Source organism: Capricornis sumatraensis, chromosome X (assembly GCF_032405125.1).
Source record: "Capricornis sumatraensis isolate serow.1 chromosome X, serow.2, whole genome shotgun sequence".
Classification (NCBI taxonomy): Eukaryota; Metazoa; Chordata; class Mammalia; order Artiodactyla; family Bovidae; genus Capricornis; species Capricornis sumatraensis.
The window spans coordinates 106,391,193-106,463,281 of record NC_091092.1 but is presented as its reverse complement, the minus strand read 5'-3'; the positions used below and the strand labels follow the sequence as shown (position 1 = coordinate 106,463,281).

The 72,089-nt window shown below is 40.3% G+C and overlaps 1 non-coding gene and 2 pseudogenes across 1 annotated transcript; 1 reads left to right on the top strand and 2 right to left on the bottom strand.

The window, feature by feature from the left end:
• Positions 1-9,302: 9,302 nt before the first annotated feature.
• On the bottom strand, positions 9,303-12,395 carry LOC138071832 (MOB kinase activator 1A pseudogene; annotated as a pseudogene).
• Positions 12,396-36,817: 24,422 nt separating this feature from the next.
• LOC138071831 (protein FAM47E pseudogene) lies at positions 36,818-37,441 on the top strand (annotated as a pseudogene).
• A 5,963-nt stretch (positions 37,442-43,404) lies between these two features.
• TRNAW-CCA (transfer RNA tryptophan (anticodon CCA)) lies at positions 43,405-43,477 on the bottom strand. Its single transcript has one exon. It is a non-coding gene; the product is annotated as a tRNA-Trp (tRNA).
• Positions 43,478-72,089: the final 28,612 nt, after the last annotated feature.

Genomic DNA, 72,089 nt, shown 5'->3' with positions numbered 1-72,089 from the left:
TATGAAATGTATTTATGCAGGGAGAAATGAAAAATTTCAGTGCATTCCATTTCTCCCAGGCTTGCCTCCTTCCTTGCCAATCTTTTCTAATGATTACTTGGGCCCAGTTTTGAATGTGCACATGAAACCATCTGGATAGATTTGTCCAAACCACTGAAGCAACAAATTCCTTACCATTTGCAAAACTGACCCAAATAAAACTACACAAGTTAATCAGTCCTGGCCCTGGGACATAGGATGGATGGGGACTCTCAAGGAGAGCATGGGAAATGGCAAGAAGAAAGTGTACTGTCCAGATCGCTAAGGGAATATCATTAGTCCTGGAATTATAGCCACTAAAATATGGTGACAAACTGCAGAGACGCTAGAGCATCCCTATTCAAACTCCCTCACATATTCTGAGCATGTCTTAGTCATATTCTTCTCCAAAACTTACTGAGGACTAAGAGGAAGTCATGGAAAAGAAGGGATGGATTAGGGACTTTATCTGACAATTCAACAAGCATTTATTAAGGTCCTACCAAATACTGTATTAAGTGCTTGAGAGGCCAAAAACAAAAGAGAAAAGAAATGGCAAACATATCCTTCAGAAGCTTTATGGCCTAACTGAATTAAATGGTAGGGGAGAGGAAATAAAGATAGTGATAATCTACTGTACAATCTACTGAAATTAATCATAATTCCATCTGAGAAGATTATAAAGTATTAATCTGGCAAGTCCCAAGCATGAAGCTAATTAACAGCAGGGATTGAAAATGGAGTCGAGGACAAAAGGGAATGAAAAGACCAGATCCCACTGAAGTTAAACAGGCTCAGAAGGCTTGGAGCTGCCTGGCTGTTCATAAACTCTCTGAGAGTTCAGCTGGGAAACAAAAAATCAGGGGACAAAGTGGTGGATGAAAGAAATGTGGAAGAGGACAAAAGGGAGTGAAAGAGTGTGAAGCAGTGGTTTTATGAAATAAAAGTTACAATTATTTGTTCCACGCATGATGATTAAGTGGAATGAGTTGCAGATCTTTTTTCATTGTTCTTGTATCACACGTTTAATTTCTAGCCATATGAAACTTTTACTAAAAGAGTAAACAATTAATATTAAAATGATCCCATATTTTCTGTTTCTCTTCCCTTTCCCAGTTTACAAGTATGAAAGCTAAGTAAATCATGTATTGCTGTTTAGAATTATTCACACCTGAGTAGTAACTAGGTCCCTTGAAAGTGTCAGTTGCTCAATCCTGTCCAACTCTTTGGGACTCCATGGACTGCAGTCCACCGGCATCTCTGTCCGTGGAATTCTCCAGGCAAGAATACTGACTGGGTTGTTATTCACTTCTCCAGGGATTCTTCCCAACCCGGGGATTGAACCTGGGTCTCCTGCATTGCAGGCTGATTCTTTACTGTCTGAGCCACCAGGGAAGCCCCTTGAGATACAAATAAATGTGTTAAGGTATTACCCAATATAGGACTCTTTCACTCTTTCTCAAGGTTCTGTTCCAAGATATTACAAGTTAAAAAGAAACTTGGAACAATGTAATTGAAGCTATCATTTGGCCCTAATTTTAAGAGTGTTCATCTTGTAGACATTTGCATGCTCACTGTGATAAAAAGAATTATTCAGATTCAAGCATATTTAAATTCTTCATGGCATGATCATGTGTTATTAAAAAATAGAGTATCTCAATTTTAAGTTAATTTGGGGCTATCATTTTGCTATAGGTTCAAATGTTGAACAGTTTATCACAAGAGTATTACACACATGACTTTGTGCCTGGTGACCACTTGATCAAAGGTTATTTACTAGGACCTTTTGGGCTTCCCTGGTGGCTCAGATGGTAAAGAATCCACCTGCAATGCTGGAGTCCCAGGATTGATCCCTGGATCGGGAAAATCTCCTGGAGAAGGAAATGGCAACCTGCCGGGGTCCAGCCCTGGTGGATCCAGGGAATTCGAAGGGTGGACAGTGTTGGCGTGAGAAAAACTTATTTATTGATTGATATAAGATTAGATTAAGAAACAATAGTGTAGTAGGAAGATTAAGTGGAGGAAGAGGGCTGAATAGCTTGGTTTACACGGAAGACCAATAAAATTCCAGACAAGGAATTTGCACCATCTACGTTGGGCCACTGGTGCTCGCTTGAATATCTAAGGGTGCCTCGCCTTAGGCTCCCTTTCGCACGGGTCTTAACAGCCAGGGCAAGTAAGTAGACCTGGAGAGCCTCCACGCCCCAGATGGAAATTCAGCCTGAAATTAAAGTAAAGAGCAGAGGGATGGAAAAGGAGAGAGAGAGACACGGGGGAAACCAGTCCAGCAACTGGCTCTCCTTCTATTGTCCTTCAAGGCCTTTTATACTTTTGATTATACATAGAGATCAATGGGTAATACAAAATCATGTAGCGTTCGCAGCCCAGACTCTTTCTGTATATCTTTTTGTATACAGAAGGTCTCAGGTGATTTACATTATCTTCTGGCCAAGAGGCTTGTTAACACTTTTTGGCTCTCTTCCTTAATGAATGTTAATTTCATTTCCCCTGAAGTGTTTTTCTTTAATCTGCATCTCCTTAAAGCATTAGAGTTACATCTCTATAGAACAAAGGTGCAGTGGGTTATAACAAAGAAGGTATTTAACTCAAAGATCTAATGTTGCTAATACCAGGTCTCTACTACTTGTTTTTCTATATACCAACTATATCTAAAAATAAAGGATATGAAAATTTGGCAGCAAGCATTGACTCAACAAATGAAACTTTTAATCAGTCCTATTCTAAAGATTTTGACTCCTCGGAAGCCCCTACATTCCTAGGATGTTTTAAGCTTCCTGTGCCTCCTGCGGTCAGGAGGCCTCAAACAATCACACGCGCAGCTGTACGAGTCCTGCAGGCAGGCTAGAAAGCCATCAGAGGGGTTTTTGGATTGAAACACTCTCAAATGCAGAAGACTAAAGCCCTGAATTGACTTTTTCCAGAGAATGTCAGAAGAGTGGAAAAGCAAAGCACAAAAACTGGCAGATTTTTGTTGGGGTACATGCTTAGGAATTTCCAGAGGGGCCCCTGAAGTCTGAGCATGCCTTGCATATGTCAGCTTCCTTCCTCATGACCTTGTCACGGGCGGGATTCCTCACACTGGCTCCCGGCATCAACCACTCCAGTATTCTTGCCTAGAGAATCCCATGGACAGAGGAGCCTGGTGGGCTACAACTGAGCAACTAAGCACATGCGTATACACACACACACACACACACACACACACGTACATACCTTTCAGTACTGGGATAGTAACTGTTATCTACCTGAGGAGGGTCTGGTTACACATCTGATGCCAGCAAAACTTCTTTAAAAGGCAGTTCCTGGCTTGATACTGGGCACTGGTTGACAGAGAATCTTGCTAGCTGTATGTGTACATATGGCTGATTCACATTGTTGTACAGCAGAAACTAACACAACATTGTAAAGCAATTATGAAAAAAAGTGTTACTCAGTCATGTCTGTTTGTGATCCCATGGACTGTAGCCTTCCAGGCTCTTCTGTCCATGGGATTCTCCAGGCAAGAATATTGGAGTGGGTTGCCATTTCCTTCTCCACACAACTATTATGGTATTTTTAATTACAGGAAGTCATCTTCTGACGTGCTTGTATTAAAAACCTCAAACTTACTTTCCATCTCTCTTTTCTTTAGTATAACATGGGAAATGATTCAATTAGCTAAATAAAAATTTATTTTGTGGGAAATCATTTTCTCTCAGTTCTTGTTCTTGCTCAGTTGCCAAGTCGTGTCCAACTCTGCGACCCCATGGACTGCAGCATGCCAGGCTTCCCTGTCCTCCACTATCTCCCAGAGCTTGTTCAGATTCATGTCCATTGAGTCGGTGATGTTATCTACCCATCTCATCCTGTCTCTTCCTTCTCCTTTTTCCTCTCAGTACTTCAGTAATTTTTCTACTAATCCAGTGATCACAAATCTATTATTTTAATTAATCATATTTGAAACTGAAGTGAAATAACATAATTGATAAACTATTAAACTTTAAAACCCTTATAAGACAATCTCATCTAATAGCTCAGTAATATTTTATTGCATGCTTTCTTACTAATATGACAAAGAGGTAATCACCACTCAGTGGTAATATGAAGGAAAAATATTAAGTGCTACTCCTATCTTAGGTGATCATCATGCATATGCTTCTTATCTGAAGTTGGCAGCAAGTGAAATTAAATGGTTTTCCACATGACTGCATTGTCAATCCACCTGCTCTCACCTAATTGACTGATTCTCATCATTCTGCCTCCCAAGGGGTCACTTGCAATGATAAGGAGTATGACAATCCCACACGGCATCAAAGCTCCCTACAACCATGGGTTGGTGCAACCCTACAAGGGGCCTTTTAGACAACACTGAATAGGAATCACTTTCTTCCAGGAAAGGAAGGATGAGATATAAGCAGGGCACTGTAGAGCGGCACACTCCAATTAGCCTTGTCACAATCCTCAGTTTACTCATCTGGAAACCAGAAAACTGCCTTTAAGGTTTTTTCTCAACCTGTGGCTCTGGGTACCACAGAATCTACACTTTCCTGACTACAAAAATAGAGGAGGGAACTTGAACACCCCCAAGTCTGGTTAAAACAGGAGACAGGAGTGATCATAACTGGCATCTAGAAGCATGTTTACCACCCTGCAGACACAGATCCAAAGTTCAAGGACACAAGTACAACAGCAGGTAGGAATCCAAAGCTTCATGTGCACCCAAAGGTGACAGTCATGTGTGACTGGTGCCAGGTCCACAATTGAGCTGTAATTGCTTTTTCTGTGGCTCTCCTGGGGTAAGGCAAGTCTATCAGGACTTCAAGTTGCAAGCAGTATAAAACCTGTCTTACAATGACTTAAACAAAGATGAAGTTTATTTTTTTCCAATAACAAAAAAATGTGAAGGTAGGTAGCTATTGGCCTTGATCCAGAAACTTGACAACTTCAGAACCAGCATCCGGTACTCATTTGACTTTTTTTCTCCTGGTTGACCCTTTGTGATGATAAGATGAATGCCCTAGATCCAAATATTTCACTGACCCAAGGTAGTATGAAAAGAGGATCCAAAAGTTAATGGTTCCAAGACAGGGTTTCTCAAATGTAAGTGATATAGGGCACAAAATTAATTTTCCCTCTACTCTTATAGGTTCTTGGCTGAGAGCCTCCAGAACAAAAGACATAGTAACAGGAGAAAAACAAACAGAAATTTAATAATGTTAATACCTCCTGTATACTTGGGAGAGACCCAGGAGAACAGAAAAACTACGTGAAATGGTCCAAGCCACCATTTAAATCCATCTCCAGCTAAAGACGAGGGCTTCCCTGGTGGCTCAGATGGTAAAGAATCTGCCTGTGGGAGAATGTAGGAGACCTGGGTTCAATCCCTGGGTCAGGAAGATCCCCCTGGAGAAAGGAATGACAACCCACTCCAGTATTCTTGCCTGGAGAATTCCATGGACAGAGGAGCCTGGGGGGTTACAGTTTATGGAGTCCCAAAGAGTCAACAGGACTGAGGGACTAACACTTTCACTTTCCAGCTAAAGACAAAAGAAGATATTGGAGGGGCAGGGGAGGTGGTTTTTGAAGGCTATAAAAGCGCCACAGATTGACTACACAATGTAGCAAGCTCTCTCCATCCTATGAGTGGGATTAGGTACAAGGAGCAAAGATCACAGATACTGAGAATAGAGGCCTTGTGATTTGGAGTGGGCAGGTGAGTCAATGGCACCCCACTCCAGTACTCTTGCCTGGAAAATCCCATGGACAGAGGAGCCTGGAAGGCTGCAGTCCATGGGGTCACTGAGGGTCAGACACGACTGACCGACTTCACTTTCACTTTTCACTTTCATGCATTGGAGAGGGAAATGGCAACCCACTCCAGTGTTCTTGCCTGGAGAATCCCAGGGACGGGGGAGCCTGGTGGGCTGCCGTCTATGGGGTTGCACAGAGTCGGACACGACTGAAGTGACTTAGCAGTAGCAGTAGGGGAGTATGGATTATGGAACAAGACATTCTGGCTTAGGGTACAGAGAGGTACCAGGAAAGTGAAACAGAAGTCAAATTTCTTCCGACTCCTCAAAGTTTAGCTTCTAAGCCAAGTCAGGAGGGTGTCATCCTCTCCCATTCTCTCCACTTTCAGCTTTCTTCCTACCTTTGGCTCCCTGGCCTTGAATGCAAACAAATAATGTTAGTATCAGGGTTTTGGTGTACCTGGTGATAATTTTGCTTATTAAAAATAATAAAGGACAGCACAAGTCTCAAATTACAAGATTTTGGTTTGTGGTCAACAAGAAATGCATCTTTGGGATCTGATGATGTTTGGTTTGAAGCTTAGTCATGAGGAAAGAGAGGATTTCTAGTGCTGAAAATACATGTAGAAAAGTGAGGACCCCCTGTGTTTGAGAATAACAGAAATACTAGAAATGAACATGAAAATGTGACTCTAGTTGAAAAATAGAAGTTAATTTCTGGAAAAAGAAAATAAAGGTGACAAGGTTAAATTTAAGTTGAGAGGCAGTAACATTCTAGGCATTATCTGGATACCCCTACAAAATGGCTGACAGGCAATCATGAGTTAGTTTCACTGAGGGCTTTTCTCTTTTTTCACAAGTGACAGCCACTGTTTCACTCAACAAATGATGATATAAATTAGATGAAAATTCTTTCAAGTGCTGTATGTATTTAAGAATTTATTAAAATTCAGTTAATAAAATGGAATTTTCTAAACAACAATTTTCTTTATAGCCTAGTGGGATAATAAAAATAAATAACAAAAATTGCTATCAAATCTGCTGCTGCTGCTAAGTCGCTTCAGTTGTGTCCAACTCTGTGCAACCCCATAGAGAGCAGCCCACCAGGCTCCCCTGTCCCTGGGATTCTCCAGGCAAGAACACTGGAGTGGGTTGCCATTTCCTTCTCCAAACTATCAAATCTAACCTTCATCAAAGCCATCAAGGAGGTCAGTGAGTGACTAAGAAAATCATGGCTCTGAAACACAGAATGTAGGGGAATTTAAAGCTTCTTTTGTTTTGCAAATCTTCCAGTAGACTTCTTCTGCCTCAATATATTCTAAACAGTTAGCTGGAGTAAGTCCTAGGATCCAAATGAAAAATAGGTGCTTTCTTATTTAAGGGGAAGGTCATTTTTGTTAACTGAAATAAAGTATGTTGAATATGGATACTAAAACAGTTAAAAAGAACAGAACTCCTGTGAGGGCTCAATCCTTAAAGAATAGATAGCACACCATAACTTAGCTGTGCTATACTTTTGGATATCTTCATGACTTTTATTGTGGTCCTTAATTTATCTTTATTGGGATAAAGCTTGTGGACTCCCACACTATAACATGAATGAAAATAGTAGCTTTGAGACCTCTGTTTGTGATATTTTTTCTTAACCAAACTCTTCATATGTTAAAATTAATTTGAATGAGGCATTTGAAAATAAAAATCTATAAGATTATCCTTAGAAGATGTAAAAGATATTAATAATTTCTGATATATATAATTTCTGTGTATATAAACACATCCAGCATCTGGTCCCATCACTTCATGGGAAATAGATGGGGAAACAGTGTCAGACTTTATTTTTGGGGACTCCAAAATCACTTCAGATGGTGATTGCAGCCATGAAATTAAAAGACGCTTACTCCTTGGAAGGAAAGTTATGACCAACCTAGATAGCATATTGAAAAGCAGAGACATTACTTTGTCTGCAAAGGTCCATCTAGTCAAGGCTATGGTTTTTCCAGTGGTCATGTATGGATGTGAAAGTTGTACTGTGAAGAAGGCTGAGTGCTGAAGAATTGATGCTTTTGAACTGTGGTGTTGGAGAAGACTCTTGAGAGTCCCTTGGACTGCAAGGAGATCCAACCAGTCCATCCTAAAGGAGATCAGTCCTGGGTGTTCATTGGAAGGACTGATGCTGAGGCTGAAACTCCAATACTTTGGCCACCTCATGCAAAGAGTTGACTCATTGGAAAAGACTCTGATGCTGGGAGGGATTGGGGGCAGGAGAAGGGGACAACAGAGGATGAGATGGCTGGATGGCATCACCGACTCGATGGACACGAGTTTGGGTGAACTCTGGGAATTGGTGATGGACAGGGAGGCCTGGTGTGCTGTGATTCATGGGGTCTCAAAGAGTCGGACACTACTGAGTGACTGAACTGAACTAATATGCCCTCCTAACAATGTAGATATGTTTATGTTGATAAAAATCTCAAAGATTATAAAATAAAAAGTAATTTAAGGAAAAACTTTAGTTGCTACATGTGTCATATAATTACTTATAAAATAGCAATTATGAATTTTTTTAAAGGTAGGTAGGTTGCAAGATAGGTAGACAGGTAAGTAGGTAGATTCTTAACTATAAAAAGCACTTCTATACAAACATGAAAATAAAATACAAAGTAATAGATATGTTCTAAATGGTAAAAAAAGTCTCTTTTTATTGTTTAGATTGAAGTAGAATAAAACCTATATGGTGATGTGATTGTACTGTTAGGAAATTTGGTTTCAAAACTTTTGGAAACCAATAAATTATTGGCTGAAATGCTCACTATCCATTATGTTGTCATCGGAAAAAGAATCAATTTCTTCAGCAAAGAAACAATGTTAAGCTAATAAAGTACAGGTTAGTCATCATATATTACAAGTGTGACTTCATGAAATAACAGGTTTTCAAGTAGATCAAAGTTAGCTACACTCTTGTATTCTTACTTTGAAGCCAACCTACCACTGGAATAATTTTATCAGTTAACACAGACAATGGGTGTCTGTACCTTGGTTTTTCAAAGTTTGTACCACTGGTTGTATTAATTAGGGCTGCCAGGACACAAATTACCACAAGCCAGATGGCTTAGAAAAACAGAAATGCATTGTCTCTCAATTCTGAAGGCTAGAAGTTCAAAATCAAGGTATGGGTAGAGCTGGTTTCTTCTGAGAGCTGTGAGGGAAGGATTTGTTAGGGTTTCCCTCTTGGACTTAAAGAAACGGGTGATGTGTCTAAGTTTTCATGTTCACTGGACATTCTCCTTTTGTACATATCTGTATATCCAAATTTCCCCTTTATATGACACCAGTCATACTGGGTTAGAGTCCAAACTAATGACCTCATTTTAACTTAATTACATCTGCAAGGACTCTACTTCCAAATAAGGTACTGGGGATTAGGACTGCAACATATGATTGGCAGGGGGTGCACAATTCAACCTCCAATACAAGTCTATGGCAGATTAGCAATAAGACAAGTCAAACGGTACATGAAACAAGAGGATAACTGTGTCAAAGAAACCTGTCTTTTAATCTAAACTCCTCAATGAATTCCTGAAGTGGTGCCAACTCTCCTCTATCAATCAAATTGAAATCTTGAACAAATAAAATACTTAAAGGACACACTATTACAGGCCCTTTCTGGCAGCTATGTCAAAGAATCAAAGTGGTGGTAAGAAAGGTGGGCAGTAAACTCTGGACAGATGCTTTAGAAGAGTCTTTACCACAGATATAAGATTTTGGGGAAATGGGACACCAATCTTAGAAGGAAAAAGAGCTTCACAGTCAAGTTCATCCTGAACTCAAGGCATCAAATGGTCAATATATTTTGGAGCAGGACACGTGACTGCTGTCAAAACTAGTACCATCTTCCCAGTGATGTTCAGATCTTGGATCTGCAGCTTGTTTCAGCGCTGAGTTGCGATCTGGCTAAAGAAATCCATAGTGTTAACTGTCATCCACTGATGGAGGTCCTCTTCCTCTGGCAACATGGCGGCTTCCTTCGTGTTCCCACTTCCAACAGTGCTTCTGTAGGTTTTAAGTGTTCATATTGATGAGCTCCTTCAGGGATGTTCTTGGATTTCAATGTATTAGAGGAATGGCTGCTGAAGGGGAAGCTCTTCTTTTCTTCTTGAGGGTGAGGGTAGAGGTTGGGGAGGGAGAGAACACTGGGTTGCAGTGCAGTCAGTATGCAAAGGCAGCACTTGGGAACCAGGAGGGGTAGACACTCCTCAGTCTGCAGACAGCGAAACGCAGACTACTGCTACCCTGAGTGGGGGTCAAACTTGGGGCAAAGCCCAGTGCTGCCTCCCCCACACCACCAACCAGAAAAATGGACCCAGCCGTATTTCAAAAGAAAAAATTCCACTTACACTGCAATTATAATGTCGGACATCAATTATAATGTTTGGACATCAAATAGCCAAATAATATATAATGATGAATTGTGGTAAATCATATGAAGGCAAAGAAAGAAATTCTCTAAAGAACCCCAGTAAAATATGAAAATTTGCCGTATATCTCAAGAATAAAATGAGATAATGTGTGAAAAGTACTCTGCACAGCATCTGGTATTCAGTAAATGCTCAATAACATGAGCTATTTTGATATTATGATTTTTCCCTATAAGTCCAGACACTAATAGCTTTTAAAAATAATTTATTTTAGCTTTGGCTGCATTGGATTTTTGTTGCTTTGCCTGGGCTCTTCTCTAGTTGCAGCAAGAGGGGGTTACTCTTTGTTGCATCGTGGTGGCTTCTCTCGTGAAGCACAGGCTTTAGGTGCATGGGCTTTAGTAGCTGCAGCACACAGGCTTGGTAGTGGTGGTACATGGGCTTAGTTGCACCAGCATGTGAGATCTTCCCAGACCAGGGATTGAACCCATGTCCCCTGCACTGGCAGGTGAATTCTTATATCCACTGCACCACCAGGGAAATTCCTTTAATACTGTCTATATTGAAATATTTGTTGACTTATAGTGATGGATCCTTCTTAGGAATTCATAGTCCATTGTGTAGTACAGTCAATTCACCAACTTGTTCGTCTATCCTTCCATAAAGAAGAATTAAGTATATTCTATGTCACAATTCAAGCTTGTATAGTTTCCTCTCTCCGTACCCTAATCACAGCATTCTATCAATGCTATGACTGTCAGATGGAACTGAAAAATCAGATGATGATGTTTGTATTATTTTCTGCCAAGACACAAGAAGTTACAATGTTTATATCATTCAAAGATCAGACCAGTATCTAAATCATCCTTGCCAGGTTTTACTGTCAGTCATTTCCTTAGATCTCTGTTCAGTCATCCTGCAGAGTCTTACTATTTTGATTTCCTTCAGCTTGATGCCCGTCTCTTCTCCATTAGGATAGCATTCCTGGCTTGTGGCGCTGGAAGGGAGGGTGCCATCATGGGCAGCCTGTGTGCCATTCCAGGAGCATCCCTGGGTGACTGAAAGGGACCTGAGTGCCCGCCACGAGGAGGAGAGAATGGAGTTTCCCTCCAGAATGTGGGGCGGGGTCAGCCACAAGCTTGTGCGGAGACGTGTCTTTGGTCCCTTCTGCTGTCGGCCTCTGCTCATGAATTTCCAGGCAACAAGCAGGTCAGAGAGTCAGGTGATTCAAAATTTTCAGCCTGTGGGGACTTTGAGGTCCATTTTATCAAGGCCTTCAAAGTTCACTTCAATCGCTTCTACAGTTTCTTCACATCAAGTGGCCATTCAAGTACATACTTCCCCTTAGAAGAACAAGCCTTCCATCTCTTTGAGGAGAGCTTTATGAGGAATTTTAAGTGCTGCTTTAACTAAGTGGGATCAACATTGACTTGAAACACCCTTATAAACTGGGAAGTAGAGTTTCTATTTATGGAAGGGTTCTCCTAGTCTCTCATAAAGCTGAAGCTGGGGCTGTATCTCCTAAAGAATAATCAACACAATAAAACAGTATAATAATAATAATGTAACCGAGCAGGACCCTATGGTGCCTTCCCCCCACATACTCTGCTTTAGCTCCTCTCTGAAGTACCTGGATAATAGTATTGCATTTGATACACATTTTCTGAGTTGTTTTGCAGAAGCATAAACTTCCCACCAAATAGAAGATATTACTACTTGATGACCGTGAGCACAAAGTCCCAGGCCTCCTGGAGCCTAAGGACTGAGAAAGTTAACCTCTGTGACACCACCCTGTTGCTTCCTCATCAGACCATCAGAGAATTGTGCATGATTCCCCAGGCACCCCATCTGGCTTTTAAAAGTGCTTCCCTTGAAACCCTTCCGGGAGTGTGAGGTTCTTCAGATATGAGCCACCTTATCTCCTTGCATGTCTGCTCAGTTCGTAAGTCGTGTCAGACTCTTTGTGACCCCATGGACTGTAGCCCGCCAGGGTACTCTGTCCATGGGATTTCCCAGACAAGAATATTGGAGTGGGTTGACATTTCCTCCTCCATGGGATCTTCCTGACCCAAGGATCGAACTTGTGTCTCCTGAATTGGCAGGCAGATTCTTTACCACTGAGCTACCTGAGAATCATGGCCCGCAATGAATCTTTCTCTGCTCCAGACTCTGACATTTCACTTTGTTTGGGCTCACTGTGCACGAGGCGCATGGGCCTCATTATAAATAATAGCTAAATTTATTAAATCTTTAATACTGTGTCAGTCAAACACAGTAAAAGGTAAAGTAAGCCCTTCAACCATCGACTCATATGATCTCAGCCACACATACATGCAGGATGTATTGTTATCCGAAGATGGGCCAGCTGAAGCTTGGAGAAGTTGCACATCTTGCCCAAGAATCTATTGCAGAGGCCACGTGATCACTGATATTTTTCCCTAAAATAATGCTGTATATACATATACTTCTTTAGAGTTTACAAACTTGTTTGGTTTACACTATTTCCATTTAACTTCCCTGCTGACATATTCAGGAGGGTCTGCTCCAACCACATCTTGCCTGCCATCTCTTTCATCAGAGAAAGTAGAAAGCATTATCTTTAGAATACTGTTTACATCATAGAAACAATGAGTTCAAGTCTGGCCCTAATGGCTGCCTCTATAATGTGTTCTGGACCAAGAAAATTTTCTTATCTGGGTAAATGGTGGATTGGGTAGAGAAGCTGATAGTCTCCAATGTTCCTAAGGAGCCCTCCACATACTCAGCACAAACCCCAGTCCCCATTTCCCCTCACTGAAGTCACAGTGAAGCCAGGCAGAGCCGGAGTGGGAGGTTCCTTGCTGGCCACTAGAGGGCAGCAAGCCACAGCCGAGATGCTCCGAGCTGCAGTTCAGTTCAGTTCAATCGCTCAGTCGTGTCCGACTCTTTGCGACCCCATGAATCGCAGCATGCCAGGCCTTCCTGTCCATCACCATCTCCCGGAGTTCACTCAGACTCACGTCCATCGAATCCGTGATGCCATCCAGCCATCTCATCCTCTGTCATCCCCTTCTCCTCCTGCCCCCATCCCTCCCAGCCTCAGAGTCTTTTCCAATGAGTCAACTCTTGGCATGAGGTGGCCAAAGTACTGGAGTTTCAGCTTTAGCATCATTCCTTCCAAAGAAATCCCAGGGCTGATCTCCTTCAGAATGGACTGGTTGGATCTCCTTGCAGTCCAAGGGACTCTCAAGAGTCTTCTCCAACACCACAGTTCAAAAGCATCAATTCTTCAGCACTCAGCCTTCTTCACAGTCCAACGCTCACATCCATACATGACCACTGGAAAAACCATAGCCTTGACTAGGTGGACCTTAGTCGGCAAAGTAATGTCTCTGCTTTTGAATATACTATCTAGGTTGGTCATAACTTTTCTTCCAAGGAGTAAGCGTCTTTTAATTTCATGGCTGCAGTCACCATCTGCATACTTTGTACACCATGCTGCTGCTGCTGCTAAGTCACTTCAGTCGTGTCCAACTCTGTGCAACCCCATAGATGGTAGCCCACCAGGCTCCCCAGTCCCCAGGATTCCCCAGGCAAGAACACTGGAGTGGGCTGCCATTTCCTTCTCCAATGCATGAAAGTGAAAAGTGAAAGTGAAGTCACTCCATGAGGCTGCAGGAAAATGTTGCTAGAACATTTTTGGAAGGAAAAACACTCCATACATGTTCAGTGCATACTACTGAGATGCCTCTGGTTCTTAAGGCTTCTGGAGACTTCCCAGAGTGTAAGTCTTAAGGAAAGTAAACAAATAGAGAAGGCGTGTCTCGGGGGTGTACATCTGAGTCTTCCAAATGCCCTATGCTTTCCATCTTATCATGAAGTTTCATTTTCTCCACCCCCTTAGCTACTTGGAACAAAACACAATCTCAAGTGTTCTCTTATTTTTCTCTAATAATTTATTTTCTTGAAAGCAATAATGTCCCACACCATCTTCACTTCTCTTGAGGTTACACACCCGTTTTCTCCCTGTTTTTCTTTCCCCTGCTCAGTCCTCTCTTTCCCTCTGTGTTGCATTTCTGGAAAGGAATGAACACTCCGGGAGCAGATAATTCACTCTTGCTGTTTCAACTCCCACCTGGGGGCTGATGACTTACAGATCTGTTCTCTCTGGCCCACACCTCTCCTGCAAGCATCAAAGGTCTATTTCTCACTGTTAGACATCTGCATGTAGGTGGGTCCTCAAGGACTGCAACTCAACCAGACTGAACACGAGATGGCACTGTTTGAAATGATCCCAACCACCACAAACATACTTGCAAACATTTGCATTTATAGAGAGTATCTTTGAAATGATACACCAGAAACCAATAAAGGTGGTTACAGTGCCAGGAGCAGGATAGCCAGGGGACAAGGGTGAAGAAAAACTCACTTCTCTCTAGCCTTTTGAACCCTTTGGATATCATATCATGTGCATAGGATACCTACTAAAAAAAGTAACTGTATAAACATTTTAATGTTTACATCATCTAGAGTTCTGCCAAGCTCAGTGTTCTTCTGCCATGGGCTCCCTGGGTAAGTAAGTTTACTCTCAGTTTCAGCCACCAGCTATGAGCTGTTGACTTACAGATCTGTCATCTCTGGCCCACCCCTGCTGCAAGCTTCAAAGTTCTACTTCTCACTGTCACACATTGGTCTGTGGCTATGACATCAGAACCTCAAACACCATGTCTCCTGCATCCCATTCACCATCTTCCAGCACTTGACCTTGAGGAAGGCCCTCGATAAATCCTGATGAATTGAAGGACAAAACTGCTGCTGCTCTTCCTGAGTTGTCTGTCACAGCTGCCAAAGCGCCCTCACCATCCCCTCCTGTCTCACCTGGTCTCCACCAGAACTAGGGCTCATTCCTTCCCTCCTTCCAATGAATATTCAAGACTGATTTCCTTTAGGATAGACAGGTTGGATCTCCTTGCTGTCCAAGGGACTCTCAAGAGTCTTCTCCAACACCACAGATCCACTGAGTCAAAAGCTCTGGGGGTGGGGTCTCAGCAATGTTTTATTAACTTATCTTAATTGGAGGCTAATTACAATATTGTGGTGGTTTCTGCCATACATTGACATGAATCAGCCATGGGTGAACATGTGCCCCCTGTCCCAAACCCCCCTCCTCCCTCCCTCCCTCCCCATCCCATTCCTCTGGGTCATCCCAGTGCACTGGCTTTGAGTGCTCTGTTTCATGCATGGAACTTGGACTGGGCATCTATTTCACGTATGGTAATATACATGTTTGAGCATTCTTTGGCATTGCCTTTCTTTGGGATTGGAATGAAAACAGACCTTTTCCAGTCCTGTGGCCACTGCTGAGTTTTCCAAATTTACTGGCATATTGGGTACAGCACTTTCACAGCATCATCTTCCAGGATTTGACATAGCTCAACTGGAATTCCATCACCTCCACTAGCTTTGTTTGTAGTGATGCTTTCTAAGGCCCATTTGACTTCACATTCCAGGATGTCTGGCTATAGGTGAGTGATCACACCATTGTGATTATCTTGGTTGTGAAGATCTTTTTTGTACAGTTCTTTTGTGTATTCTTGCCACCCTCTTCTTAATATCTTCTGCTTCTGTTAGGTCCATACCATTTCTGTCCTTTATCAAGCTCATCTTTGCATGAAATGTTCCCTTGGTATCTCTAATTTTCTTGAAGAGATATCTAGTCTTTCCCCATTCTGTTGTTTTCCTATATTTCTTTGCATTGTTTGCTGAGAAAGGCTTTCTTATCTCTCCTTGCTATTATTTGGAACTCTGCATTCAGATGCTTCTATCTTTTCTTTTCTCCTTTGCTTTTCACTTCTCTTCTTTTCACAGCTATTTGTAAGGCCTCCCTAGACAGACATTTTGCTTTTTTGCATTTCTTTTCCATGGGTATGGTCTTGATCCCTGTCTCCTGTACAATGTCACAAACCTCCGTCCATAGTTCATCAGGCACTCTGAAATCAGATTGATTATATTCTTTGCAGCCAAAGTTGGAGAAGCTCTATACAGTCAGCAAAACCAAGACCAGGAGCTGACTGTGGCTCAGATCACGAACTCCTTATTGCCAAATTCAGACTTATATTGAAGAAAGTAAGGAAAACCACTAGACCATTCAGGTATGACTTAAATCAAATCCCTTATGATTATGCAACTGCTTATGGTTCCCAAACATCCTCTGCTGTTCTTCCCTGACACCTTTGTGCTGGAGTGCCCACTCCTGACCCCCTTTATCTTCCCTTCATCTTGGCTGTCTCCTCACCTTCATGTGACACTCATACAAAGATGTAAGGAAGAAATATGGAATAAAGATGTTCTGAGACTGTAAAGATTGAAAACCACCAGCCCCGGGCCTAGTTATCATGCCATTTACAAAGCAAAATGAACAGGAACATGATTCCCTGCTAGTTTAATTCTGTGGTATAAATAAAACTTCATTGAAGACATAAACAATCTTGCATAACCATTTAAAGAAATGAAAAGGAGCAAGAGGAAACTCAAATTTCAGCTGCACCATGTGTGGTTGCCCAACAAAAGGTACTGAGTAGGTACTGAGATTCACGGAATCCCCTGTTGTCATGTGACATGTTCCAACAACTTTAATTAACTTTACAAATCAAGTTAGCATCTACCCTCCTCTTAGACTTGGGAACAAACTAATGAATATGATGTGCAGGTAGCAGAATGAAAATGTATTTTTGTCTCTCATAAAGAATCCTTTTTCATTGCTAGGGTCATATCTTGAGATTCAGGGCAAGTTTGAGTTCATTTAGTGCAGAGAAAGTATGTCAGATTTGGATATTATAGATTTAAATAATAAAACAGAAGTACCTTGAGTCTCAGTATTAATATAAGCTTGCAGTGATACATAGAGGAAACATTTCCAATACCCAAGAGGTCTTGATCAAATAAAATTGGGACTCAATCATTGGTGCTGATATGGGAGACATATGCAGAACAGAAGTGTTCAAGACTTTGACATCTCCCTAAGATGGCAGAGGAATAGGACAGGGAGACCACTTTCTCCCCCACAAATTCATCAAAAGATAATTTGAACTCTGAGTAAATTCCACAAAACAACTTCTGAATGCCAGCAGAGGACATCAGGCACCTAGAAAAGCAGCCCATTGTCTTTGAAAGGAGGTAGGAAAAAATATAAAAGATAAAAAGAGAGACAAAAGAGGTAGGGATGGAGCTCCGTCATGGGAACAGAGTCTTAAAAAGGAGAGGTTTCCAAACACCAGGAAACACCCTCACTGCCGAGTCTGTGATGTGCCTTGGAACCACAGAAGGCAACATAACCAGGAGGAAAAATAAATAAATAATTAAAACCCACAGAGTACATGCCCAACAGTAACTCCCCCAGTGGAGAAGCAGCACAGACACCTGCACCCACCACTAGCAGGCGGGGGCTGGGCAGGGAGGCGCAGTCTGCATTGCTTAGAATAAGGATCGGGCCTGAATGCCCCGAGGGCAATCTGAGGCTGACTTGAGATAGCAAACCAGACTGTGGGAGAGCTACCTTGCGAAAAGCCCTAACCTAAGACACCTTCAGGCCCGCTCACAGACGAAGGACTGAGCAGAGCTAGCCGGCTGCGGACTGGCCCATCCCCCTCCAGAGACAGGCAGGCGAGGGCAGCCAGAGCCGGAAGGGGGCAATCACAGCCCCAGAGAGGCATTATCTACCAAACTGCAAGCAGGCTTTATTGCTAACCAAGACTTCTTGGGATTCTGGATGGTCGACATCCGCCTGAGAAGGTGCACCAGTTGTACACCCAGAAAACCGAGCGGCAGGGACCGGGGAGGCGATAAGTCACAGCGACCATGCTCGCCAAACACCTGGTCACCTGAGCTGCTAGGACCTGGGAAGGGCACAAAACGCAGGCCCAACCGAGTCTGTGCCTTTGAGGTCTACCCGAGTACCTGAACCTGAGTGGCTTAGACCTGGGAAGTGCATACAACCTAGGGCCAGCCTCAGAGAGTTCCCAGCAGAGCAACCTAGAGGCTAAGCAGTGTAGACAGGGAAAGCACACACGCCATGAGTTGGGGCAAACCCAGTGTGGTTGAGATACTGCGAGCACACGCCAGTGTTATTTGTTTGCAGTGTACCTCCCTCTCCACAGCACAACTGAACAAGTGAGCCTAAAAAAACTGTCCACCACCACCCCCTTGCATCAGGGCAGAAGTTAAACACTGAAGAGACCAGCAAACAGAAGAAGCTAAAACAAGGGAACCTCCTTGGAAGTGACAAGTGCAATAGATTAAAACCCTGTAGTTAGCACTGACTACATAGGAAGGGGCCTATAGATCTTGAGAAATATAAGCCGGATCAAGAACTATCCAAAAATGAACTGACCCCACACTGGCCACAACACCACCAGAGAAAGTCCTAGATATAATTTTACTATTTTTACTATCATTCTTTTTTATTTTTATTATTTTTATTTTTAAGTCCCCTATTACTCCTTTAATTTTCATTTTTATAACCTACTATTACTTTGCAAAAAAAAGAGAGACCCTATTTTTTAAAGCAAGCTTCATATATATATATTTTATAATTTTTGTGACTTTGTCTTTTTTTTCTTTAATATTGAATTTTGGAAAAACCAACCTCTACTCTAGATTTTTAATCTTTGCTTTTTAGTACTTATTACTTTGTACCTTTAAGAACCCAATCTTCAGTACCCATTTTTACTTGGGAGAGAGATTACTGGCTTGACTGCTCTCTCCCGCTTTGGACTCTCCTTTTTATCCACCAGGTTGCCTCTATCTGCCCCCTCCCCCTTCTCTTCTCTACCCAACTCTGTGAATCTCTTTGTGTGTCCAGACTGTGGATAACACTTAGGGAACTGATTACTGGCTGGATCTGTCTTTCTCCTTTTGATTCCCCCCTTTATCCTCCTGGTCACCTCTGTCTCCTTCCTCCCTCTTCTCTTCTCTGTATAACTCCGTGAACGTCTTTGAGTGGTCCAGACTGTGGAGGACACAGAAGGAAGTGATTACTGGCTAGCTTGCTCTCTCCTCTTTTGATTCCTCCTCATCTCATTCTGGTCACCTCTATCTCCCTCCTCCCTCTTCTCATCTCCCTGTAACTCTGTGAAACTCTCTGGGTGTTCCTCACTGTGGAGAAACTTTTCATCTTTCACCTAGATGTTTTATCAATGGTGCTGTATAGATGGAGAAGTCTTGAGGCTACTGTAAAAATAAGACTGAAAACCAGAAGTAGGAGGCTTAAGTCCAAACCCTGAGAACACCAGAGAACTCCTGACTCCAGGAAACATTAATCAATAGGAGCTCATCAAACGTCTCCATACCTACACTGAAACCAAGCACCGCCCAAGGCCCAACAAGTTCCAGAGCAAGGGATACCACACAAATTCTCCAGCAACACAGGACATAGCCCTGAGCTTCAATATACAGGCTGCCCATAGTCATTCCAAACCCACTGACATCTAATAACTCATTACTGGACACTTCATTGCACTCCAGAGAGAAGAAATCCAGCACCCACAAGAACACCAACACAAGCTTCCCTAACCAGGAAACCTTGACAAGCCACCCGTACAACCCCACCCACAGCGAGGAAACGCCACAATAAAGAGAACTCCACAAACTGCCAGAATACAGAAAGGCCACCCGAAACACAGCAATATAAACAAGATGAAGAGGCAGAAGAATACCCAGCAGGTAAAGGAACAGGATGAATGCCCACCAAACCAAACAAAAGAGGAAGAGATAGGGAATCTACCTGAGAAAGAATTCCGAATATTGATAGTGAAAATGACATAAAATCTTGAAAACAAAATGGAGTTACAGATAGATAGCCTGGAGACAAGGATTGAGAAGATGCAAGAAAGGTTTAACAAAGACCTAGAAGAAACAAAAAAGACTCAATATATAATGAATAATGCAATAAGTGAGATCAAAAACACTCTGGAGGGAAGAAATAGTAGAATAATGGAGCAGAAGATAGGATTGGTGAGGTAGAAGATAGAATGGTAGAAATAAATGAGACAGAGAGGAAAAAAGAAAAACGAATTAAAAGAAATGAGCACAATTTCAGAGACCTCTGGGACAATGTTAAATGCCCCAACATTCGAATCATAGGAATCCCAGAAGAAGAAGACAAAAAGAAAGACCATGAGAAAATACTTGAGGAGATAATAGTTGAAAACTACCCTAAAATGGGGAAGGAAATAATCACCCAAGTCCAAGAAACCCAGAGAGTCCCAAACAGGATAAACCCAAGGCGAAACACCCCAAGACACATATTAAACAAATTAACAAAGATCAAACACAAACAACAAATATTAAAAGCAGCAAGGGAAAAACAACAAATAACACACAAGGGGATTCCCATAAGGATAACAGCTGATCTTTCAATAGAAACTCTTCAGGCCAGGAGGGATCGGCAGGACATACTTAAAGTGATGAAAGAAAATAACCTACAGCCCAGATTACTGTACCCAGCAAGGATCTCATTCAAGTATGAGGGAGAAATCAAAAGCTTTACAGACAAGCAAAAGCTGAGAGAATTCAGCTCCACCAAACCAGCTCTCCAACAAATGCTAAAGGATCTTCTCTAGACAGGAAACACAGAAAGGGTGTATAAACTTGAACTCAAAACAATAAAGTAAATGGCAATGGGATCATACTTATCAATAATTACCTTAAATGTAAATGGGTTGAATGCCCCAACCAACAGACAAAGAGTGGCTGAACGGACACAAAAACAAGACCCCTATATATGTTGTCTACAAGAGACCCACCTCAAAACAAGGGACACATACAGACTGAAAGTGAAGGGCTGGAAAAAGATATTCCACACAAATAGAGACCAAAAGAAAGCAGGAGTAGCAATATTCATATCAGATAAAACAGATTTTAAAACAAAGGCTGTAAAAAGAGATAAAGAAGGACACTACATAATGATCAAAGGATCAATTCTAGAAGAAGATATAACAATTATAAATATATATGCACCCAACATAGGGACACTGCAATATGTAAGACAAATGCTAACAAGTATGAAAGGGGAAATTAACAATAACACAATAATAGTGGGAGACTTTAATACCCCACTCACATCTATGGATAGATCAACTAAACAGAAAGTTAACAAGGAAACACAAACATTAAATGATACACTAGACCAGTTAGATCTAATTGATATCTATAGGACATTTCACCCCAATACAATGAATTTCACCTTTTTCCCAAGCGCACATGGAACCTTCTCCAGGATAGATCACATCCTGGGCCATAAATCTAGCCTTGGTAAATTCAAAAAAATTGAAATCATTCCAAGCATCTTTTCTGACCACAATGCAGTAAGATTAGATCTCAATTACAGGAGAAAAACTATTAAAAATTCCAAGATATGGAGGCTGAACAACATGCTGCTGAATAACCAACAAATCATAGAAGAAATCAAAAAAGAAATCAAAATATGCATAGAAATGAATGAAAATGAAAACACAACAACCCAAAACCTGTGGGACACTGTAAAAGCAGTGCTAAGGGGAAGGTTCAGAGCAATACAAGCATACCTCAAGAAACAAGAAAAAAGTCAAATAAATAATCCAACTCTACACCTAAAGCAACTAGAAAAGGAAGAAATGAAGAACCCCAGGGTTAGTAGTAGGAAAGAAATCTTAAAAATTAGGGCAGAAATAAATGCAAAAGAAACAGAAGAGACCATAGCCAAAATCAACAAAGCCAAAAGCTGGTTCTTTGAGAGGATAAATAAAATTGACACACCATTAACCAGACTCATCAGGAAACAAAGGGAGAAAAATCAAATCAATAAAATTAGAAATGAAAATGGAGAGATCACAACAGACAACACAGAAATACAAAGGATCATAAGAGACTACTATCAGCAATTATATGCCAATAAAATGGACAACTTGGAAGAAATGGACAAATTCTTAGGGAAGTACAACTTTCCAAAACTGAACCAGAAAGAAATAGAAAATCTTAACAGACTCATCACAAGCACAGAAATTGAAACTGTAATCAGAAAGCTTCCAGCAAACAAAGGCCCAGGTCCAGACGGCCAGCTTCACAGCTGAATTCCACTAAAAATTTAGAGAAGAGCTAACAGCTATCCTACTCAAACTCTTCCAGAAAATTGCAGAGGAAGGTCAACTTCCAAACTCATTCTATGAGGCCGCCATCACCCTAATACCAAAACCTGACAAAGATGCCACAGAAAAAGGAAACTACAGGCCAATATTACTGATGAACATAGATGCAAAAATCCTTAATAAAATTCTAGCAATCAGAATCCAACAACATATTAAAAAGATCATACATCATGACCAAGTGGGCTTTATCCCAGGGATGCAAGGATTCAATATCCACAAATGAATCAATGTAATACACCATTAACAAACTGAAAAATAAAAGCCATATGATTATCTCAATAGATGCAGTGAAAGCCTTGGACAAAATTCAACATCCATTTATGATTAAAAAAAAAAAACCCTCCAGAAAGCAGGAATAAAAGGAACATACCTCAACATAATAAAAGCTATATATGACAAACCCACAGCAAACATTATCCTCAATGATGAAAAATTGAAAGCATTTCCCCTAAAGGCAGGAACAAGACAAGGTGCTAGGGTCCAGCCCCGGTGGATCCAGGGAATTCGAAGGGTGGACGGCGTTGGCATGAGAAAAACTTATTTATTGATTGATATAAGAAATATAAGATTAGATTAGGAAGAAATAGTGTAGTAGGAGAATTAAGTGAAGAAAGAGGGCTGAATAGGTTGGATTACGCGGAAGACCAATAAAATTCCAGACAAGGAATTTGCACCATCTACGTTGGGCCACCGGCACTCGCTTGAATATCTAAGGGTGCCTCGCCTTAGGCTCTCTTTCACGTGAGTCTTAACAGCCAGGGCAAGTAAGTAGATTTGGCAAGGCTCTGCGCCCCAGGTGGAAATTCAGCCTGAAATTAGAGTGACGAGGAGAGGAAAGAGAGCGAGATGGGGGAAACCAGTCCAGCAACTAGCTCCATCCTCTATTGTTCAGAAGGCCTTTTATACTTTTGATAAAACATGGAGATCAATGGGTAACACAAAGTTATGCAGCGTTAGCAGTCCAGACTCTTATCAAAACCAGGCTTTTCTCTCTGCATACCTAACTGTATACACAAGTCTTAGGTAATTTACATCATCTTCCAGCCAAAAGGGCCAATTAACATTTTACAGCCTTTTTTCTGATAAGGGTTTGTCAACCACAAGACTTATTTGTGTTGATCTTCCCAAGGTCTGGTGCCACTCTCAGAAAGCACTAAATAAAGTTACATTCTTACACAGCAAAGATACAGCAACTTATAACAAGTAGAGGGAGTACAATGGTTTACAGAAAAAGAGAAGCAATTAACTCAAAAGTCTAGTGTTGCTAACATCAAAACTACTATGTATCTTTTTCTACATCCTGCTTACATTGAGTAACATCCTTCCAGGTGCCTAAAAGATAAAGAATATGGAGGTCTGGCAGCAATCCTTGAGTCAACAGTGAAAACCCATCACCAATATGATTTTTAACTCTTTAGAAAAGGCTCTGTATCTTTAAGATGCTTTTAAGCTTTGTGCCTCTCCCGGTTGGGAGGATGTAAGCAATTCACAGGCTGTAAGAAGTCTGGGGAACCTGTTAGGCAAGCTAGAGAGCTATCAGAGGGGGTTTAACTGAAACATCCCTTTCAAATGCAGAAGACTAAAGCCCTGAATTGACTTTTTTCCAGAGAATATCAGAAAAGTGGAAAAGCAGAGCACAAAAACCGGCAGATTTTTTGTTGGGGCACATGCTTAGGAATTTCCAGAGGGGTCCCTGAAGTCTGAGCATGCCTTGCTTATGTCAGCTTCCTTCCTCATGACCTTGTCATGGGCGGGATTCCTCACACTGGCTTCTGGCAACAAGGGTGCCCACTCTCACCACTACTATTCAACATAGTTTTGGAAGTTTTGGCCACAGCAATCAGAGCAGAAAAAGAAATAAAAGGAATCCAAATTGGGAAAGAAGAAATAAAACTCTCACTGTTTGCAGAGGACATGATCCTCTACATAGAAAACCCTAAAGACTCCACCAGAAAATTCCTAGAGTGAACCAATGAATATAATAAAGTTGCAGGATATGAAATCAACACACAAAAATCCCCTGCATTCCTATACACTAACAATGAGAAAACAGAAAGAGAAATTAAGGAAACAATTCCATTCACCATTGCAACGAAAAGAATAAAATACTTAGGAATATACCTACCTAAAGAAACAAAAGACCTATATATAGAAAACTATAAAACACTGGTGAAAGAAATCAAAGAGGATGCTAATAGATGGAGATATATACCATGTTCATGGATCAGAACAATCAATATAGTGAAAATGAGTATACTACCAAAGCAATTTATAGATTCAATGCAATCCCTATCAAGCTACCAATGGTATTTTTCACAGAGCTAGAACAAATAATTTCACAATTTGTATGGAAATCCAAAAAACCTCAAATAGCCAAAGCAATCTTGAGAAAGAAGAATGGAACTGGAGGAGTCAACCTGCCTGACTTCAGGCTCTACTACAGAGCAACAGTCATCAAGACAGTATGGTACTGGCACAAAGACAGAAATATAGATCAATGGAACAAAATAGAAAGCCCAGAGATAAGTCCACGCACCTATGGACACCTTACCTTTGACAAAGGAGGCAAGAATATACAATAGAGAAAAGACAATCTCTTTAACAGCTGGTGCTGGGAGAACAGGTCAACCACTTGTAAAAGAATGAAACTAGAACACTTTCTAACACCATACACAAAAATAAACTCAAAATGGATTAAAGATCTAAACGTAAGACCAGAAACTATAAAACTCCTAGAGGAGAACATAGGCAAAACACTCTCCAACATAAATCACAGCAGGATCCTCTATGACCCACCTCCCAGAATATTGGAAATAAAAGCAAAAATAAACAAATGGGACCTAATTAAACTTAAAAGCTTCTGTACAACAAAGGAAACTATAAGCAAGGTGAAAAGACACCCTTCAGAATGGGAGAAAATAATAGGAAATGAAGTAACTGACAAAGAATTAATCTCAAAAATATACAAGCAACTCCTGCAGCTCAATTCCTGAAAAATAAACGACCCAATCAAAAAATGGGCCAAAGAACTAAACAGACATTTCTCCAAAGAAGACATACATATGGCTAGCAAACACATGAAAAAATGCTTAACATCACTCATTATCAGAGAAATGCAAATCAAAACCACAATGGCATTGAAACATGTATAATATCATATGTGAAACAAATCACCAGTCCAGGTTTGATGCATGACACAGGATGCTTGGGGCTGGTGCACTGGGATGACCCTGAGGGATGGCATGGGGAGGGAGGTGGGAGGGGGGTTCAGGATGGGAAACACATGTACACCCGTGGCGGATTCATGTTGATGTATGGCAAAATCAATACAATATTTTAAAGTAATTAGCCTCCAATTAAAATAAATTAATATTTTAAAAATTTAAAAATCTTTATTACCATAAGTATCTGTTTAAAGTTTTACTCACTGAACAGAGTTGAAACTTGAGAGCAAGGTAATCACTGCTTACTGACAATTTTATTTCTAGCATGTGGTATACTGTTTGAATGTTAGGTGAACACCAAAACTCATGTTGAATGCATTAATCAGTAAGCAATAAATAAATGTTATGAGACTTAAAAAAAAAGACTCTGACATCTCTCTAATGTCACTAAGTTGTCACAGCTTATCAGAGATACTATCAGAAAAATTCAGGGTCTGGGTTAGCTTTTGCCTCACCTTTGTGGCACACGCCAAGGATCAAAAAATGGAAACCAGAAGAATAACAACCACAAAGAGCAGTTGTGTGCTACAGCTAAAAAAAAAAAAAAAAAAAAAACACACCTCAGCCTTATTTCAGTTTTTTCATTCACTCATTCCACAATATTTACTGAATGCTATGTGCAACAATTTGGAGAAAAGTCATGCTAAAGAGAGTGATAACATATCCCTGAGATGCTTCTAAATGAACTAGTCTCTATTTTTCAAGGACGTTTGTGGAGAGGGGTTGTGAATAAGGAGACATAACAGAATTAAGTTGCATATCCAGTGGAATGGGGGGTATCCAAGTCCCTCTCCTTTGTTCTCATGTGAAGGAAAGTTACAGCCACAGAATAAAGGACATAAAATACACATAGATAGGTATAATGACCATATATCTGAAGATTTGGGACAATCTCAATTTTAACATCCTTTTCCCTTGTCTCAAAAAGCATACATGTAAAACTGTATGGCCCAATTATGACTTGGGAAATACAGCTAGCTTGGCAGATACACAGAGAGGGCATCTAATGACTTGCCAGTCCTGTCAGGAGAAGAACAAAAGAGAGCAAATTTCCCTAAGAAACACTGAATTTGAAGGTCATGAAGGCAAAGATATGGATGGTTTTGAATACAGAAGACAGAGCAAAGGGACCTGGACAAGTTGCTCTCCACAGTGGAGCTCCTTAGAAATACTTCCTTGGTATTCAGAAAGAGGAGAAAATTTAAAAATAAAATTAAAAAGAAACTAGAAAGGCAAGGAGAATGAAGGAAGCACCTCCTGAACTTTTCTTGAAGGTCAAGATAATTTGATAATTTATGAAGAGACTCGCATTAACTCCACATTCCCCATTTTGGAGTTCTAATAAGCTCTGGGATAGTTTTTTCTTTCTTTCAGAGAATAAACTACACTAATCTTGGGAGATGGTCATAGATATGTTTTAGTGTAATATTGGTTTATACATGTTTTAGTTTATATATGTTTTAGTTTATACATGTTTATATATGTTTTAGTGTAATATTGGTTTATACAGAGAAATTGAATTATTATAAGGATTTTTTCAAGGTTAGCTATGCTCTGGGAATACACCAACACATTGACTAGGTCAGGGGATGGACCACAAATGATGTTTCTAAAAACCAACTCTTCCTCATTCTCTTGGTCTACAGACCAGCTCTTCTACATTCTTCATAGCTTGGCTGTTTCAAGTCAGAAAATCTGGATTTGAACCTGGTTCTGCTATTTGTTGAATGTTAGATGTGAGACACGACATTTGAAGCCTGAGATTCCTCACTCAAGCAAGGAAACAAGTCCTGCCTTGAAGAGATTTCAGACAGATTAAATAACCTAAAATACATTAAAGAGCTCAGAACATGATAAAATGATACATAAGTGATAGTTATCAGTAGTCTTTACCAATTCTCTCTGGCCTGTTGGCCGTGGTACAGGAGAGAGTGTTATAAAAGCAAACAAGGAAGAACCCTGGTCAATGAGCTAAAAAATATATTACACAATGGTAGCAGAACTGACTCTCAATACTACAAATACTACAAATTTGTGTTATATCTGGGTAACACCAAATTCTATTTAAATGCTAATTTTAACTGCTTCTATTTAACTCTGAGCCCTCTAATAAAGATTTTATTCTTATTAGTATAAACAGATAGAATGGCTATCTTGAATAAAGGGGATAGAAATGTTTTATCTACCGTGTTCTTTATAGCCAAATACTCTTACAAATAAGGCCAGAAATAAAGTTACCATTAAAACTAACAAAATGTTTGGTATTACCTCCTGCATGTTATTTACATGTTATTTTGGCTATAATCTTACCTTTGGTTGTCACCCAATGTTTTCTGAATCCTCATCAAGTATTCATACTATGCTAGGCATTATTGGGGTCATGATGATGATTAAGGCACACACACTTTTCATCCTGTGAGAGACAGGCAGTGAGGGTAACTGACAAAGCAGCCAGCTGTTATAAGAGTTTTCTGGAAAAGGTTCAAAGTGCTCTGGGAATAAAAGCAAAAGGTAGATTATTTCCAACTGCAGAGATCTAGGAGAGTTCTGTAGGGAATTATTTGAACAAGGTCACGGAGGGTGGGTAGGACCCCACTGTCAGAATGGCAGTAAAGGGATGGGGTTAGTGGTGAGGTTGAGAAGCAAGCTTGAGCTTGACTCAGAAAGTATGAAAGCAGAATGCATTCAGAACAGTAGCTACAACAGTGTGGAGTTGTACAGAACACAGGGAGTAAAGAAGACAAATTTGAAAAGGCAGGTCAAGAGAAGACTGTGGAAGGCTTTAAATGACTGGCCAGCAGACAAGTTTTTTTTTTTTCCCTTGATGCAGAAATCCAATGAAGGAAGAATGTCATGATGGATCTTTGGTCTGGAAAGATGCACAACCAGAGTCAGTATGGAGGATTTATTGGAGAGGTGATAAAGAGATTAAAGGGAAGTCAACCAGATAAGGAGCTCAGGCCATAGGTCAGAGGTATTAAGACCTAGAAGCTGCACAGTAATGCAGAAAGCAATAGATGAATGGCACTTTGCTTTTTCATCTTTAGGTGCCACACTCATTGAGTGCACTGTTCTTGGATACACTGTGTTACTGAGATTAAGGGCCTTGGGCTCTGCTTATCTCCAAGGTAGAAGAATTTCATTTTGTTCCACATGAAAAGATAGAACTGTTTCTGGTTAGAGATCATTAAGATGATACTTTAATATTCTCCTCACAGATTTTTCAGATATTTATTTTTAAAAAATCTTCCTGATTTAAATTATCTTGGTCTATAAAGTCAGAAAATCTGCTTCAACTACTTCATTTTTACACATGAGAAAAGTTCCCCAAAGGTCAAGGACACAGCTCTAGATTTTTAGGGCTTCGCGGGTAGTGGGTTAAAGCGTCTGCCTCCAATGCGGGAGACCCGGGTTTGATCCCTGGGTTGGGAAGATCCCCTGGAGAAGGAAATGGCAATCCACTCCAGTATTCTTTCCTGGAGAATCCCATGAACGGAGAAGCCTAGTAGGTTACAGTCCACGGGGGTCGCAAAGAGTCGGACACGACTGAGCGACTTCACCTCACCTCAGGTAGTGCTAGTGGTAAAGAACCTGCCTATCAGTGCAGGAGATGTAAGAGACACAGGTTCGATCCCTGAGTCAGGAAGATCCCCTGGAGGGAAAAATGGTAATCCAGTCCAGTATTTTTGCCCGGAAAACCCCATGGACAGAGGACTTGGTGGGCTATAGTCCAGGGGGTTGCAAAGAATCTCAAAGAGTCAGACACGACTGAGCAACTAAGCATATGCTTAAAAAGTGAGCACATAAAGCATTTATTAGTATATACAAGCTTTTTTCAGAAATCTTTTGGATCATGAGCGTGTTTGGAGTGCTAGAAGCCCTGATACCTAAGTAACCAAGGTCAACATAGGATAATGCCCAGGTATCAAACCTTGAACTGAATTCTGAGTTGATCCACTGATTCTCACCCCAAAACACTGTGATAAGTCCATACTCGTATCTCTGATAGTCTCATTTTTCCCTACCTCCACTTTTCTTTGGCAATGCAGATCCTTCCTGCTGTTAGATTCTGTGGCATATACCAGTTGCATGGAGTCATAGGTAGATGTCAGCATATTAGTAAAATAATAAAAACACCCCCCCATAAAATCCTATTAGCTTCTCAAGCCTCCTTAGCACAAAAGTAAGTATTACCTTTTGCTCAGGTCACCTTATTGCTCCCATAAGAGTTGGCTGATATATGTATTTATTGGATATATTGTTTAGGTTGCTATAGAAGGGGAATAAAAGAGTCAATTCTTTGCACGCATCAGCTCTTTTTTTTTTTTTTTTTTCATGTGATCCTGGTGCCAGGTGGAATATCGTAGAAGCATGAAGAGTACCAAGTTCCTGTCCTTGACCCTGGAGGAGCAGCACCATAATTTTATAGGGTGGGGGTCACAGGGCGGGCCCCCAAAGGGATGCTCTAAAGTTAGCCCTATCCAGCTTGGCTCACCCTCTCCAGCCTGGCAAGTGTAACTACACTTATACCACACAAAACAGACATTTTGTCTAAAACTGTCTTTGGAGTCAAAGAAGGTAAATGCGTAATGATAAAAGGGTCAGTTCAACAAGATTATATAACATTTATATGAATACACAGCTAAATGTATAAAGCAGATATTGATATATCTCAATATTATATGTCTTAACTATATAAAACTTCTTTATTTGTCAATCATACATCAATAAAGATGGGGAAAATACTGACAGTTTTAAAGGCAGAAAGTGACAGCAGTACAATAGTAAGAGACTTCAATACCTCACTTAGTGGATAGAACATCCAGACAGAAAATCAAGAAGGAAGCAACTGATGTGAGAACACAATAGATTAAAATGACATAACATAAATATACAGTAGTTATTATACAAGTGTAGAAGAACTCACATTCTCCTTGAGTGCACAGAGAACATGCTCCAGGATAGAACACATATTAGGTCACAAAGTAACTGTAACAAATTGAAGACCCCAAATAGCCAAAGCAATCCTGAGAAATAAAAACCATACTTCCTGATTTCAAAATATATTGTGAGGCTACAGTAATTAAAATAGTATCATATTGGCATTAAAATAAGACATAAATACCAAATAAATCCATGGGGCTTCCCAGGTGGTTCAGTGGTAAAGAATCTGCCTGCAATGCAAGAAACCCAGGTTTGATCCCTGGGTGCGGAAGATCCCCTGGAGAAGGAAATGGCAGCCCACTCCAATATTCTTTAAGGGAAAAATCCATGGACAGAAGAGTCTGGTGGGCTACAGTCCATGAGTTGCAAAGAGTCACACACAACTGAGCAACTGAGCACAGCACAGGAGCAGAAAAGAACACCCAATGAGGAAAAGATACTCTCTTCAGTAAATGCTGCTGGGAAAACTTGGTGTCTACATGCAGAAGAATGAGATTATCTCACATTAAAAAAAAAACTCAAAACATATTAAGATTTAAACATGAAACTGTAACACTACTAGAAGATAACATAGGGAAAAAGTTTCCTGATGTTGATCTGCGCAATTACTTTTTGGATATATCAGCAAAAGCAGAAGTAACAAAAGCAAAAGTGGATGAGAGAAATTTTATCAAATAAAAATGCTTCTGCAAAGCAAAAGGAACAGCCAACAGAGGGAAAAGGCAACCCACAGAATGGGGGAAATATTTTCAAACCATATCTCTCATAAGGCTTAATATCCAATATATATATAAGTAAGTCATACAACTCAATGGCTGAAAACAATGCCTCAATTAAAAAAAAAACGGGCAGAAGACCTACATTTCTACAAAGAAGACATACAAATGACTAAAAGGTATGAAAGGGTACATGACATCACCAATCATCAAGGAAATGTGAATCAAAATCAAAATGAGATGTCATCTCACACTCTTTGCTAAGTCACTTCAGTCGTGTCTGACTCTCTGCGACCCCAGAGACGGCAGCCCACCAGGCTGCCCCGTCCCTGGGATTCTCCAGGCAAGAACCCTGGAGTGGGTTGCCATTTCCTTCTCCAATGCATGAAAGTGAAAAGTGAAAGTGAAGTTGAATAGCTATTTTCAAAAAGACAAGAAATAACACATGTTGTTGAGGAAGGGGAGAAAACAGAACCCTTGCGCATTGTTGGTGGGAATGTACATTTTTATCACCGTTCTTTAAAACAGTATGGAGATTCCTCAAAATATTACAAACAGAACCACCTTATAATCTAGCAATCTCACTTCTGGGTATACATCCAAAGAAAATGAAATCAGGATACTGAGACACATTCACTCCCATGTTCACTGTAGCATTATTCACAATAGCCCAGATATGGAAACAAATTAAATATCTATCCAGAGAAGAATAAAGGAAATATGAGATACACACACACACACACAAGAATATTATTCAGCCTTCAAAGAGAAGGAAATCCTACCTTTTGCAACATGGGTTAATCTGGAGGGCATCATGCTAAGTGAAATAATCAAGATGCAGAAAATTAAATACTGCAGGATTTCACTTATATGTTAAATCTAAAAGAGTCAAACTCCTAGAAGCAGAGAACAGTAGTAGTAACAGAGTTGGTTGTCAGAGACTGGTAGGTGGGGAAAGTTGTTGATCGAGGGGTACAAATTCTAACTCATTTAGGATGAATAAATTCTGAAAACCTAATGTAGAATACTGTGAATATAGTTAACAATATTATATATTTGAAATTTTCTAAGAGGGTAGATCTTAAGCCAAGTAAGATGGACAGTATGGGGGATGATTAATATGTTGATTAGCTTGATTGTGGTGATTGTTTCATTATGTATATGTTTATCAAATCATCAAGCTGTATACCTTAAAAATATGAAATTTTAAATTATCAATTATACATCACGAAAGCTGGGAAAAAAGATTATAATAAGTTTCAAAAGACTGAATAGAAAAAAATCTCTTGTACATGAAGGTTTATAGTAACATTATTCATAACAACAAAAAAGTGGAAAAACCCAAATATTCACCAACAGATGAACAGATACATTAAATATATCTACATAATTGATTAGTATCTGGCAATACAAAGAAATGAAGTACATATATGTGCTACTCCATGGATGAAACTCAAAAACGGTATGATAAATGAGAGAAGCCAGTCAAAAGTGACCACATATTCTATAATTGCATTTATATCAAATGTCCAGAATAGGCAAATTTAAAAAGACAGAAAGTAGATTAGTGGCTGCCAAGGGCTGAGGTGGCTGGGGGATGGACGAGGTGACTGCCAATGGGTTTGGTTTTCCTTTGAGATTAATGACTATGTGTCAAAACCGACTGCTTTGATAGTTGCACAATCCTATTAATACACTAAAACCCATTAGACTGCACACTTTAAAAGAATTAATTGATAATATGTAAGTTCTACCTCAATAAAGCTGTAATTTCAAAAAGGAAGAATCCACATCAGTGTGGAGCAGAGGAGTCAGGCTAGAAAGAAGAGAGGCCATAAGAAGACAGTCATCTGTCAGCAGCCAAAGGAGACTGGTTTCAGGACCCCAGCAGATACCAACATCTGCAGATTTCAAGTCCCTTGTATGAAATGGTGCAGTACAGTTGGCCGTCCATATCTTTAGGTTCTACATCCATGAACCCAGCTAAATGCAGATGGAAAACATTTGGAAAAAGAAAAATCCCAAAAGCAAAACATGAATTTGTGGTGCAACTATTTACAGAGCATTTACATTGCAAGAGGTATTATAAGTAATCTAGAGATGATTTAAAGTATACAGGCATGTACATAGATTATACACAAATACTGTACCATTTTACATAAGGCACTTGAACATCCACAGATTTGGGTATCTAAGGGGAGTCCTTGAGCTAACCCCAGGCCGATACCAAGGTACCAGTGTGAAATGTTTCTCCTCCGTGAAATCAGGAATGGTCGTTTATCCTTTGATATTCTTCCATATACCAAATATATTGCATTATTACAGGAAATAATTTGCGCCTCTCCTGATAGTTTAAAACTGAGTTTCAGCTATTTAATTCTTTACTTTCTAAAACTAACTAAAAGTTTTGGTTTATTGCTATTCTAGAACGTTTCCGATGTTATAGTGGCTCGTTTGTTTCTTTTATTAAGCCAGAAAGAAAAACACCAATACAGTATACTAACACATATATATGGAATTTAGAAAGATGGCAATGACGACCCTGTATGCAAGACAGGAAAAAAGACACAGCTGTGTATAACGGACTTTTGGACTCAGAGAGAGAGGGAGAGGGCGGGATGATTTGGGAGAATGGCATTCTATCATGTATACTATCATGTAAGAATTGAATCGCCAGTCTATGTCTGACGCAGGATACAGCATGCTTGGGGCTGGTGCATGGGGATCACCCACAGAGATGTTATGGGGAGGGAGGTGGGAGGGGGTTTCATGTTTGGGAACACATGTAAGAATTAAAGATTTTAAAATTTAATAAAAAAAATAAAAAAAAAAAGCTGTACATACTTTACACAATGTATCATACTGGTTGTGGTTTCTTTTGCAAGTCTGGAAATAATATAAATTTGCATTGTCATACTATTTTCATTTAACTATTTAAGTAGTAAAATAAAAGCTTTCTTGACAGTTTAGCAAGAACAAACTTTGTATCTTTCCATAGTGGAAGTTAAAGACAGGAGGAGATGAAACAGAAGTTCAGAGAAGATGAACAACAACAAAAAGATGTGAAAGATGTATACACAGACTACAAAGTATTGCTCAGATAAATGAAAGAATATATACATGAATGAAAACATGTACCTTTGTCATGGGTCAGGAAACTCAATATTCTTAAGCTGTCAAATATCTCAAAATTGATTCATAGATTCCACAAATCCTTATCAAAATCCCAACAGGTTTCTTTTAAAAGACATTGACAAGTTGATTCAAAAATTCTCATATATATTTAAAAGACCTGTAAGAGTCAAACCAACTTTGTAAAAGAAGAAAGAGGTTGGAGAACTAACGCAGCCTAGTTTCAAGGCTTATTGTAAAATACAAAGTATCAACACAGAACAGAATTGGAGTAAAGACAGAGAAATCAATGAAACAGAAAAGTGTGTCTAGACATGGACCCACAGAAATATGGACAACGCATACCTACGAAGTTACAAAGGTAACTGAGTGGAGAAATTTTTCTCTTTTCAAAAAAAAAATAAAAAATTTTGGAACTATTAGGTATCTGCAGGAAGAATAAAGATAAAAACTTTGGGACTTACCTCATAGTGCAGTGAATAAGAATTCATCTGCCAATGCAAGGGACACAGGTTTGATCCCTGGTAGAGGAAGATTCCACATGCTGAGGAGCAAATAAGTTGCTCCCCAAATGCCACAACTACTGAGCCCATGCTCTAGAGCCTGTGCTCCTGCAACAAGAGAAACCACCACAATGAAAAGGCCACACACCACAACTAGAGAGTAGCCACTGCTAACTGCAACTAGAGAAAGCCTGATCGCAGCAACAAAGACCTAGTACTGCCAAACATAAATAAAAATTAATAACTTTGATCCATATCTTCCATCACCTAAAGAATTGAAAGAGATGACAAATCTTAACATAAAACCTCAAGATTATACAAATTTTAGCAGAATAGGCAAACTTTGGATAGGCAAAGCTTTCTTAGATACAACACAAAAAGACAAGCCATATACTGGATATATACTTGATATACTGGACTTCATCAAATGTAAAAATTGTTCTTTAAAAGACAGTATTAAGACAATGAAAAGAAAAATCATAAGTGGAGAAGAAAATGCTTACAAATCATATATTACATCCAGAATACACAAATAATTCTAAAAATAAGATGTCAATCAAAACAATTTTTAAAAGTACAAAAAATTTGAATAGACTCTTCACCAAATGAGATATATGAATGGCAAATAAGCACCTGAACAGATGCTCAACACTGGTATTCCTTAAGGAAATACAAATTAAAACCAAAATGAGATACCATTATACACCTATTGTGCTGTGGGTGCTGTGCTTAGTCACTCAGTCATGTCTGATTCCTCCAGTATTCTTGCCTAGAGAATCCTGTGGACAGAGGAGCCTGGTAGGCTGCTGTCCATAGGGTCGCACAGAGTTGGACATGCTTGAAGCAACCTGGCATGTGTGCATGCATTGGAGAAGGAAATGGTAACCCACTCCAGTATTCTTGCCTGGAGAATCCCAGGGACATAGCAGCCTGGTGGGCTGCTGTCTACGGGGGTTGCACAGAGTCGGACACGACTGAAGCAACTTAGCAGCAGCAGCAGCAACATGTCTGATTCTTTGAGACCCCATGGACTCTAACACACCAGAATTCTCTGTCCATGGGTATTCTCCAGGCGAGAAGACTGGAGTGGGCTGCCATGCCCTCCTCCAGGGATCAAATCCAAGTCTTCTGCATTGCAGACTCTTTACCAGGTGAGCTACCAGGGATGCCCATACACATATTAGAACATCCAAAATTAAAATGACTAACCTTATTGAGTATCAGGGAAAGTGGAGAGGGAGTGCCATTCCCAAATACAACTAGTGTGTGTATATGTGTGTGTGCATGCTCAATTGTGTCCGACTTTCTGTGACCCCATGGACTATAGCTCTCCAGTCTCCTCTCTCCATGGAATTGTCCAGGAAAGAATACTGGATTGGGTTACCTCATCCTGCTCTAAGGGACTTCCCAACCCAGAGATTAAACCCATGTCTCCTGAGTTTCCTGCATTGGCAGGCAGATTCTTTACCACTAGCACCACATGGGAAACCCCTATACACAACTAGAAGAAATATTAACTAGTACAACCTGTTTGGAAAAGTTTGGTAGTGGTCTAAAACATAAAACCTCATCTGCTCCCAGCTTTCCATCAGTTAAAGTTTACCCAAGAGAAATGAAAGCATATGGACATACAAAGACAGAAACACAAATATTTGCAGCAGCTTTATTTGTGATAGCCTCAAATTGCAAATAATCCAAATGTCCATCAAAAGGTGAGTGCATAAATAAGTGATGCTATGTCCATACAATGGACTAGTAACGGCACAGTAACTACAACAAAAAAGAATGTGCCTTCACTGCGCATCCTGGGAGAATGCAGGTTTCACATGGTGCCTGCATTGACCCGCCTCCAGGAAGAATCTAGCGGCACCTGGCTACGTGGTCTCCTAGCAACCGGAGAAGCCGGGACAAAAAACTACTGAAGCGGTGAGTCCCCCTCGAGGCCAGGGGAACCATGGCAGACAAGAAGTGGCTGCTAGGGCCGGGGCCACTGGAACCAATGCCCCTGGGTATGAACTGCAAGCCCTGGTACAAAGACAAGTTACCCTCCAAGTGTTTCGCAAAGCACAAGAAGGCACTCCTGAAGTTCCCGACATACCTGGACAGCCGGCAGTGGGTATTTGTGAAAGAGGGGCTGGACAACTTCCGGAAGGGCTGCCCACCTTGTAAAGATCTGATCATTCGAGGACCTAATGAGGGCTTTCTCCCCGTGATTGCTCACAGAGTTCCCCAGCATGCCCCACCAAAGAAAAAGCTGCCTGCGGAAGCAGAGGTGTTCTCCATGCTTTCATCAGCCCAGCAAGCACGGAAGGCATTCGTGGAGGAAATTGAAGCCCACCTGACCAAGCATCCATTTGCGCTCTACACAAAGCTGGAGGAAGATCTACCTGCAGACCTCTTATTAAAGGTGCTGGAAGTGCTCGATCCTGACAGAAAGCTGGAGGACTTGTGGGCTTACAGTCTGGGTCCCAAGAGAAAAAAGAAGTTCCCCACAAAGCTTTGTGAAAAACGCCGAGACAGTCGAGCTGGAACCTGTCGAGGAGGCTCCCGTGTCACACCCAGCCAGTTTGTATTATGAAGACAAAAAGTCAAGCAGAAAGGATTCACTCACTGATTTGTCTTTTAATGTACCAAAAGGAATTCGGAAATTCTGCAAATGGATTTCTACTTTCAGAGACTTGGGCACTGACGAACAGTTCATCATGAAACTGTGTGAGGTTGGCTGCGACTGCCCAGCAACCCATGACAAACCCCGCATAAAGAAAGTATCCCAGGTTTCTTCAAAGGTAAGGTTCGGCATCAAGACAGGTAAAATGGAGGTGAAAAAATTCTCCACGGAGGAAAGAAACTGGGAGAGGAAACTCCAGAAACCACACAATCCTTATAAACCTGACTGGGTGAAGATAAGGTATGGTGCATGGTACCTGCAGCCCAAGTTGTGGAAAAAGCTAATAAATGACGAACCTTTGATTGACCCCAAGGCCTTACTTGAAGGTGGGATTTTTGGAAAGAAGTTTCGTGAACAGGACATTCTTGAAGATCTTTATGGGACAATTGCATTTAAAGATTTCATTCTAAGAAAGGCCTACCGGATGCCAGACATCCTTGAGAGGTTGTTCACCAGGAAGGGATGGAAATATGATTCTGTTAAGACTCCTTTACACAAAGTGATAAAAATCAACTTAATGGGAGAAGATGATGCACAGGAATATGCTTAGACATTTTCCTATTTACTACTTAACTTGGCTTTTTTTCCTCTCTCATTGTAACATCCATCAGAATTCATGGTGAGTGTCCATCCCACCATATATGTACAACTTTGACTCTACATCTGTAAATTTAATACCTAATGCTTATAAACAGTTCTCAATGACCTTCTGCTTGGGTTTATCAACATTTTATCAGTTTTATCGCCTATGAAATCAATATTCACAAATACTCTTCTCACATTTTATAGCATTGTGAATACCACATTGTTGTATCAGTTATTTGTAAAAATAAAACCACAAAATAATTACTTTTTAAGAGTATGATCTAGCTATGTCAGCTACAAAATGGGATCAATTTCAAAATAATTGTGCTAAGAAAAAGTAGACATGCAGTTCCACTTGTATTAAAATGATGAGTTAATTATGACAATTACTCTTAAGTACAATTGGTAGCCAAAATAATGTTAGCCCCATTTAATAATGAAATTGCTATCCCCTTATTGGGATTGCATCAAGCTCCCAAAACAGATGGAAAACTATCAAAATTATAGGTGAAACTTTGTTATGCTGGTTTGCCATGCCTCTCAATTAAATATACTTAAAAACTTTTAACCATATTCATAAAAAATTCAGCAAGAAAAGTATTTCCATATAACATAGGTACAGAATAGCAGGGAGCTTCAAGTTCTTAGCAAATCTAGTGTGCAAAATAGAGTGAGCAAAACTACACACAGCATCATCAAATATCCACACATATTTATTCAAGTAAGATTAATCGTTTCATTTCATGAATAGTGACTAAAAACTCACTCATGAATGTAAACGAGGAAGTCAAGTAACTTCTTTACATTTCCAAAATAACAGGTAAAATTGTCTGGGATAGGAAACTGGTAGTGAGAAAGATTGGAGAAGGCAATGGCAACCCATTCTGTACTCTTGCCTGGAAAATCCCATGGATGGAGGAGCCTGGTAGGCTGCAGTCCATGGGGTTACTAGGAGTCGGACATGACTGAGCGACTTCACTTTGACTTTTCACTTTCATGCATTGGAGAAGGAAATGGCAACCCTCACTCCAGTGTTCTTGCCTGGAGAATCCCAGGTACAGGGGAGCCTGGTGGGCTGCCGTTGATGGGGTCGCACAGAGTCGGACACAACTGAAGCGACTTAGCAGCAGCAGCAGTGAGAAAGATTAGAAGCACAGATCTGCAGGGCAATTCTATTTCTGGTAATGAAGGAATTCATCTGTAAATGGAAGTATGTGCATATACTTTACCCTAGTGAGAAGGGAACAGAGTCATCAGGTTGTCAGTCAGTCAGTTCAGTCGCTCAGTCGTGTCCAACTGTTTGCAACCCCATGAACCACAGCACACCAGGCCTCCCTGTCCATCACCAACTCCAGGAGTCCACCCAAACCCATGTCCATCGAGTCAGTGATGCCATCCAACCATCTCATCCTCTGTCACCCCCTTCTCTTCCTGCCCTCAATCTTTCCCAGTATCACAGTCTTTTCCAGTGAGTCAGCTCTTCGCATCAGGTGGTCAAAGTATTGGAGTTTCAGCGTCAACATCAGTCCTTCCAATGAACACCCAGGACTGATGTGAGAAGGGAACAGAGCCATCAGGTTGCAGTGTTCACCAACATCCTTACTGCAATCAACTACTCCCTTTTCACTCCTCCATCTTCACCGGGGTTACTTAGTGTCTGAATTACTGACTTGTTCCCTTTAACTACTCTCAAAGTTCTTGATTCAAATATTTACAAAGACTATCCATTCACATCCTGGCACTGGATCTCACTGCCTCCATTCATCTAGTCCTCATCTCACTACAGACAGTAGGTAAGATGATCCCTACAGTCAGACTCTAGCCTTTGTTTCTGGCAATACTTACACCAATTCCAAATCTCAACTTCAGTTATCCCACCTTCCAATCCCTACTTTTTACCTTGTGGATCAGGCCCTTTTAATATTCCCAAACCTCCAATTCTTCTACTCCAACATGTTAACAATCCAATGACCCTCACCACATTTTCAGCATTAATTGTGCCTTGCTTCAGTTCCTTACCTTCCCAGCTTAGGCTCCACTGACTATTTTCCCTTCTTTGAGTATACTTTTAACTCCCTTGACTCTTATAGTCTTCTGATAAAACCCCAATCCTGGTTAAATCTTAATCTCTGCCATTCTTGTACCTGCACCCAAATGGTTATACATGGCTAGAGAAAATCACATACCACAGGACCTGGTTACATATGGCATGAATCTTAAATGTGCCTTCAACACTAGCTGAAATTCTGCTCCATTTATTTCCCTCATCAATACATTTTCCTGTTTTCTAGTGATTATCTTACTTCTGCAATCAGTTGCCCAAATCCCTGTTTCTATTCCTCCTTCTCAAAGCACTGCTTTGTACTTCATTGAGGAAAAAAAATATTTAGAAGAGAACCATCTTTTCCTCCCATTACCACATCTACCAGGCCACTGACATCTGTACCCATATTCTCCACCTTCTGAAACAAAGGATGAACTCTTTATTCTACTAAGGCAAAGCCTTTCGTTTGTGCATTGGATGTCAACATTTTGCCCAATTAAATATTTGTCCTGTATTTTTCTCCTTATTTTCCTATATTATTGTTCTGTTTTGAGGGGGGGATAATTCTTGTCATTAAAAAACAAACAAACCAAAACCAAAAAGGCTCTTATAACTCCCATCATGTGAAATAACCAAACCAAATAAAAATTCTCCTGATGTATTTTTTCTTTCCAGTTACCATTTGATATTTTCTGCTCCACTTTGTAGAAAAATTACCAAAAAGAGTTGTGGTATAAATCACTGTTTCCACGTCTTCATCTCCTAGGGTCTCTTGAATTCATTCCAATCAGAATTTTGTTCTAATTTCCTAGTGACATGTTCTTGTCAAGGTCACCAATAAGGTGTCATGGCGAAATTTAGTATTTTCATCTTATTCAAGAGCATTGGGCCTAATAAGTAATTCATTCCTTTCTGGATCCCCTCCTTTTTTTATTCTTCTAACATGACAATTCCTGTGTTCTGGTCCTTCTCCAGTCTGAGACTTAAATTTGAAATTCTCCTGTTTCTGACCTGGATATACCCAGAGGATCAGTCCTGGGACTAACTCTGCAGGTAATTCAATTGAATAGCATGATTTTATCACACACACACACATACACACATACACACACACACACACACACACACACACCCCAATTTTTAGTCAACTCCAGATTGCAATATAGTCAATTGCCCACATGATACCTCTACTAGCATGTGTAATAGGAATTTAAAATAAAGCATTATCTTCCACATACAAGCAATATCATATGAAATTTGTCTTTTTCTATGTGACTTACTTCACTTAGTATGATAATCTCTAGGTTCATTCATGTTGCTAAAAATGGCATTATTTCATTCTTTTTTATGGCTGAGTAATATTTCATCATTTGTATATACATCTATCACTTTTATGTGGAATCTAAAAAAAATTATACAAATGAACTTTTTTACAAAACAGAAATAGACTCACAGACATAGAAAGCAAATTTATGATTACCAAAGGGAAAAGATGGAGGGATTAAGAGTTAGGTATTAACAGATACACACTACTATATATAAAAAATAAACAACAAGGACCCACTGCATAGCATAGCAAACTATATTCAATATCTTATAATAATCTATAATGGAAAAAATCTGAAAAAGAATATATTTATGTAGGTATAACCATATAAGGGCTCCCCTGGTGGCTCAGTGGTAAAGATGCAGGAGATGCAGGTTCGTTCCCTGGGCTGGGAAGATCCCCTGGAGGAGGAAATGACAACCCATTCCAGTATTCTTTCCTGGAGAATTCCATGGACAGAGAAGCCTGGTGGGCTATAGTTCATGGGGTCACAAGGAGTCGGACACAACTGAAGTGGCTGAGCACACATGCATGTAGGTGTAACAGAATCACGTTGGTGTACTCCTGAAACTAATACATTATAAATCAACTACACTTCAATAAAAAGAAGGAGCATTATCATAAGAACTCTCATAATTTCCTACTTCTAAATTTGCTTATCTTGTCATGTTCCCCATTTTGGTAAACAGCATCATCACTCAGAGTTGCCAGGCTAGCTTTGACTTCTCCAATTCTATGCTGCAGTTTGACATATCTTCACAATGTATTCCCAAAGGGAGAGCCTCTACTCTTATTACCATCTCTACTCTTAAACTATTCTTCTCTGAGCCATCATATCTTGCCACACAATAGCAAAAGCCTCTCACCTTACCTTCTGACTGCAGTTCTTTTCACACTGTAGATTATTTTCCACAGAGTAAACCAGAGTGATCTTTTAAACACCAAATTCAGGTCATATTCCTCTCCAACTACAATGCTCAGAGGTCTCCCATTACACTTGGGATAAAATCTCAAGTCTCCATTGAGAGTGAGAAATACCCCATGTCAGAGCTTTTGAATTTGCTCTTCCATCTGCAATGTTCTCTTCCTAGATGCACATATGGTTTATTTTATTCAGGTATAGTTCAAATGTCACCTCTTTGGAGAGTCCTCCTCAGATTACCATACTCCAATTATCACCATTGATCATTTTCTACCACCCCACCTTCCCCTAATTTCATAATATTTATCTCTATGAGATGTGGTGTGTATATGTGTATTTGTTTATTTGTTTATTTCCTCTCTTCTCTAGGCTTAACACCCTGTGGAAATAAGTATACTTTTAATTGGCCTCTAAGTTCTCACTACACAGAAAATGCTGGATACAAAGTAGATGCTCGATAACTATTTGTTGATTGGATGAAAAGAGAAGCTTTTTTAAATAATAGGATTTATTAAAAGTCTACAATATTTCCCTCACATTTTAATAATCAAACCCTGTTCTACTCTCATCTCCTTTTTTTAAAAAAACCAAAATGTGAAATGATCCCTATCCAAAGTGGTCTCTTCCTCCCCAAAAGGTCTCCTTCTTTTTCCTTCTTTTTTACTGACCAGAATTTATCACAGTTTCCAGCATCATAATACATGCCTTTCTCATTCTTTCCACTGCAATCACATGCAAAACAAAGGCTATTTGTCACTTCCTTTATATTTAAGGTTAGTACTATATGCATCACTCAATGTGCTAATTATCTGCTTCATCCCATTGTATTTTAACACAAATCACCCTTTTTTAAACAAAAGAAAGGGAACGTGAAGTCGCTCAGTCATGTCCGACTCTTTGCGACCCCATGGACTGTAGCCTACCAGGCTTCTCCTTCCATGGGATTCTCCAGGCAAGAATACTAGAGTGGGTTACCATTTCCTTCTCCAGAGGATCTTCCTGACCCAGGGATCGAACCTGGGTCTCCTGCATTGGAGGCAGACGCTTTAACCTCTGAGCCACCAGGGAAGCCACAGACACTCAAATGTTCAACTACATGACTGAATGAATTTCTCTGTGACATAAATAAGTCAGGTAAACCAAACTGTAGTGTGAAATGACTCCATGGGCAGTAGTTCCTTAGAAAAGCTAGGATGTGCAAGGGAGGTAAGAAAGGAGATTTAGGGCTTCCCTGGTGGTTAAGAATCCGCCAACCAATGTAGGGGACAAGGATTCCATTGATTGATCCCTGGTCTAGGAATTAAGACCTCACATGCTGCAGAGCAACTAAGCCCGCACACCACAACTACTGAGACCCACATGCCCTAGAGTTCATGCTCAGCAACAAGAGAAGTCACCACAAAAAGAAGCCAGCACACCACAACTAGAGTGTAGCCCCTGTTCGCTGCAATCAGAGAAAGACTGCATACAGCAACAAGAGTCCCAGTGAAGACCAAGAGCAGCCAAAACTAAATAATTTTTTTTAATTTAAAAAAATGAGAGGAAATTTCAGTCTTCCATTTAACCAAAATTGGAATTATCTAAAATTCCCTCAACTTTAAAAGTGCATTAAGGAATATGCACATGTCACAGAAATAGCAACATATTTATAGTCAGAAGACACACTTAGAATACCTTCTTTTCCATATTTTCATTACGTTACCTTGTACTTCAACAAGCATGTCTCCTTATCTATAAGATGGAGACCATATTATCAAACTCAGATTTTGCTGAAAATTAAAGGATCACTTTATATAAGTGCCTAATACCACCAACATCACAGACGAGATACCCAGCATACATTTGTGAAAGAGAAGGGAGTAAGAAGGGTTTGAAAAGGGTACATAGGAAAGAAGCCAAGAGGAAAAAAAAAACTTTTTGATGGTGTTTATCCAGGGTGATAGCATTCAACTAAAACCTCACTCAATTCTAGCTTTTGCTTAAGATGAAAATGCATTTTCAAAATAAGAGTCACGAATAAGGCCACTTATCACTTACTAGTGAAAATAAGTTTCTTCAGTGAAATTGTATGGGTTTCTTCACTGCAGCAATTATCCACATTGGTATTAGTTGTCATACAGACATAAATAGACACAAACAGAATTTAGATTTCTTAACACCAGTGCAACTTCAAATCCACAGAAGCCTTTTTATAAGGAGAGGAAATTCAGGAGAGCTTGATTAGTTATAATTGTGTTAGTATAGCTACTTAAAAATTTTTCAAAATGCTCATTCACAATCTTTGTGGGGTTTTTTTGTTTTGGGGTTGACAACACAGAGAAACCCCAAAGAATTATTATCTCCATCTTATAACTGAGAAAACTTAAAAAAAAAAAAAGTGAGTTATCTAAGGTCAAGCAGGAGGTCAAAGTCTTCTAATTGTATTATTTCCACACTGACACTCAGCAATATCATGGACAAGGAAATATTTACCTTGAAACCTTGGACCCCCTCAACCACTGAAAATGGAGGAAGAACATACGCAACACTGGAGCCTCAAATAAGGGAAACATAAAGATGTATTTTTATTTGCTGGAACCAGCTGTACCCTGCTCTTCCATCTTGCCTATTAAAACAACCACAGCTTTGTCAGTTGTGTGGCAGGAGCAGGGAGAAATGAAATTCAGGTCTGGGAGGATGCAAAAATCATAAACCAAGTAGAACTGTATAGCATGGCCAGTGATATCTATGTCATGCTCTCCTGATCTCTTAACAATTAAACAGAAGATAAGACCTCCTCTTTGAGGTCTATAATAAGAGTAACTAAGAAATCTTCAGTGTGTAAAATAAAAATTATGCCTTTAAATAAGGAAACTATTTACAGCACTGTTCATAATAGTTCTAGCATACCCAACAAATCTTTGCATTGTGAGAAACAAAATTGATAGCACATGGAAAGACTGAAAGATAAATGAAATAGCTAGTTTTGTAGTTCAATAGCGTGAAGTGAAGAGGTGTTAAGTTGCTCAGTCATGTCTGACTCTTTGTGACCCCATGGACTGTAGCCCACCAGGCTCCTCTGTCCATGGAATTCTCCAGGCAAGAATACTGGAGTGGGTAGCCATCCCCTTCTCCAGGGGATCGCCCTGACCTAGGGATTGAACCTGGGTTTCCTGCATAGCTTACATAATGGGAAATCTGCTCAGCCATCAGATGGGCTGTATGCTGGGCTCCAAAGCCAGGCAGATAGGTGCACTGGATTCCACGATTTCTCAGAGTCACTGTTTGGGCTTCCTGGCTGGGCAAGCCTAGAGGCTGTGCTCTGGATGAGGCATCTGGATGGGGCTGTTGGCTTGTGACCCTGCCTAAGCAGGGATATAGGATGCATTCCAATGGCTGGGCCAGATTTCTGGCTGGGCACCTCATGTGGGTAGAGCTGCTCTTGTGCTCCCTGACCAAATGAGATTACTGGCTCCATACCACAGGTGGGCAGAACTGCTCGCTGTGCTCTCTGATAGGGGTACCACTGCCATCAGGTACACAGGCCATCAAAATCTATGCACTGAATGCTGTAAACCCTGCCCCATCTATCTCCCTTTTATTTCAAGCTAATCCCAGGGAGTCACTCCCTTTTCTCCCAATGTTCCCTGTGAGATGGAAAGAAGTGGATCTCAAGAGAAGTTTCCCAGAATGTTGTGGAACCTGGAAGTTTACACATAAATCTCTTTTCCCTGCTGGAGAAATCTTTTGGTGTGGCTCTGTGCAGGCCTGCAGGAGGGGCTGTGTGGTCAGAGTGAAGTTGCTTTGTGGTCCAGAGGAGGGTGCTTCAGCCTCACCTCTGGGTTCTGGGATTTTTTTCCCCTCTCCCTCCCCGCAAAGGCCTTCTTGTCTGTGGATAGTTGCTAGCTGATCTTTCTTTAATGGAAAGTAAAACCAGGAGCCTCTGATTCTGTCATCTTGTCGATTTCACATCTACTGCCACCCGCCCCCTCATCAGACTTTCCTTATAGCATCTGTGGAAAGTAACTAAGTTCTAAAAATCACTCAAATCTTCTACACATGGCATATCTGCATTCTTTCCTAAATCAGTTCAGTTCAGTTGCTCAGTCGTGTCCGACTGTTTGTGACCCCATGAATCGCAGCACACCGGCCTCTCTGTCCATCACCATCTCCTGGAGTTCACTCAAACTCACGTCCATCGAGTTGGTGATGCCATTCAGCCGTCTCATCTTCTGTCATCCCCTTCTCCTCCTGCCCCCAATCCCTCCCAGCATCAGAGTCTTTTCCAATGAGTCAGCTCTTTGCATGAGGTGGCCAAAGTACTGGAGTTTCAGCTTTAGCATCATTTCTTCCAAAGAAATCCTAGGGCTGATCTCCTTCAGAATGGACTGGATAAAAAACATATTCAGCTTTATGAGCTACCCTGCTTTTCATAACACAGTACAGAATACCAGTGTTTAATGGTCTGTATTCAATAGACTAAATACATATACTCTTGAAATAATTTAAAATAATATCTACTACATGACTACCACACTAAAATAAATTTAAAGAACATGATTAAAATAAGATCTACTACTCTTTGCATTATTAAGCCCCAAGTAGAGAAAGATCCTTGGAAGGAAAGTTATGACCAACCTAGATAGCATACTCAAAAGCAGAGACATTACTTTGCCAACAAAGGTCCTTTTAGTCAAGGCCATGGTTTTTCCTGTGGTCATGTATGGATGTGAGAGTTGGACTGTGAAGAAAGCTGAGTGCTGAAGAATTGATGCTTTTGAACTGTGGTGTTGGAGAAGACTCTTGAGAGTCCCTTGGACTGCAAGGAGATCCAATCAGTCCATTCTGAAGGAGATCAGTCCTGGGTGTTCTTTGGAAGGACTGATGCTAAAGCTGAAACTCCAGTACTTTGGCCACCTCATGCAAAGAGTTGACTCATTGGAAAAGACTCTGATGCTGGGAGGGATTGGGGGTAGGAGGAGAAAGGGATGACAGAGGATGAGATGGCTGGATGGCATCACCGACTCGATGGCCAAGAGTTTGGGTGAACTCCGGGAGTTGGTGATGGACAGGGAGGCCTGGCGTGCTGCAATTCATGGGGTCGCAAAGAGTTGGACACGACTGAGCGACTAAACTGAACTGAACTGAGAGAAAGCTCTGCAGTAGAAATAAATAGACATGATCTAATGTCCCTGACCTTAGGAACTTTACAATTTCCTTAGAGTGCAAAGACAGATACACTTGAAATTAAATAGTAACTCAGGAAAATAATATTAGAAATGTCAAAAGGCTATATAAATCTATATTTTTTATAAGCTACGTTTTGAAGATCAATTCCTTTCTCATACTAATCTTTGGGATTTATTGATTCCAAAAGCTATTCATATATTTTGTAACTGCATTATCTGCTAACCTTTCCAGCAAAAACAGCATAAAATAGATTTTAGTGACTAGCTAAAAAAGAGAAAGAACAAAATATGAGGGAAGAGAAAAAGCATTATATTTTCGGGATTTTAATAGAAGAGCCTAAAATTTAAAAATTAAGGTGAACTTTTTATATAGTGAGTAGACTACTTTCTCAGGGTCAGTCTAGTTCCTAAAATAAAAGCTACTGTGTATTGACTGTAATCAATCAACTGTGTGATATTAGCATAATCATAAATGCATCATCTAATCCTCTTAACATCTCATATCATTAGTACCATTTTTCTGATGAGTGAATCACTATAGGCAAGTTCACAGCTTGGAATGCATAGAGTCAGGCTTTCAGCTGATGACTGTTTAACATGAAACCCCACATCTTTCACCACCTCCTAAGAAGGGAGTAAAGAAAGGATACTGCACTCATTCTATACCTATGTACCTTAAATAATGCAGCAGTATCCTGAGAATACAGAACATGCGTGTGTGCTAAGTCATTCAGTCATGTTCAGCTCTTTGCCACCCCCATGGACTGTAGCCTGCCAGGCTCCTCTGTCCATGGGATTCTCCAGGCAAGAATACTGGAGTGGGTTGCCATTTCCTACTCCAGGGGATCTTCCCGATCAGGGATTGAACCCACGTCTCTTACATATCCTGCATTGGCAGTCAAGTTCTTGACCACTAGTGCCACCTGGGAAGCTAATATAGAACACGAATCATCTAAATTCTCCAGATTGAAGTGTACATTACATAGAAATTATTGAGAGATTAAACTTTAAAAGTTTATATTTTAGAAGCTAGCAAAAAATTTCCTGAATCACATTGTTGCAGGAAGGGGACCCCTTCCAGGGCCTGAAACCAGGCTCTTGTCTAACACTCAGAAATGAATTGTCCGAGGAGACACATGTGCTGACAAAGCAAGAGACTTTATTGGAAAAAGGCACCCAGGTGGAGAACAGCAGGGTAAGGGAACCAAGGAGAACTGCTCTGCCATGTGGCTCGCAGTCTTGGGTTTTATGGTGATGGGGTTAGTTTCTGGGTTGTCTTTAGTCAATCATTCTGAGTCAGAGCCCTTCCTGGTGGTGCACACCTTGTTCAGCCAAGATGGATGCCAGCGAGAAGGATTCTGGGAGGTGGTCGGACATGTGCTATATCCTTTTGACCTTTCCTGAACTCTTCTGCTCGTTGGGGCTTATTAATTCCCTGTTCCTTACCAGGACCTCCTGTCATAAAACGACTCATGCAAATGGTTACTATGGTGCCTGGCCAGGGTGGGCAGTTTCAGTCAGTGTGCTTCCCCTAACAACTTCATATTAATGAATATGAAAAATGAAGAATAACTCATAACCTCAGTTTTCAACTAATGTTGACTCAATCCATGATATTTAGTACAACATGTGTATTTTTAAAAAACAATAAGGACTTTCCTAGTGATCCAGTGGTTGGGAATCCTCCTACCAATGTAAGGGACATGGGTTTGATCTCTGGTTTGGGGAGATTCCACATGCAATGGGGCAATTAAGCCCCTGTGCCACAACTACTAAGCCTGCACTCTAGGGCCTGTGTGTCACAACTCCTGAGCCCATGTGCCCTAGAGCCCGTGCTCTGCAATAAGAGAGGCCATTGCAATGAGAAGTCTGCACACTGTGATTAGAGAGTGGCCCTAGATCACTGCAACTACAAAAGCCCACATGCAGCAATGAAGACCCAGGACAGCCAAAAATGAATAAATTAAAAAATTAAAAATTCACATAATGCACACCCACACAGTCGGCCAAGATGCATGTTCCCACTAAGGTCTACTTTACCTGGCTAATATATATCCATACCACATCCACAGTAAGGTCTAAATTTTAGCGAAAGTAACTCTAAGCAATCAAAGGCTAATATTCACATACAAATCATACAAATGCATGTATTCCATATACACACAGACACACTGTGGTTTTCTCACGTTATTCAGACTATCACAAAATGTGAATTGAAATGTCATATTTTTGCAAAAACAGTTATAATATTCTATTATTACCTGCTTTCTCTTATTTGACTCAAAAGCAGTCCTTTGCAAGAATACAGTCTGAGGGATGCTCCACATCATCTAGCTATGACATAGTTTTATAAACACAAGTGTCCCAGAGAGAAGGGCTTGCCAGGTGGCCCAGTGGTAAAGAATCCACTTGTCAATGCAGGAGACGCGGGTTTGATCCTTGGGTCGGGAAGATCCCCTGGAGGAGAAAACGGTAACCCACCCTGGTTTTCTTTCCTGGAAAATTCCATGGACAGAGGAGCCTAGTGGGCTTACAGTCCATGGGTCACAAAGAGTTGAACACGACTTAGCAACTGAGCATGTACAAACATCCCACATAGACATTTACTCCAATAACCTGTTTTGATTCAAAACACAATCTAACCAAACATGTTTAATAGCCTGGCTAGGAAAATCAGTACCACAGTTTATAGAACAGTCTCTCTGGAAAGAAAAGGAGGTAGACTCTTGGTTCTGCATAAAAATCTTGTTAATCCTATTTACATTTCCCCTTCCTACATTTGTAACAACTGAATAAACAAATTATACTTTTTATTTTGTAGCTGCAATCTCTGTAGACAAACTGATTAAAATACTTACATTGATGTGATCAACACATGTAGCAATCAATAAAGATCCAGGAATTGATTCTTAAAATTTAAGGAATTCTGCACCTTGATTCACTTGTATGCTATTGTCTTTTTTTCTAAAAATTAGGGATTGTTGGTGCAAAAGTCAAAAAAGAATTAAGGGGAAAGGGCCACAAAGAGAAGACTGCAGTTTTCTATTGCATCATTGAGGAATACATGTTATTAAGGAACAAAGTGATGATTTAGGGGGGAATAAAAGCATGTATAATTGAAAGAGAACTCATGAAAGAGGGAAGCAATTGGAACCAACATTTCCCATTATTGTCACTTTTTTTTGTCCATGACAGTTAAGATCTGAGGAATATTAAGCAATGTTTCCATAGCTGCATGTAGAAGAAAATAATATTCCTGCCACCAGAACCTGCTCTAGTACTTCTTTCTCATTGCACTCCAGGCCTCAGACTCTACCACACAGACACACAAAGGGAAGTGTGTTATCCCTGAAAAATCTTGTCAGTAGTTCTCTTCTCAGTTCCCAGTTCCAACAGCCTCTTCCCTTTCTAAAAGGCTGCCTTTGGCCTCACCCCTTCCCAAATTCACCAGTTACTTCACAACACATCTGAAATTCCTGTCCTGTAAAGGAATGCTAGGCTTTGTCTTGGTGTTCAGCTTCTCTTCCAAGAGATATGTATAGACACACAAATTGTTAGGTTTACAGTTCTAACAGCATATTTTAAAGCTACAGAGCTTTATACCTAGCTATATGTTTGTGTATATTAAAGTAAAATTAAAAGAATAATTTGTCACAACTGGGTCTGTTTGATTGGTTTTCCTTTTGTACACCCATGGCTGATTCATGTAAATGTGTGGCAAAACCACAATATTATAATTAGCCTCTAATTAAAATAAATAAATTTAAAAAAGAAACAGTTTAAATACAAATTTAATACTAATTCCATTGTTTTTTAATTGGACAGATGAAACTAAAACTTTAAAGGGCCAGTCTTTAAATCATGTTTCTGAGCCCCTACTTTGTGAAATCTAGCATCAAACAAGTTAAATGCAATCTTTGTTCTAATCCTCATGGTCCAGCCAAACTTTTCAAATTACCAAGAGAGGAATCCAATTCACAGTGTCACTCTCTATTATTTACAAGTTATGTGCTTTAACATATTATATACTCTGTAATCCACAATTTCTTTATCTGTAAAATATGGGTAATAATAGCAAAAACTCAGAAAGTAACTGTAATAACAGAAGGTAGAGTGAACAGCCCAGTGACAGACAGTATTGATTTTAGATTGATACATCACTTTTTGTATGTGTGTGTTAGATGCTTAGTCGTGTCTGACTCTTTGCAACCCCATAGACTGTAGCCCACCAGGCTCCTCTGTCCATGGGATTCTCCAGGCAAGAATACTGGAGTGGGTTGCCATTTCATTCTCCAGGGGATCTTCCGGATTCAAGGATCAACCTGTGTCTCCTATGTCTCCTGCAAATCCTGCATTGGCAGGCAGATTCTTTATTACTGAGCCACCTGGGAAGCCCCATTTAGTAACAATACTGTATTGTATATTTGAAAGCTGCTTAGAGAGTATATCTTAAAAATTCTTATCACTAGAGAAAAAATTCTTTAACTATCTGAGGTGTGGTGATTAACATTAAGCAAATTTATTGTGGTAATCATTTTGCAGTATATATCAAATCATACATCTTGGACTAATACAATATGATATGACAACTGTATCTCAAAAAAAAAAAAAAAACCTTGAAAAAGACAGGAGAGCTGGTATGCTGCAGTCCATGGAGTCGCAAAGAATTAGACATGACTTAGCTACTGAACAACAACTTGAAAAAGACATTTGCCTGAAAGTAACTTGAATTGGTAGACTCAGTAAAGCAGACTGCCCTCCTTAGTGTGACAGCCTCAACTAATCAGTTGAAGGCCTCCAAAGAACAAAAAGGCTGACTCTCCTTTGAATAAGAGGGAACTCCTCCTGTCTGACTGCCTTCAACCTAGGACATCAGTATTTTCTTGCCTTCAAACTTAAACTGACACCATCAGCTCCTCTTGGTTCTCCCCCCATCCAGGCTCTCTTGTACCTTCAGCTGACTGTCAATCTCAGGTCTTGCCAGCCTCCATAATGCGGTGGTTTAGTAGTTAAGTTGTGTCCAACGCTTGCAACCCCATGGACCATAGCCTACCAGGCTCCTCTGTCCATGGGATTCTCTAGGCAAGAATACTGGAGTGGGTCGCCATTTCCTTCTTTAGGAGATCTTCCCAACCCAGGAATCGAACCCAGGTCTCCTGAATTGCAGGCAGATTCTTTACTAACTGAGCTTCAAGGGAAGCCCTGCTTTGATATTTGCATGAGCCAATGCTTAAAATCAATCAATCCTATTGGTTCTGTTTCTCTAGAGAACACTGAATAATACATATACTGACCACTGACATTTCATTTTATGGTCCTTGAATTGTTGCAGGGAGGAAGCCAATTCTGACTCCTTGTTGGAAACTGTTTCTTTGACTTGCTTTTCCTTTTTCTTGTTATTATAATCATACTCAATGGCTTGCCTGGAGGACCCTGCACCTCTGCTTGACAGTAAACTAAAGTGCCTTTGTTCAGCTCCTGGAGAGATAGTTTGTTCCTGCTCATCTGTGAATAGAAGAGATTAACACATCCCTTCCAAAGGCTGGCCATTCCCTTGGAGATGTTTTGCGTTTTGCAAGACTGAAGACCCTTTCACTTTACTTCCCTAATGCCTCTCTCTCTCTCTCTATTCTGCCTTTTTAATTTAGTTCCTCATTGCTTCCTTCTCTCTTATCTATAAAAGAACCTGGCATCCAGACCCCAATACAATGATTATTTTGAGGCACTAAGCTGCCATCTTCTCTGTTTGCCAGCTCTCCGATTGAAGTCCTTTTCTTTGCCTCAACACCCCATTTTTCAGATTCACTGGCCTGTCATGTGGTGAGCGGAGTGATACTGGACTCTGTAACATATATTTTTTAAGATATATTCTGCTCTGAAGTTTCCTCATTTTGTGTTTGTACTTAGTTTTATATTCTTCATTAATGAAAAATTGAATGAAATGGTTTATATATATACACACACACACATTTTTTTTCCTGGAAATTTGAGTCCCAGTCCATGCTTCTTTGTTGATTATTCCTTAGAAACATTAAGGAAACATTAAGTTTTAGGGTTCCCTTAGTTATAATATATATTTTACTATTACCTACTTACTTAGGATTAATGATAAGGTATAAAATATCTGAGAAACACCATTATCACCCTTTAGGACAAATATATCCATTCAAGAGTATTATTAATATTTTATGGAGTAAAATTGTAGGGATGCTAAATATTCAATAAATGTTCGCTGAATGAATGAAAGATAATTTGAGATCAATGGTATTTCCTACCACTGTGGCTCATTCCAAACAACATAATCGAGGGGTTAAAAAATGCTTACTGAGTGGCAGCGAAAGGATTAATGAGGCTGGAAGGGATGAATATATCCACATGTTAAGTGCTTTCTTTAAGAATGCATCTAAGTCTTTTGTTTTCTGACAGAGAAAAGAGAAGTTTGCACTTATCCAAGAGTAAGGAAATTGGTAAGTCAGGTGAAAGGGCTGGGTTCCTAGGACTGTGCTGAAAGATTAAGAGACGAGAGAGAACAAAGGGAGCAAACATGAAGTCCAAAAAGAGTGAAAGCTGCAGAGGTGCAAAGATTCACTGAGACTCTGGAGGTGGCGCTCTGCTGTCAGACAAGTGTGAACTTGTCCAGAAACAGAAAAGTGGAGATCACTGGGGTTAATGAGGTCCAGGAACCCCATGAAGAACCTATCAGAAGTGTCGTTAGTATGGGTGTTGAAGTCACTGAGGAGAGCTGCTGCCTTCAAAAAGAGCTCTGTAATAGTGAATATAACCATGATACCAAAGAGCACTGTTTAATGAAACAGTCACATTAGAGCCCTATTCAAATAAGTTGTGCAAAGAAATCACGTACATAATTAACACAAAACGGATGCACTAATATTCGTGAATAATGCTTTAAAATATTATATCATCCACAAGCTAATCACAGTTGCCCTGCATCACCCAGGTGTTGGAGGAACCCGGGAGGCTGCGCTCATGCTCCACCCACTGACACACACCACCTTCCCACCCACCCCCATTATGGAACCGGAACCTCCTCTCACCTCTCCCAAGCCCGGTAAGAGACTTGACTTCCAGTCCCTTGCAGAGCTGCTGATCTGACCCGAGACACCTGCTCCTGGCCACCCTCATTGAACACCCTGGGAACTCTGAGGCTGCTGGAAATGTCCCCACAGCTTTGCATCCACCTTCTCGCCCACTGCACCCGTGTCTCCTGCCATGCTGCCCGCGCAGGTGCACCAGAACTACCGCCCCGAGTGTGAAGCCGCGCTCAACAGCCTCGCTGCCCTGGAGTTCCACGCCTCCTTCCAGTGCTTGGCCGTGGCCTTCTACCTCGACCATGATGACGTGGGCTTGAAGCATTTCTCCTGCTTCTTCCTGCTCTGCTTCCACGAGCACAGCAAGACAGACAAGAGCCTGATGTTCCTGCAGATCCAGGGTGGGGGCCGCATCTGCTTCGCCGACATCAGAAAGCCTGAGACCCAACAGTGGGAGAGCGCACTCCAGGCCATGCAAGACACCCTGCACCTGGAGAAGAGCATCAACCAGAGCCTGCTCGACCTGCACAAGCTGGCCACTGACAGCAGTGGCCCACCTGTGCCACTTCCTGGGGACAGGCTACCTGGACCAGCAGGTCAAGTTCATCAAGGATCTGGGGGACCATGTCAGCAACCTGAGCAACATGGGGTCCCTGGAAGGTGGCCTGGCAGAGTACATCTTCTGACAAGCTCACCCTGAGTGACAGTGACGAGGAGGACTGAGCCTGGACTGGACTTCCCCCCGAGTCCTGGGTAACTGCCCAAGGTCACCCTGCCTGCCATGCAGACCACAGTATTGCCCTCGCAGAAAAAGTTCACCTAAGTTTTTTCCTTCCAGTTTTTCCAGTTCTTCACGTAAAGTTATTGGTTCTTAAAATTGAAAGACACATGTACACCAATGTTCATCACAGCACTATTTATAATAGCCAGGACATGGAAGCAACCTGGATGTCCATCAGCAGATGAATGGATAAGAAAGCTGTGGTACATATATACAATGGAGTATTACTCAGCCATTAAAAAGAATGCATTTGAATCAGTTCTAATGAGGTGGATGAAACTGGAGCCTATTTTACAGAGTGAAGTAAGCCAGAAAGAAAAACACCAATACAGTATACTAATGCATATATATGGAATTTAGAAAGATGGTAATGATAACCCTGTGAGACAGCAAAAGAGACACAGATGTATAGAACAGTCTTTTGGACTCTGTGGGAGAGGGCAAGGGTGGGATGATTTGGGAGAAAGGCATTGAAATATGCATAAGATCATATATGAAATGAATTGCCAGTCCAGGTTGAATACATGATACAGGATGCTCGGGGCTGGTGCACTGGGATGACCCAGAGGGAGGGTATGGGGAGGGAGGTGGGAGGGGGGTTCAGGATGGGGAACACATGTACACCTGTGGCAGATTCATGTTGATGTATGGCAAAACCAATACAATATTGTAAAGTAATTAGCTTCCAATTAAAATAAATAAATTTATATTAAAAAAATCTTAGTTCAGTTCAGGCACTCAGTCATGCCCGACTCTTTGTGACCCCATGAATCACAGCACGCCAGGCCTCCCTGTCCATCACCAACTCCCAGAGTTCACTAGACCCACATCCAATGAGTCAGTGATGCCATCCAGCCATCTCATCCTCTGTCATCCCCTTCTCCTTCTGCCCACAATCCCTCTCAGCATCAGAGTCTTTTCCAATGAGTCAACTCTTCGCATGAGGTGGCCAAAGTACTGGAGTTTCAGCTTTAGCATCATTCCTTCCAAAGAAATCCCAGGGCTGATCTCCTTCAGAATGGACTGGTTGGATCTCCTTGCAGTCCAAGGGACTCTCAAGAGTCTTCTCCAACACCACAGTTCAAAAGCATCAATTCTTCGGCACTCAGCCTTCTTCACAGTCCAACTCTCACATCCATACATGACCACAGGAAAAACCATAGCCTTCACTAGACGGACCTTAGTCGGCAAAGTAATGTCTCTGCTTTTGAATATACTATCTAGGTTGGTCATAACTTTCCTTCCAAGGAGTAAGTGTCTTTTAATTTCATGGCTGCAGTCACCATCTGCAGTGATTTTGGAGCCCCCCAAAATAAAGTCTGGCACTGTTTCCACTGTTTCCCCATTATTTCCCATGAAGTGATGGGACCAGATGCCATGATCTTCATTTTCTGAATGTTGAGCTTTAAGCCAACTTTTTCGCTCTCCTGTTTCACTTTCATCAAGAGGCTTTTTAGTTCCTGTTCACTTTCTGCCATAAGGGTGGTGTCATCTGCATATCTGAGGTTATTGATATTTCTCCCAGCAATCTTGATTCCAGCTTGTGCTTCTTCTAGCCCAGCGTTTCTCATGATGTACTCTGCATAGAAGTTAAATAAACAGGGTGACAATATACAGCCTTGACGTACTCCTTTTCCTATTTGGAACCAGTCTGTTGTTCCATGTCCAGTTCTAACTGCTGCTTCTTGACCTGCATACAGATTTCTCAAGAGGCAGGTCAGGTGGTCTGGTATTCCCATCTCTTTCAGAATTTTCCACAGTTTATTGTGATCCACACAGTCAAAGTCTTTGGCATCTTAATTCCTAAGTAAAAATAAACAAACAAAAAAGTTATTGGTTCTTCAAATAAAGTTATTAGTTGATGCATCAATAAACATCTGTTTGATTTGTGTGTGCAAATCTCTCACCTTAAAACAGATATCCAGGAGTCTCTCCAGCTACCTAGGCCCTGTCCACATGCAGCTCAGGATCTCCACCAGAGAGAGGTGTTCCATGGGACCATGGAAAACACAAACTCATTCTTCCACTAGTAAACAGTGTCCAGTGGGGGGTGGTCTGGGGCCCTGGTGAGTGTGAGTGCCTGTGCAGATGTACACAATGGAATATTACTCAGCCATTAAAAGAATACATTTGAATCAGTTCTAATGAGGTGGATGAAACTGGAGCCTATTATACAGAGTGAAGTAGCCAGAAAGAAAAACACCAATACAGTATACTAACACATATATATGGAATTTAGAAAGATGGTAATGATAACCCTATATACAAGACAGCAAAAGAGACACAGATGTATAGAACAGTCTTTTGGACTCTGAAGGCAAAGGTCGGATGATCTGAGAGAATAGCACTGAAACATGTATATTATCATATATGAAACAGATCGCCAGTCCAGGTTCGAGGAATGAGACAGGATGCTCAGGGCTGGTGCAGTGGGATGACCCAGAGGGATGGGGAACATATGTAAACCCATGGCTGATTCATATCAATGTATGGCAAAAACCACAACAATATTGTAAAGTAATTAGCCTCCAACTAAAATAAGTAAAATAAAATGTATAATTTTAAAAAGTGACCTGAAAATCATAATTGGGGTTAATCTGGAGAAAGCATGAAAGGGAGGGGGTTGGGCAAGGGTTGAAATGAAGGGGGTTTTCACTTTATTTGAAATGTTAATGCTTAATTCTGGGTAGCAAAAAGAGGGGTCCAAAAGCCAGCTTGGCAAAATCCCTCTTTGACAAAGCTCAAAGTGAAGAGAAGCTCTGGTGAATGGAGGCTAGAATCATCTGGCTTTAGAAGGGAATAAACTGCCTATTTTCTGTTCTGTTGCCATCTCATTTCCTTGAGCTATGTAATCCATATTACATAGGTGATTTCATTTAGGCAATATTCCTGTAGGATGAATGGCATTATCCCTGTTTAATTTTTTTTAATGATAGGTTTATAAGTGGTGTTTGTATGTTTCTTTCAGGTGTTCAGACCTTGAGTCCAAGTTCTCTGTTGTTCCCAGCCCTGAATGACATATTTCACACTTGGTGCTCACTAAACACAGAGGTCTCTTACTCCTCAGCTGCCTCTCTCTACTTTTAGGTGAAAATTGGGGTTCCTAAAAGAGTTATCTGTATTTTTTTTCTTCCCTGGAAGAGTGAATTTCTTTCTGTTAAGTTTAGAAGTTGTAATACATCCATAAGATTCAGAAATCAAAGTATATAAAAAGATTTATTGTGAATTATTCATTCTGTCACTGTTCCCAGGCTCTCAGTTGTCTCTAGCCAATGGGTGTTTCTATGGAGAGACAGGTCCTTAGGGTTTCTTCCTTTGATAGTGATCCTGAAATCACCCAATTCAATCACTTATATATTTACAGAGCTGTACAACCATCATCACAACTAATTTTAGAAGATTTTATCACATCCCAAATATCTCATGCCATTTACAGTCACTGTGTAATACCACCCCCAGACCCTGGCAAACAATGATCTATTTTTGGTCTCTGCACATCTGCCTTTTTAAGACATTTACTATAAATGGAAACATAACAATATGCATTCTTTTCTGTTTTCTTTCATTAGGCATTATGTTTTTGAGGTTTATGTCTTATATATTGGTACTTCATTCTTTCTTATTGTTGAATAATATCCTACTCCATGGATATACTACTTCTGTTCATTCACCAGGTGGAAGACACTTGAGTTTTTACTTATAGGCTTTAGTGAATATTGCTGCTGCAAACATTCACATACAAATTTAAAAGAATGTTTTAACTTCTCCTGGCAAGATATTTTAGGACTGGTATTGCAATGGCATATGGTGAACATATATGTAACTTCATAAGAAATTGTCAATCTAAATAAAAATAAAAGTAAACAAGTGGGACCTAGTTAAACTTAAAAGCTTTTGCATAGCAAAGGAAACTATCAGTTCAGCTCAGTCGCTCAGTCATGTCTGATTCTTTGCGACCCCATGAATCACAGCATGCCAGGCCTCCCTGTCCATCACCAACTCCCGGAGTTCACTCAGACTCACATCCATTGAGTCAGTGATGCCATCCAGCCATCTCATCCCTCTTCGTCCCCTTCTCCTCCTGCCCCCAATCCCTCCCAGCATCAGAGTCTTTTCCAATGAGTCAACTCTTCGCATGAGGTGGCCAAAGTACTGGAATTTCAGCTTCAGCATCATTCCCTCCAAAGAAATCCCAGGGCTGATCTCCTTCAGAACGGACTGGTAAACAAGGTGAAAAGACAACCCTAAGAATGGGAGAAAATAATAGCAAATGAAACAACTGACAAAGGATTAACTTCCATAATATACAAGCAGCTCATACAACTCAATATCAGAAAAACAAACAGCACAATCAAAAAGTGGGAAAAATACCTAAACAGACATTTCTCCAAAGAAGACATACAGATAAAACACATGAAAAGATGCTCAATATAGCTCATTATTACAGAAATGCAAATCAAAACTACAAAGAAATATCACCTCACACTGGTCAGAATGGCCATCATCAAAGTCTACAAACAATAAATGCCGGAGAGGGTGTGGAGAAAAGGGATCCCTCTTGCACTGTTGGTGAGAATGTAAATTGATAAAGCCACAATGGAAGACCATATGAAGTTTCCTTAAAAAACTAGGAATAACACCACCATATGATACAGCAATCCCACTCTTAGGCATATACTCTGAGGAAACCAAAATTGAAAAAGACACAAGTACCCCAATGTTCATTGTAGCACTATTTACAATAGCTAGGACATGAAAGCAACCTAGATGTCCATCAACAGATAAATGGATAAAGATGTTGTGGTACATATATATAATGGAATATTATTCAGCCATAAAAAGGAACACATTTGAGTCAGTTCTAATGAGGTGGATGAACCTAGAGCCTATTATACTGAGTGAAATAAGTTAAGAAAGAGAAAGAAAACATATTATATACTGATACATATATATGGAGTCAAGAAAGATGGTATTGATAAATTTATTTGCAAGGCAGCAATGGAGAAACATATAGAGAACAGACTGATGGACATGGGAGAGGGGAGAAGAGGATGAGATGTATGAAGAGAGTCACATGGAAACTTATATTACCATATGTAAAATAGACAGGCAATGGGAATTTGCTGTATGTCTCAGGGAACTCAAACAGGGGCCTGTATCAACCTAGAGGGGTGGGATGGGGAGGGAGGTTCAAGAGGGAGGGGACATAGGCATACCTATTGCTGATTCATGTTGAGATTTGACAGAAAAAAAAAACACCAAAATTCTGTAAAGCAATTATCCTTCAATTGAAAAATAAATTAATTAAAAAAAAAAGAAACTGCCAATCTGTTTCCCAAAATGTCCATATAATCTCTCATTTCCATCAGCAATGTGTGAGGATCCAATTTCTGTAATGTTTTGGAAATACACAAAACTGCCTATTTACTTTAAATCACAGCCATTCTACTAGGTGTTAAGTAGTACCTTATTGTGATTTTTAAGAAACTTCTCTAATTACTAATGGAATTGAGTATATCTTTATTTATTTATAGATACTATTAATAACTAGAACCCATACGAAGAAATGAAGAATATTGTTAAAAGTAGCTACATAAATAAATATAAAAGCCACTATTATTGTATATTTCATTTAGAACTCCTTGTATCCTCTAGGATATATATATTTTTTAAATTTTATTCTTACTTTATTTTACTTTACAATACTGTATTGGTTTTGCCATACATTGTCATGAATCCACCACGGGTGTATATGAGCTCCCAATCCTGAATCCCCCTCCCACCTCCCACCCCATATCATCTCTCTGGATCATCCCCGTGCACCAGCCCCAAGCATCCTGTATCTTGTATTGAACATAGACTGGCGATTCGTTTCTTACATGATAGTATACATGTTTCAATGCCATTCTCCCAGATCATCCCACCCTCTCCCTCTCCCTCAGAGTCCAAAAGTCCGTTCTATACATCTGTGTCTCTTTTGCTGTCTCGCATACAGGGTTATCATTACCATCTTTCTAAATTCCATATATATATGTTAGTATACTGTATTGGTGTTTTTCTTTCTGGCTTACTTCACTCTGTATAATCGGCTCCAGTTTCATCCATCTTATTAGAACTGATTCAAATTTATTCTTTTTAATGGCTGAGTAATACTCCATTGTGTATATGTACCACAGCTTTCTTATCCATTCATCTGCTGATGGACATCTAGGTTGTTTCCATTTAAAAAGTCATAAAAGTTTGTCATAAATGTATACTAATGGGAACACAATATATATATAATTTGTTACAGCAACACAAAGGAGGGAATATGAAACTGTAGTAGCATATTTTGTGCACTATTGAAGCTAATTTACTACTAATTCAAAATACATTGCTCTACATTGAAGATATTAATTGCAATCTGCAAGGTAATCATTTAAAAAGTAAATTAAAATATGCACAGAAAATTAATGAGAGGGAATCAGAATGGGTCACTACAAAAAATCAAACATGAAAGAAGTTAGCAATAGAGGGAACAAAAATAAGATACACAGAAAATAAATAGAAAAACTGTAGAAGTAAGTCTCCCCTTGTTATTAATTACAAGAATGACTGGAATGCATGTAAAGCCTTGCTTAGAGGAAAATGTATAATTTAAGAGACTGAACTTAAAAATAAAGGTTTCAAATATTACTTTACACCTCAAGAAATTAGAAAAGCTAGCACAAAGAAGGAAATAATAAAGATTAGAGAGGAGATATATGAAGTAGAGAATGGGAAAACAAAGAAGCAAATCAATGAAACTGATAGTTCTTTCCTTAAAAATATCAACAACTGTAACAAACTAAAGAAGTAGGAGAAACAAATAACTAAAACCTGGAATGAATATGGGGACATCACTACTGATTTTACAAAAAATAAAGTATCTAACATAACGCAATGAACAATTGTGTCAACAAATGTGGGATAACCTAGATGAAACAAATTATTAGAAACACAAACTACCACAACTTAATCAAGAAGAAATAATCTGCAAAGATCAGTAACCAGTAAAAAGATTGTTGAGAGGCTATTATTGATTCAAAGAAAAGACCAGGATGAATCCTACTGAACATTTAAAGAAGAATACCAATCCTTTCTAAATTCTTCCAAAAAATAAAAGGAACACTTCTTAACTTATTCTATAAGACCAGTATTAACTGATAGCAAAGTCGGATCCTGACATCAAAAGAAAACTACAGAACAATATCCCTTATGAGTACAGATATAAACACTCTCAACAGAGTACTAGCAAATTGAATGCAGCAGCATATTAAAAGTATTATATACTGTGGTCAAGTAGAATTTTCCCTAGGAATGCAAGGTTGATTCAATACACAAAAATCAACTAATCATACTAACAGAATGATTGGGAGAAAAAGCATGCAATCATTTCAACAGATGCAAAAATATTTGACAAAATTGAATAGCATTTCAATATTAAAACACTCAACAAGCTATAAAGAGAAGGGAGCTTCCTCAATATGATAAAGGGTAGCTTTAAAAACTAGAAGCTAACACCATATTCAATGGTGAAACAACAAAAGCTTCCCCTCTAAGGTCAGGAAAAAGAAAGGATGCCTGCTTTTGCCATTTCCATTCAACCAGACATTCTAGCCTTACCATTTAGGCAAGGAGAAAAAGACATCCTAATTGAAATGGAAGGAGTAAAACTATCTCTATTCACAGATGACACAACCTTATATAAAGAGAATCCTGAAGAACAAAAAATTATAAGTAATACTTTCAGGAAAATTGCAGAGCACAGCTTCAACACACAAAAATAAATTGTACTGTACCTGATCAATGAATAATCTGAAAAGGAAATTAAGAAAATAACTCCACTAAGAGCATCACAAAGAAAAAAATACTTAAGAATAAGTTTAACCAAGGAGGTTCAAAGACTTTTACTGTGAAAACTACAAACATTGCTAAAATAATTTAAACTAGCTCAATATGAATGAGAAGACATCTCTTGTTCATTTATTGAAATATTTAATATTGTAAATATGGTAACAGTTCCCCAAAGAGTTCACAGATTCAATGCAATCTCTCAAAATCCCAATAAAAAATGTATCATAATAAATTTTGGAATATTTTCACTGTCCCCCAAATAAACCTCATTCCACTTAGCTAGCATTTCCCAAGGCTACTGGGAAAAGGCTACTATATTTTTGCAGGAATGGACATGCTGATCCATTGCATACGAGTGATCCAATACATACAAGTGAAAAGAAAAAAGGTGATCAAATGGACTTGATTAAAATTAAAAACTAAAAGACAAATTGCAAATGGGAAAATATTATAATAGGTATCTATGACAAAGAACTTACATAACATTTAATTTTATTTGTCAACTTGACTAGACCAAGGGATACCCAGATATTTGGGCAAATATTATTATGAGTGTGTCCCTGAGGGTGTTTCTGGGTAAGATTAACCTTTGAATCAGTAGAATAAATAAATAAAGCAGATTGACTTCCCTAACGGGGGTAAGCTTCATCCAGTCAATTGAAGGTCTGACTAGAACAAAAAGGCTGACCCTTCTTTAAATGAGGGGGGATTTTTCTTTCTTTTGGACTTGAACTGAAACATTAGCTCCTACTGGATATTGAGGTTGCTGACCCTTAGACTGGAACTATACCATCAGCTCTCCTTGGTTCCTTGCTTGACACTGCAGATCATGGAACTTGTCTTTCTCAATATAATTTCATGCCTTTTTCTCAGCACACTTTAGAGCCTTCTTTTGAAAAAATGAATTTACTATGGTATCATTCATATACCATATAACTCACCCTCTGAATTTATATCCAAGAACTTTTAGTATATTCATAGTTATACATCCATCATAAATTTTAGAATATTTTCATTGTCCCCTGAATAAACCACTCCACTTAGGTAGCATTTCCCAATATCCCTACCTGCCCAATCCTAGGCAATTACTAATTTGCTGTGTATTATAGATTTGTCTGTTCTGTACATTTCATATGAATGGAACTGTACAATGTGTTCCTTTTTGGCTTCTTTCACTTAGCATGTTTTCAAGGTCCATTCATGTTGCAGAACACATTTTTTACTTTATTCTTTTTATTAATGAATAATATTCTGTTAGATGGTAATATCACACTTTCTATATCCATTCATCATTTGATGGGCATTTGGATTGCTTCCACTTTAAATAATCTCCCAGTGGTAACAAATTGCCTTGAACTGATGACCGCCCCCCACTACCCCCACCATAAAACAAAAACCACATACTTATTCTCTTAGAGGTCTGGAGCCCAGAAGCACCAAAATATGTTCATTAGGCCCAAATCAAGGTGTCAGCTACTATATATATGCTCCGGAGAATCTTCCTTTCTCCTTCCACTTTCTGTTTGCTGCTAGCTTTCCTTGGTTTCTGCCTGCAGCCCTCCAGTCTTTAAGGCCATCATCTTCAAATCTTTGTTCTATCTGCCCATTACATTGTCCTCTCTGAGTGTGAAACCTCTATCTCCCTCTTAAGTGGTTGTGTCTGACTGCATTTAGAGCCCACCTAGATAATCCAGCATAATATTCCCATCTCAAGATCTTAAAAGTAACCACATCTAAAGACAGTCTTAGTTTTTCCATATGAGATTACATTCATGGGTTTCAGAGATTCATATGTAGATTATTTTTTGGTAGTGTAATTTTCAGCTTACCATAGTCTTCCCTCTGGCCCCCAAAGGTTGACATCTACATCACATGTGAAATACATTCATCCATCCCAACATCCCATTGAATCTTAATCCTTTACAGTGTAAACTCAAGTCCAAAATTTCATATAAATATAATGAATTTAGAAGCCCGAAATCTAATTATCAGCATTATCTAAATCAGAGAGTGAGACTCTGCATATGATCCATCTTAGGACAACATACTTGTCCATCTCTATACCTGTAAAACTAGAAAACAAGTTGTTGTCTAGTTATGTCTGACTCTTTTGCAACCCAGGACTGTAGCATTAGGCTCCTCTGTCCATGGGATTTCCCTGCAAGAATGCAGGAGTGGGTTGCCATTTCCTTCTCCAGGAGATCTTCCCAGACCAGGGATCAAACCTGTGTCTCCTATATTGGCAGGTAGATTCTTTACCATTGAGCAATCAGGGAACCCCAGAAAACAAGTTACCTCTTTCCAATAAACAATGGTAGAACAAATCAAGTTTAAGAGCTTTAGCCATTCCTATTCCAAAATGGAAAAAACAAAGAGAACAAAGAGGTCACTGATTCCAAGTGATTTCAAAGCCCAGTACGGATATTTCTTTAGGTTGCCAGGCCTAGGAGGAATTCCTTGCGGGTCAAGATTTCCCCCCTCTGTGCTGAAGGCTCCATGTTCTGAGCCCGAAGTTCTCTTAAAGTTAATTCTTCATTTTTCTTAAAGGGTAGCATTGTATCTGAGTAGTTGCAGCTTGTTTCCTGTGTAGAATTTGAAAACCTTGTGACATTCCTTTGTTTCATCTTCTCTCTGTTGCACAGGGACAGCCTTGGCTTCCTCTCCACATGCATTCGTAACAGTGAATCTCCTAATTTTAGGACCTTTTCCAGTCTGGAGAGGTAAGAATATCTCCAATTTTGTATTTTATCACTAGGCCTGTTGATCCATTTTGAGTTAATTTTTTGTCACTGTAGTACTTCTTTCTCAGTCATAACAAATACAAAAAACACAAAGTCATTCTCTAAAATTCACAAATGAAACTACTGAACATCAAATCATATAAAATTCAAAACTATAAACTCAATAAGTTACAAATGTCAACCAATTATCATGGAGTGATATAACACACTTACGAATTTCTTCCTTAGCAAACAAACTATAGCAATCTCAGTATTTATCTGTGTCTCATCCTATAGAAATGGTCACTGAGTTAGACTATATTTTTTGTGATTTGGTAGGCCTTAAATCTTGTTGAATAATTTTTCAATTTGAGAACAAATTCTCTACTGGCAACCGGTATTGACAGAGTTATATATAAACTGAGAGTCAGATAAGGCTTTGGAAGTGGGTGCAGTATATTAAGTTGCATAATGATGTCACATCTGTTATTTTTTACTAGGTTCATCAGTCAGTTTCAATTGTAATTTTTTATTTAGTTGTAGTAATTCGTTTCTACAGTTTTCAAAGTATAAATGTTATCTGAAACAGAGGTTAGCAAACAATGCCTTACAAGCTGAATCTGACCCATCATCTATTTGTGTACAGCACACAAGCTAAAAATGGCTTTTGTATTTTTAAATGATTGGAAAATGTTAAAAGAACAGTACGGATGACATGTAAAATTTTTTCTAAAAATTTTTCTAAAATTCAAGCTTCAACAGCCATAAATACAATTTTGCATACTGCCCTTAAAAACATCCATCATATATATTGTTGTTCAATCTGTAAGTCATGTCCAGCTTTGCAACACCATGGACCACAGCATGTCATGTTTCCCTGTCCTCCACTATCTCCCAGAGTTTGCTCAACTTCATGTCCATTGAGTTGGTGATGCTAACAATCTCATCATCTGCCACCCTCTTCTCCTGCCTTCAATCTTTCCCAGCATCAGGATCTTTTCTAACGAGTCAGCTCTTCACATCAGGTGGCCAAAGTATTGGGGCTTCAGGTTCAGTCCTTCCATTGAATATTCAGGGTTGACTGCCTTTAGGATTGACTGGTTTGATCTTCTTGCAGTCCAAGGGACTGTCAAGAGTCTTCTCCAGCACCACAGTTCAAAAGCATCAATTCTTTGGCACTCGGTAATTTATGGTCCAACTCTCTCTCTCACACACACACATATACATATATTTCCCCCCCCTTCCATTGTACCCTTTCTTCCATTAAAGTAATCATACCAGACTCAAACTACCTCAAGAGAAGGGCTGAAAAATATGCGGTCAAGGTTAAGGTCAAATTTTTGTTTCTGAATAAAAAATAAAATAAGACTTCCCGAATGTTAAGCCAGTGATTTTGGCTCCTTTAAAGAAAGTAGGTGAGTGAGGGTGAGTTGAGGCTGGGAGACAAATTAGAAGACATGGTAGCAGGGCAGAGAGACAGTGGTGGCTGGAAATAGAGTGGTCGCTGAGGAAATGAGATCTTCGCATGTTCCAGATGGATTTTGGAGACAAGATTTGCTTAAGGGACAGAGGAGAAAAATGGGAAATGGTGGGAAATAATCTCCATTCCAGGTTTTGCACTTGATCACCTGGGTTGAAAGTATTGCTATTAATTAATCTGGGAACGTTAACAGGGAGACCAAAAGGATGTGGGAAGGCATGTCATGTAAGTCTCAGATGCCTATTAGATTTGAAAGTGGAAATGCCTTGCAGGCAGCCAGAAAACTGAATCTGAAGCTCATATGGAAATCAAACACTGCTCTGTAGGGCGTTTCTGGGGTTAGATCCCTGTGTGCCCCTCCCACCTCTTGTTCCTAAAAAAGCTTACAGCAAATTTAATCAGAGAAGTGAGAATGTACAGAAACAAATGAAAACACTCAGCCAAGAACAAATAATAGTTTAGCCATTAAAATACCTTCAGTTTCTTCTCAAGGGCTTTACATAATATTCTGAGATATGTCCTTGAGTTGTCTTGCAGTTACTAAAACCTCACCCTGTAGAAAGAGTTAACTACATGTTGACCACAAGAATGTGTAACCCAGACCTGCTGAAACCAGAAGGTTCGTGATTGAGATTTCTGAAAACATCACCCTGTTACCTCGCCATCAACAGATCAGAGAATTGAGCATAAGTTGATCATGCACCCCGAGACCCTTTGCCTCACATTGTTGTTAAAAACCTTCTGGTGAAAGCAACTGGAGAGCTGCGGTCTTCTCAGCATGAGCTGCTGGTTCTCCTTGCCTGGCCTGCAACAAAGGCTGTACCTTCCCTTATACAACCTGTGCCAGTAAAGATTGGTTTCACTGTGTTTTGGGGGAGTGAATCCTAGTGTGGTTGAGTAACAAGGTGAGACAACAGTACTGTAAATAAACATAGAGGAGCCAACATCTTGAGAGTGCTGGACTCACAGGACTGGATAAACTGACTATTGGACAAGAAGATAAGCAGAGTCTTGGAAGATTAAGTGAGAGATCACAAAGGTCAGGCCACCTAGGCTTTCTAAGTTAGATTTCTTTGGTACTGAAGTAGTTTATATGGTATGAAATGCATCATGAGCTCATTTAACCAACCTAGGCTTACTGAACCAGTTCATCTAATTAACAAGTGCTCCCCACTATCTGCGTACAGGAAGCAGCTTATGTAATGCAGGGCTACGTGGGTTGCTCTGTTGTACAGGTCTGTATAGTCAAACTTATGGTCTTTCCAGTAGTCATGTATGGATGTGACAGTTGAACCAAAAAGAAGGCTGACTGCTAAAGAATTCATGCTTTCAAATTGTGGTGTTGGAGAAGACTCTTGAGAGTCCCTTGGACAGGAAAGAGATCAAACGAGTCAATCCTAAAGGAAATCACTCCTGAATATTCACTGGAAGGACTGATGCAGAACTCCAATACTTCGGTCACCTGATCGGAAGAACCGACTCATTGGAAAAGACTCTGATGCTGGGAACAACTGAAGGTGGGAGGAGAAGGGGATGACAGAGGATGAGATGTTTGGATGGCATCACTGACTCAATGGACACGAGTTTGACCAAACTCCAGGAGATAGCGAAGGACAGGGAAGCTGGTCCTGGTGCAGGCCACAGGGTTGCAAAGAGTTGGACATGCCTTAGTGACTGAATAACAATCTCAACAACTTGCCAAGTCGAGAGGAAGGGATGCTACACGATAGACAGGAAAGTTTTCCACATCTTGCTTGTCTCAACAGGATCCACACCTGTCCTCTCCTCTCATAGTCCCATCCCTTCCTCATCTCTTCATCTGCTCATCCAATGGATTCCATGCTGAGGGCTCTAAATTCTCACTACTCAAAGTAAGCTCCCTGACACCAAGAATACTGGCTTCATTTGGGAGTTTGCTAGAAATGCAGAGTCCTAGCTGGACCCCAGACCAAGTGAATCAGAATCTGTACTTGAATGGAATCCCTAGTGATTCATGTGCAAGGTAAAGTTTGAGAAGCACTGATCTACAGAATCTTCTCAGGCACTCATCATGCACAATGGTTGCCATTTCCTGTCCATCCCAGAGCCCACACCCAGCCACCTGCCCTGTGGCCCAGAACCCACCTCTGTCCGCCGTCATGTACCACCATGAGAAGGCTCCGAGGAGGCAGCCAGCATGTTTGCACCCACTGCTGCCCTTGTCACACCTTCCTCATCCGAGATGCCTTCCAGATGGTCAGTCACCTCGCAGGTGCACCAACACTACCACCACGAATGCAACAGCCACGCCGCCCTGGAGCTCCACGCCTCCTTCCAGTGCCTGGCCAGGGCCTGCTCCCTGCACCACCACCACAATGTGGCCTTGCAGCGCTTCTCCTGCTTCTTCCTGCTCCACTCCCAGGAGCACAGCGAGACTACCGAGAGCCTGATGTTGCTACAGAACCAGCGTGGGGGTAGCTTCTCCTTCCTGGACATAAGAAACTCTGAGACCCAAGAGTGGGAGAGCGAACTCCAGGCCATGCAGGACACCCTGCACCTGGAGAAGTGCATCAACCAGAGCCTGCTCAACCTGCAGCAGCTGCCCACTGACACCAGCAACGCCCACTTGTGCCACTTACTTCCTGAAGACCCACCACCTGGACCAGCAGGTCTAGTTCATCAAGGAGCTGGAAGACCATGTCAGCATTCTGAGCAAAAAGGGGTCCCTGGAAGGTGGCCTGGCAGAGTATATCTTTGACAAGCTTATCCTGGGTGGCAGCAACAAGAAGGACTGAGCCTGGACTGGACTTTTCCCCAAGTCCTGGGTGACTGCCAAGGTCACCCTGCTTGCCATGCAGACCGCAGTACTGCCCTTGCAGAATAAGTTCATTTAAGTTTTCCTTCTTTCAGTGTTGCCAGTTCTCCCAATAAAGTAATTGCTTCCTAAACAAAGGTCTCTTGTTGATTCATGCATGCAAACCCCTAACCTTTCAAGTTTTAAAACAGGTATCCAGGAGTCTCTTGAGCTGCCAATGCCCTATCCACAGGCAGCTCAGGATCTGCACAAAGGGAGGGAAGAAGGTGACCCATGGGACCCTGAACAATACAAAATGTACCTTCCCTAATAAACAATGTGGTATATGGGGTAGGTGTGGGTGAGGTGAGGCCTTGGTGAATGTGGGTGTCTGTGAATAGATGAGCTATAAAAATATGACCTGAAAATCATGATTGGGGTTGATCCCCAGAAACAGTGAAGGGAATGCGACTGTGAGGGGAATGAAATAAAGGGGTCTTCATTTTGTTTGAAGCAGACTTCTGGGTAGCAAGATGGTGGCCCTGGATGCAGGCATAACAGAGTTCCTCTCTGACAAGCTCACCCTGGGCTACAGTGACAATCCAAGGGTAGTAGGGCTGGCTTTCCTAGAGACACACTTCCTGTGGTCACCACTGTTGAGCATGGATGCTACCCTTATAAAACACCCCCGTGTGATTTTTTACTTGAACTGCACCAGCCTGCAATAAAGTAAGATGGTACCACTCAAAATTTACCTAAATAGAAGGGCTGAAAAATATAAGCTCATGAATGAAGGTCAATTTGTGATATTGAATATAAAGTAAAATGAATCCCCCTGAATATGAAGTCAGTGGTACTGGCTGCATTGAGGAATGTAGATGGTGAGGGGTTGAAGCTGGAAGACCAGTTAGCAGGTATCACAGCTGGTCCAGGTGAAAGACAGTGGTGGTTGAACTGGAGTGGAGGATGAAGAAATGAAGAGATGTAGACACATTACAGATGGCTTTGGATACATCAGCAAGATTTCTTCATGGACCAGAGAGGAAGAATGAGATATGAGGAAATTAATCTAACTTCTAATTTAACCTGGATTGATGGTGGTGTTTTTATTAATATGGGGTCTTTTGCCAGGGGCACAGCTGGGATGGAAGGTTGGAGAAGGCATGTCATGTAAAGTCAGAGATGCATATTAGACATCCAAGTGGAACTACCATGCAGGTAGCCAGAAAAATGAATCTGGAGTTCAGAGTGGATGTCAGCTTTAGAAACAGACCTATGGGAAATACCATGATCCCTATATAGATTGTGTTGTGGTCATGGGAGTGGAAAACCTCATTGGAGAGTAGACTAAAAGTATGGCAGAGCCCAAGCCCAGGGTAACTAACATGTAGAACCAGAGCTGAGGTGATAAAACACCCAGAAGGGTACTGACCTCACCTTTCCATTAGCTAACTGCAGACTGTGCCCAACTGTACCCATGCCTGGTGGCTCAAAATCAGCCTATTCCTGACTTCAGTGTGGCCTCCTGGGATCTGCTTGCAGAATGGGGAGAAGACTGAACTTTTTATCATTTTGTGACTATGCAGAAATAAGTTTTCCAGTTTAAAAAAAAGATTTCTTATGAAAATTATAGGGACTTTCCTGGTGGTCCAATGATTAAGAAGCTGCCTTCCAATAAAGGGGGTACGGGTTCGATCTCTTGTCTGGGAACTATGATCCCACATGCCTCAGGAGAACTAAGGGCACATGGAGCAACAATGTGCTGAGTACAGCCCCCCAAATTATCAGTTCTTTCTTTCCTCTTCCCCTTAAAAAATTCAGCCTCTTGGTCAAC